Consider the following 72,089-nt stretch of genomic DNA (forward strand, 5'->3'; position numbering starts at 1 on the left):
CCCTTCATTAAAAGTATTAATGATAAATACTAAGTAACTAAACCTTTTATAAATTCCCAATCTTAGTTACATAGGAAAATGTGAATAAGGTGCTAACCCATGAAATTACACTTTTCACTTTGCTTAAGTCGGTTAGTGGAGCGTGTGTGGTTAACCGGCACACTAGCTTGATTTAACAAGGTAGGCAAAGGGTTTCTTAAAGTTTATCATAGGCCGGTGGAGCGTGTGTGGTTAACCGGCACATCGGTTGGGTGATAAACATTTAAGAGTGCCAAGTAATTTGCATGGTTACTTCACACCTTGTTTTGTGATCCTCGGCATCCCAGTCACAAAACCTGAAGGGCACACTCGAGATTGAAACATGTCATTGAAAAGTTCAATGAATCTCAAAAGATCTAGGAGTTTCAAATCCAATTAAAAACCTAATAAATTATTTCGTTTTTCATGGTGGAAATTGGTGAATCGTCATTCACCTACCTTCAAATATTTTATAGCCTGGATTACGGCATCCATTTTCCAAGTTATAAAATATTGTGTTGGGTCCTAGCCTTAATATTTCATATTGGATGTTATATTAAGGACTTTAGATCAACTATCTTGAATATCTCCCAAAAGATGTCTAGTTCAGACATCTATGATCTTCTCAAATCTCTTGGAACTTCACTTCCTCCACCCCCTTCAATTATTCTCCCTAACCCACAATTCTTGAAAAGTTTAAGGTCACTCAAGCCCTATTGGCAAGCAAAGTCTATGTGTGCTCACATCTTGGAGATAAAGTCACATATTGACAAGCCGAAAGAGTTGGGTGTCAAAGTCTTGAGAAAGTTGGATGTTCAATCACTTTCTAAGTCACATAATGAGTTCCTTTGGGACTACTATGAAACAGACTATGACATGACCCTTAATGATCTTATCTATTTGCTTGGTGCTGCTGAATCAGCAATGGTTTGAGGACTAGTAAAGCAAATTTGATTAGGAGATCAACTTTCCAATGGACATTGATAATGGTAACATTGGATATCTAGATAAGGCTTTCTCTTCCCAATGGAAAGGGATCGTCCATAGTCAACTCGGTGGACCAAATGGTAAAGAGAAAGTCTAAGTCTGTGATAGTCCCATGTACCATTTCCATAGAGTCCATATGTTTATATTGCCAAAAGAAGGGGCATTTGTTACAAAACTGTCTATTTACCTGAAGGATCATAGGGTTGATCAAGTCAAGATGTTTGATTCTACTTCAGGTGAAGTCCACTATCTAACACTGTTAAGTTTCTATTCTGAGATTCTCATTACATGATGTGACTGGGTCACATATTGTTGTTTTAAGAATCAAAGAAAAGTGAAGAAACTTAAAAAAGTATATTCTGATTCTGATCGCGAAGATGGATTTCAATCGCATGGTTCGGTGATCAGAATTCTTGAGATGTTGCTTAGGAGTTATGATATATTGCTTATGAATAGATAACAACAAAGTTTTTCCATATGCTTTTGCACTGTAAGGATAAGTTTTTCCGCAAAGTTTTAAAATTAAAGGAAATTTTTTATTTTATTTATTCTAAGTATCCTTACAATGGCATTTGTGAAAAAATTGTTGCTTATATGATTCCATTGATAGCAATAATGGAAAATGGATTTGTTTCTTTTATTTGTGGTAATGTCTAATTTACCAAATAAGGAACGATTCTCATCACCCAAGGTTTCAGTTGGATAGAAACTTGGAAATCATGCAAGTTGTATAGTATGATGAATGAGAATTTTCATCTATGGAAAATTAAGATTAATTCCTTGTTCACATGTATATGTGAGTCAAGTGAAGGACTAAGGGATCGAGTACACATTCTGGTGCACTGATCAAGTCCACCACAAAAGATCGATAAGACTATTCGTCATGATTTACTAAAGTTTAGTAAATATGGTTATACTTACCAGTTTAATTATAATTCTGAAACATTGGAAAATTTTCAATGTATGGCAGAACGAATGAGAAGAATCAAATTAGGCAGAAGGATAAAAGTTTCTCAAATCTGAAAAGATGGGCGAGTACTTTAGTATCATGTTTCGTGATCATCTTAATGATTTAGAAATCATGTCACAATTAGTCCTCTAAGGACATCTTAGTGCATTCTTATGACTAAGAAGAGGAATCTTGAATTGTTGGAATGGTTAAATCAAGTAGATGAGTCATACTTCGTTCCAAAACAAGTCTTAGAGTCATACTCCAAGACTGTAAGATGAGTGACATATCTTAAAGAAATGTTTATAACACTTGTCAAATGTAAGAGTAAAAGTGTCCTACTCTTGTACATATGAAATTGGTAAGTTGTGATGTTTTGGATAAAACAAAGACCAACTTAGGCCAATTGTGTAAAGTGTTTGTCTTGATAAAGAACCCGCACTATCTCTTGAATATTTGACCTATCGTGTTGACATATTTCTATTTCTGTGCCCATTCCAGTTAAAGTTGGCTTTGCATATGAGTTCTGAGAGTTCTCAATTGGTTGCATAACAACTTGGAAGCAATGACAGGCCCTTGTGCTGCTAGGTAGCAAGATTGAGTTCAGTCCATATGAGTTTGGATTTGTCATTATCCTTGTCTTGTGATTATGGTTTTTACAAATTCACATGGATAAGAACACATACGGGTGATCTTCGTCACCGACTCCAAGCCCTGTCTCAAATCCAAAAACTCATGTGTTAGCCGCTCTCGCTCAACCCGTGGAATGTAGCGAGCACGAAACATCTCCCTGAACTGATCCCAAGTAACCGCCGCTCGCTGCTCATCAGAATATGACCCCGTCATCAATCTCCACCAGTGCTTTGCTCCGGACCTTAGCAGGTTCAGAGCACACCTGACCATCTGTTCAGCAGGACATGAGCATGTGAAGAAATATCCCTCCACGTCAGATAGCCACCTCATGGATATGATCGGGTCCTGAATCCCATCCAAAGTCGGGGACTTCGTGTTATCGAAGTCCCGGTACTGGAAAGCCCGACTGGACCCACTACCTGCAGCTGCTACGGCTGTGGAAGCTGTAGCGGAAGCTGTCTCAGCAAGGGATGTATAGCGCTCATCGAAGTACTCAACCATAGCGGTCTTAATAGACCCAAACATCTCTGACAACTGAGCCCAGAACAGTGTAGCAACCTCATCATGCAGGATCTCCCTAATCCTGGCATCCAAGTCATCTGGTCTTATCTGACCAATTGTCTCGGGCACTACTGATCCGCCCTGACTGCCCTCTCCTGATCCCGATCCGGATCCGGTCACAAATCACCTCGTAACCACCATGCTGAAAATATATCAGGAAGATATCAGACATTCCATATAATAAGGGGAACCAACTCCCAACAAAGCCGTAGGGGTTGTGACTTCCTTGCTACGCGTATGGGTCTTGTGCTTTCAGTAGTACGGGCCCATACTACCTTCCCCACCTACCCATATTTGTCTCAAGTATCATCACAACGCCCTAACAATATACATAAGCATAGGCGAGCGCTCAATCCTCACTCCTAGAGGAAGGCTAAATATCTCATAACTAGCCGACTGACCCCGCACAACTCATCCATGAAACTTCCACCAACCCTGCAGCACTCGTGTATGCTAGCCATACATAACGCTGGACCCTATAGACATTTGAATATTCGATCCTACCCAAAGCCCATCATCAGACAAGAATAGGAAATAAGGCTAAAACAAACATTCTCGGGCTATAAGATCTTAGTTATATACAACTGTGATGCATACACTAAGCAACTATAGTAATGATGTCAATTTCATACAAGGAAAATCCTAGGCTATCACGCATCATATAATCAGGCAATTCTATTATGCAATTCCTGAAGATCCCTAACCTATCACTAGCATGTTGTTCTAACATATCACAATATCAAATAACAGTATGGTATTTTGGGGTCTACTTACTGGCTAGGGCTGATCGTACACTTCGCATCCTCCTTTAATATTTTAAAAACCATTTGAAAATCTTTTCCTTAGTTTGAAACTGGATTCACACGAGTGTTCCTCCAAATCACTCAAACCAAGGCTCTGATACCAACTTGTAACATCCATAAAATTCAAGCCAATTTAAAACTTTTTCAAGCGTTCAAAAACCATTAGTTATTACAAAATGTTTTCAAAATAGTTTCATATCATAGAATCCCATAAATCAAAATCATAAAATGTGAGGAGGTGCACGATCAAGCCTTCGCCTTCCCGCGATCATCTGAAGTACCTGAAACAAAATCCAAAAGTGTAAGCCCGAAGCTTAGTGACTTCCCCCAAAATGCCAACGCCATACAAACCTAATCAATATCATAACAAACAAACAACATGCATGTAGAGTCTTCAGTATGACTAGACCGCCCGCATCAGGCCTTCAGTCTATCTGGCCCACTCTCAGAACCTTCAGCATGTTTGGTCTGCCCTCTCGGGCCTTCAGCCTGTCTAGACCGTTCTTCGGGCCTTCGACCTGACTAGTACGCCCTGATGGGTCTACAGTCTATCTGGGCCGCCCTGGGTATGTTGGCCTAGAGCACAAAGCAGGACAGCTTCAACCCACCCCCAATCATACAATAAACACATAAATATCATACGCTAGCTAGCATGTACATATCAGTCATACAGATCTACCGATAACTAAACATAGCATCATCCTATAACCAGGATACAGATCTAACATATCACTAACATAGCATCATCCTAAAACCAGGATACAATCTAAAAAGGGTTGGCCTTGGTGCCTTAGACCCTGTTGATATAGTGAAAAGAACTCACCTCACAATGTCGAACTGAACTGAAAAGATCAAGCTCTCGAATCACAGCTCCAAACTCAAACACCTACAACCACCATAAGACAAATTCCATCAAGACCCAATTTACCAAAATACCCTTAAAGTCAAACTTGGTCAACCATGGTCAAAGTCAACAGTCAACGGTCAAGGTCAACAGTCCATGTTGACCCAACTCGTCGAGTGCAGCTAGCAACTCGTCGAGTTCCTTTAGAACTCAGGAAACCGGGAAAAACCCTAACTAACTCGTCGAGTTATCTCATCAACTGGCCGAGTTTATTTAGAATCCAGAAAGCGGGAAAATCCAACCCAACTCTTCGAGTTGGCTAAGCAACTCGTCGAGTTCCATCAGCCTTTTCATAATCAGTCCTTTCCAGTCGAATCCAAAACCCCAAATTACAGATCTAGCTTCCTAGGACTGAGATACCATGTAAAGTTGCTAACTTTACGTGAATGCAAGGCATCTAAGGGATTAAAACACTGAAACTAGGCTTAATAAGAGGTTTAGGACATGGAGGATGTCCAAGAATATATAAAGTCGACAACTTTATGTCCATGGGGCCTAGAGGAGTCCAGATCTGAGACCATGTCCTCAAGACAAGCTCAAATCCAAGAGTGACTCCATTTTGCACTAGAAATGACCATATTCTTTCATAAGGGAAGATCTAAGAAATAGAAAGCCAAGGTAAATACTTTTTACCTCCAAATGGTTGCTAACACAGAGTAGATGTCGGATCTACTGCTTCTCCCTTTGCTCCAACTTCTTCAAGCTTCAACACCCTTCCAAAAGAGCACAAAAATGACTTTCTAAGATCACACACACAAGGAAGTAGTAAAGTACGGCTAGGGTTTCCTTCTCTGGGCAATGAGGTGATAAGGGAGACCAAAGAATGTGGGTTAAGTCTTTTAAATATGGCGCAAACCCTAAAAATTAGTGTTTTCCCATTCAGCTCCTACTCGTCGAGTTGGGGTCCTCCAACTCGTCGAGTAGGTCCCATAAACCACGCGGCGTGATCGGTTTCTACACGATGAGTCGGGGTCTCCACTCGTCGAGTAGGTCTTAAATGATGATTAAAAATTCTTGGAATTCATACCTGGGAGTTGGGATGTTACAAATTCACACCAATATGTAACAGATAAACATAACACATATCTAGCAAACACAGGTAATCTTACAGATCTACTAATCAATCATCTAACTAGAATATATCCATCCTATAACCAGGATACATACCCTAGTGGGTCGGCATTGGTGCCTTCGACCCACAAGTACAGTGAGGAAAACTCACCTCTCAGTCCGAACGATAGTTGGATAAATCTATGCTCCGAATACCGCCTCTACTCGTCACCTATTAATGAAATCATGGCCTATCTTAACTTAATATCAAAATACCCAAAATACCCTTTGGTCAAAATTAGTCAAACCCTGGTCAACGTTAAAATTCAACAAACCAGCCGAGTCAACTCAGGTGAGTACGTTGGGCGTACTCAGCTGTACGCGGGGCGTACACTGGCTTGACCATGCCATCGAAGCATTGACCGCGTACGCGCCTGGCCACCTTCCTTCTTATTAAGAGCTTAATCCTTAAGCTTTTTTGCTCATATTTCCGATCTAGGTCTTAGCTCACTTCATTAACCATAAAGTTTCTAACTTTATGGTATAGCATGGCTAGGAAGTGCCCAACAACAAAACCCTAACTTCTTAACTTATTAAGACACTCTAACTTATGCATGGAAGGAAACTAACTATCAAGATTACATTTTTATGCTTCTAGATGCTCCAAAACGTCTGAGAGGATAGCTTGTATGGATTAGAGTAACCCATACTCTTAATACCAAGCTTATGGGACTAAAAGAACACATTGTCATGGTTAAGCAAGATCTAATCAATGCTTTATCAAGTTCATGGTTTTATACCTTCAAATGGTGTCAAATGATGTTGTTATTCTGGATCCATAGAGTTTCACTTCTCCAAGATGACCTTCTCTTCTTTCTCCTTCCTTCAAAATCACCAAAACACGCTCAAAGGCTCATAAATGCTCTTAAAATGATTAGGGTTTGCAATGAGGGTTGAAATGGGACTTGAGGCTGATGAAAAGAAGAAGACTTAGGGGATTAAGGATGTTTAAATAGGGTCTAAACCCTAAAAATTAGAGTTTGCACCCTGGCTATGTATGCCCAGCATACGCACCCCGCATCCAAAATTACGAAAATGCCACTAAGGGCCCAAAATGAAATAAATTCTCATACATAGGGTTAAAATTGGAAATACCTCAATATCAAGATGTTACACCTAATTTTGTCATTTTCCAATCCATAGAATCTAGTTTAGTTGTGATTGCAACCAAATTCTTGTTCCCTCCATCTCATTTTCCTCTAGTAACATCGTCTCGTGGGTTTTGGTACTCACGTGAGTGCTTTTCGAATTCTTCAATCAACTCTTTTATAGTTGTCGGCTCCTTCTTCGTCATTGGCCATTGTGAGTCAAGAAGTTGTCTAGTAGTTACATTGACTCCATCATAGAAAATGGAAACTTCTTGTTGAACATTAAGATCATGTTGAGGGCAACTTCTAAGCAAACCCTTGTATCTCTCCCATGCTTCATAAAATGATTCTCCAACCTCTTGTTGAAAGTTAGCAATCATGTTTTTAAGCTTTGAAATCTTCGAAGGTGGACTAAATTTGTCAATAAAAGAATCACGAAGGTTTGCCCATGTAGTAATGGATCCAGGTGCAAGAGACTTCAACCAAACCTTGGCGTCACCGGTAAAAGTAATCGGAAGCATCCTTAGTAACACGGATTCTCTTGGCACATTAGGCACATGAAAGTAGTTGGGAATGTCTTCAATATGCTTGAAAGCATCTTTATACTCTTTTCCGGTGAAAGGTATGTCCTTGAGCATGGATAGAATGTGCCCTTTGAGCTCGAAACTTCTCTCGGATGGTATCTCGGGTGGAACTAGACGTGGCCCATGTTCTTCACGTATACTCTTCTTGTAATCGCCCAACGTCATTCTCGTAATTTCCTCCATCTCTTCAACCTCAATCTTTATCTCTTCCTCGTCTGAACTTCCTTCGGTAGAGGATTATGGCTCGTATCCAATTCGTTTTTTATCCGGCATCCTCTCGAAGCTTTCAAATCCTTTGTACGATTGAAAAGTTCTTGTTGAATCGTTGACTTTCTTGTATTTCTTCTTTTTGTGAAAAGCAGATTATGGGTCTTGGAGTGGAGGAACAATAGGAGTTTTAGATCATCATGTCATAAGTCACTGAAACAAAACAAAAACGCGTAAAAGGAATAAAAATCACTAAACTAATAAATTAACAGAAGCGACACCACGACGTGGTGAAGATAACCACGACGTGGTTGCGTCTCAAAGAAAAACTAAAATAAAACCAATGCAACCAAAGTAACAATTTGTGGTTTTTACCCAACAAAAAGGATCGAATAACTAAAATCAATTAACTATAAACCAAATAAGCCATTCCCAGTCAACGGCGCCAAAAAATTTGATATGCACAAAAATACCTACTTAGTTTAAAATTCATAACCTAACAAACTCTTACTAACTATGCACCTAGAGGCAGTGTACCTAGTCAGATTATAGTATAGCTCAGGTAAGTCGGATGTCGATAACAGGGAACGAAATTTAATTAAATAAATTAACTACTTCTAATTAGACTAATAAACAACCATGATTTGGGGGTTCTTACTGATTTATCAAGATCGGAATAACTTAATATCACCTAACAAGTAAGCAAGCAACAAAAACAAAGTAACTTCAAGAATTAAAAGAATACTTCAGCCTAGATCCGATTTCACCTTCTCCTATGGTTAATTTCTAAACGATAGATTATATTGATTACCAATTATCTAGCTATTATGATCAAATATCTAGTCCTACCAATTTATGAATGACAAAGCAATGATCATGCACAAGTTAAACACCAAATTGATAGTAACATAATTGGACTATGAATGATATTAGTTACTCTCCTATGATCAAGTTAAGCAACCAAGCACTAATTAAGACTAATTATGCTCTCTAACATAGTTAAAGTTACTAGCTTTAATTACCTAAACTAAGATGTGATTAATCATAACTCTAACTATTTAATGATCATAAACGATTAGGAGATAGATTCATGCAGTTAATATGATTAATTAACACACAAAATCTTATATATAAGCAATATAAACTATAACTAAAACATGCTAGGGTTTATATATATCAAACACAAATACAATCAAATATAATCATCTAATATCGAAATCAACACATATGGATCAAGTTCATCTTCACCAAACATAAGTAAAAGGTGTTTAGCCTCTCATTATAGCATAAAAACACATTAGATCTAAGTAAAATAAGCTAGACATAAGTTTAATAAGCAAACCAACTAGATCAATATTAAATTCTTCTAAATCTTCTTCAATCCTTGAGCTTCACTTCAATTTCGATCTTCTTCTGGGTTTCTAAGAGTTCTTAGTCGTAATTAACCTTAGAAAACCAAATGTCACTCTTTGATTTCGACCTAATGTCCGGGTTTTTTATAATTGTAGAAATCAGACCACCACATCGCGGTTGACCGCCACCACGACGTGGTCTTCGAGTAAATTCCGTGTCTGCCAAGTCAGCATGGTGATCGCGAATATTCCACTCGCCACATCGTGTTCATGTCACCACGATGTGGTCTTCAGTTATCTTCTTTTCTTTTTTTGTTTTTGCTCCCGTTTCCTGCTTCCAACTCCTTGCATGCTCCCTTTTTGCTCCGAGAAAGTCTTCGCCGCTACAAAACATATTTTACACATAATAATTATCTTTTGTTCCATATTAAGCATAATTGTAGCTAAAAGTATTAGAAATATGCATTAAATATGTAGTTAATTATGCACATAACAAATGTAAAACCGACCTTTTAACGACTGGTCTTGAACGTGGAATAACTGCACAAATCGGACTCTTGTCCTTAATGGTTTTTACTTCGCTTATATCGGTAGTAAGTAACAGAGTAAAAACCCAGGATTTAATGAAGATTTACCGAGTTTCCAACAACAATGGAAAAACGATAAACGCAAAGAGAATACTCATAAAGAAGAAGAAATCGCCAAAAGAGGGGGAGGGCTTCAAAATTCGTGTGTGTTATACGGCTCCTAGGGAGATGTATTTATAGGTGTGGAAACCCTAGAAGGCAGAAAAGGGCCCTCATAGGCCGGCCCATAAAACCTTAGGGCGACGAGTTGCTCTCCAAGCAAGCCGTTTTTTGAGCCTTCCACCTTATCCATGAAGTCAACCATTTGACCGGATTAGTCAAACCAACTTGACCCGAACTCGTCAAAAATAAAAGCTCCATAGCCAGGTGCGCCTAAATCGTGCCATTTCGCACACTCGTGACATCGGCTAGTGCAAGGCTAGGCTATGTGTGCGTGTGTGGGCTTCGCCTATTCTTTTGATCCACTAAAACCTTTGAAGGCCTATCATGGGAAAAACCTTATAAACCCACTAAATGGTTCTTCCCCCACCAATGTGGGATAGAGGAAACTTGCCAACTTGCAATATTTCATCTATAATTTCCAATAATCCCCCATGAAGTTGGAAAGTTTCATTTCACTCTAACATATGATGTCATTTGGATGTCACTTGCCAACTTGCAATATTTCCTCTATAATTTCCAACAATCCCCCACCAAGTTGAAAAGTTTCCTTTCACTCTAACACATGATATCACTTGGTTGTCACGAAGTTTAAACCCTAGATTAATGAGAAAAAACAAGAAGAGACCAATTCAATTTTATCCTTATATGTTTAAACCATAAACCTTGTGACCTCTCCGGTTTACCCTCACACATCACATGTCGTCTTTGCGTTCTCCCTGAGTGCTAATATGGCCATGCGCTGTAAATTCTTTTCATGACCCTTTAGAAGATAAACCACTAATCTTCATTTGAGGTGGCACCACCTCTAGATAACATAGGCAAAAGAGCATCTTTGTTGATTAGATGCCTCCAAAACTTTGTTAAGAGTCGTACCTCAACCTCGTTCTCGGCAACGACGTACTATCCTGCCTCACATGGATCTATCTTTAATGATAGTACCTTCTATCGTTAGTGACTTCGTTGTTACCCTTTAAACTTGAGAATTAGGAGCACTAATGCCAAGTTGGGTTTCCATCACTAAGCAATTATATTGTGGTTTTGGACCCCATGAATCTCGTGGTAGTGTAACCAAATCTATCGTCAGAGGTTTGATAAACGGATCTGACAAGTTCCTACTTGTCTTGACATAGACAAATTTAATGGTACTATCAATTAGTTGTCTCACAAAATTGTGTCTCACACTTGCATGTCTCGACTTCCCATTATATACTTCATTATACATTTTAGACAGTGTGGCCTCACTGTCACAGTACAAGGGTATATATGGCATTAGAATATCCCACATACGGATATCCATGAGTAGATCTCGAATCCACTCTGCCACTTTGCCAGCTGTTGTTAAGGCAGTCAACTATGCTTCCATCGTTGAATGAGTTATGCATGTCTGTTTCTTGCTCGCCCAACAAATAGTACCACCAACTATAGTATAAATCCAACCACTTGTGGATTTTGAATCACTAGTGTGATCTATCCAGCTAGCGTTGGAATAACCTTCTAGTATTCTGTTAGATGACGAATACGTCAACTCAAAAGTACTTGTCCTTTTCAGGTATCCCAATACTCTACCCACTGCCTTCCAGTGCTCCATCCCTTAATTGACATTATACTTACTCAGTTTTCTTACAGCAAATGCGATGTCAAGTCGAGTGCAATGTGTAGCGTACATCATGCTCCCAATTGCACTTGCATATTCTAGTTGAGCCACTGCTCGGCCAAAATTCATATTTAATTTCACACTTGAATCAAAAGGAGTGTTGAATTCCTTAATATTCAAATGTTGAAACTTTGTCGAAATTTTCTCTATGTAATGAGATTGACTCAGAGAAATCTGACCGCCTATCCTTTTCACCTTGATACCAAGAGTTGTATCAACTTCTCCAAGATCTTTCATCTTAAAGTTCGAGGATAGGTATTTTTTCGTCTCAAGAATACCTTCTAGGTGAGTGCCAATGATCAACATAGCATCAACATAATGTCATATAACAACTATGTACTCGGATGTGTATTTGGAATAAATACACATGTCAGCACTATTATGCTGAAATCCAAAAGCATTCATAGCGGTGTCAAATCTCTCCTGCCACTGTTTAAGCTTGCTTCAACCCGTACAAGGATTTAAAAAGTTTACAAACTTTGTTTTCCTGTCCAGGTGAAACATCCCAAAAATATAGACAAAAAATTTCTTTTTAAAATCATTTATGAAAACCATATTCCAACCATATCATAATAAAACCATAAATTATGCATCTCAAAACATCATCAAATCAGTCAATGTATCAAAATCATATATCATAAATCAGAGTGAATCCTCCCGGGCTAAAAACAATGGTGTGTGCCATGCAGTCATCCCGAGCTCTTCCCCTTGCTAGCAGAAGTACCTGAAACCAAAACTGAAAACTGTAAGCACGAAACTTAGTGAGTCTCCCCAACTACCATATACCATACACATAACACATAACATATCTTGGGCCCCGCCCCTGCTACATTGAGTCAGGCTCGGCATCGGCTTTCCCGGCATCGGTCCACGCCCGGCATCGAACCCTATTCGGCATCGGGCCCCGCCCGGCATCGAGCAAATCTCAGAATACATAAGATCATAATCAGCAATACACATAAACCTAAGCACATAACGTTAACACTTAAACATTCCTCGGGCCCCGCCCGACATAGGACCGTAATCTGGTATCATACTAACATTCCTCCGAACCGCACCGGTATCGAACCGAAGTCCGGAAACATACAATACAAACACATGCAAGAATCATAAAGACATCAAGCATACAAGCATTCCTCGGGACTGCCCCGGAATCGGATCAAATTCCAGAAAAGCATATAAACCTACATCAGGCCCCGCCCGGCATCAGACCATAGTCTGAAACTACTACTAACTAAACGTGCCGGCCTTGGTGCCTTAGACCCGTTCCTACTGGAGGAAACTCACCTCGAATGCTAGCTGTGAAATCTCATGTGAGGAATCTCTGATGACTGCTCCAACGGCTCCCCGGCTATCAATTTCACAATAACACTTAGTCAAAATCTGATAATCCTTCTTAGGTTAAAATGACCATTTTATCCCTGGTCAAAGTCAACGTCCTGGTCAAAGTCAAAGTCAAGTGAACTCCCAGTCAACCCAACTCGTCGAGTTATCTCCCAACTCGGCGAGTTCCTGTACTACTCAGACTCGTGGTCAACCGAGTCAACTCGTCGAGTCCCTTCCCAGACTCATCGAGTTCTACCTGGCATACAATCGGGACAACCCGACTTCAACTCGTCGAGTCCCTTACTGGACTCGCCGAGTTCCCCTGCCTGTTTGGGCTATCTTAATGGATTCAGCCCCTACACTTCAAATCCAAGCTTCATACTTCACAATAACCCTGAAAATTTCCTTTTAAGGGTAAAGTTTCTGACTTTACCCCTTAATACCACTTCTTTAAGGGTTTAGCTAAAACCCTAACTCTGTGGGACCTAGAACTTGGTCCTTAAGCCCTCCATACACCAAACTAAATCTTATAACCTCAGATCTAATCCCCTAACACTACTTGGACACGTAAAGTTCCCACCTTTTCCCCACATGCATGGCCTTTTGGGCTAAAAAGGGCCAATATGATACTCTATGGCTTGCATGGGGGCTCCAGTGGCATAAAGTTTGCACCTTTATGTCATAACAGCCCCTCTAGGTCCTAGATCTGGAAGATTATCCACTCTGGTCGTCCATTCTCCAAAGGTTATCATTCTTGGACCAAAACCTTCATAAAAGGGGAAGGAAGATATCTAATGAACTAGAGGTCAAGATAGAAACTTGATTACCAGAAAATGTAGCCAAAGAAGTGTAGTTTCTGGATCTACTCTCTTCCTCTTGAGCCTTCTAACTCCTTCTTCTTCTTCAAGCTTCAAGAACACAAAATATTGCTTACAAATGGCTCACACACTCACAAGATGCTCTAGGGCTTCGTGGATTAGGGTTTGGGATAAGGAGGCTGTAAATGAGGCTAAGGGGTGGGGGTTAAGGAGCTTAAATAGGGTGAAAAACCCCAAAATTAGGGTTTCATTCTGGCCGATCTACTCGCCGAGTCGAGGGCTCTTGACTCATCGAGTAGATAGCTTAAACTCGTCGCATAATCTGCCTTCTACTCGACGAGTTAGGGCCACCAATTCGTCGAGTTCCTCTCTTAAAATGAATAAATAAATAAGTTAAATGCATACCAGGGACCTGCGTTACACCAGGTTTCACGAAACCTTCAAGTTGCTCTAAGTAAACTCCTCCTTGAGATAACCATTCAGAAAGGATGTCTTCACATCCATTTGATGAATGTACAATCCTTTCAAAGTTGATATAGCTATGAGAGTTCTAATAGAACTAATCCTAGCAACTGGTGCATATGTACCAAAATAACTGATCCTTTCTCGCTGCCTGTAGCCTTTAGCAACTAACCTAACCTTATAGGCAGATATGGATCCATCCGGATGATATTTTCTATTGAATATCCATTTGGATCCTATGGGTCTCCTCCCCTTGGTTAGATCAGCTAACTCCCAAGTTCCATTACCCATAATTGAGTCCATTTCATCATTGATGGATTCCTCCACAAAGGAGCATCTATAGACGTCATGGATTCAATAAAGGTCTTAGGATCATCATCCAAGTTCATGGCAAATATGACCTCTCTTGTCACTTTCTTTTGTGTTCCTTCGACCAAATAAGAATAGAAATCATTTCCAAAGTGTATTGATGCATTGATGTTAAGTACGTTGGGCGTAATCAAGGTACACAATGTGTACCTTGTGAGAATTTGACACGGGGTTAACCCCCAGGTACGTTGGGCATACGTAAGCCAGGAGCAAACCCTAAATTTTAGGGTTTGGACCCTAATCTTTACAAAATTCAAATAAAGATTAGGGTCTTTACCGACGTTCGTATGTCTACCATAATATACATCACCCACGTCTATTCTCACTACTTTTATTTTCCGGTCAAGTTAATTTTCAACTCCAGCCCAAAGGGTTTTAAGATTTTAAAGCCTTTTAGGATATTTAGACTTTTCATTCATCAAGGAAAGATACATTTACCAAGATTAATCATCAATACAAGTTATTTGTGATTTATGACCACATATGTCCACTAGAAAAATCCACAAATGGCCGCAAAGATCAACATTAATAATCCTGGGCTTCTTGTGGATCTTTCCTTATTCCCAATTATACACTTAACTCATATATTGAATCTTGAGGAGTCAAATTATAGAGGAGCTTCATATTTTATGAGATGTATCCTCTTATTATGTCATGTATGGCCTAAGCGTTAGTGGCACAACATAGAATATATCTCCACTTCTCAATTCCATTTGTTCAAATAATTATTACAGGATAATAAAGATTCCAAAAGTGGTTGTTGAGTTTTAATTGATAGTTGTCTCCCTCCAAACAACCTTAGCCAACAACATGGGATTGAAACTAGTATTTACATCCTTGTATCAAACATAAAAGTATAGCCAAAATTCGCTAACTCAAATACAAATAATAAGTTTCGACTTGTAGTCAATGTGTAAAAGAGTATCATTAAGACTTAAACAATGATCAATTCTAGTATAACGAAGGTGATCCAACCATTTCTATGTTTAAACCTTCACCATTCCTAACCTTTAATTGTTATTTGCCTTTTTTCTAGTTTATAGATTATATGGAATCTATGCAATGAATTATTTGAATCTATTATGGAGCCTGAGTCAATCCACAGGGAATTAAAAAGGGATATTTATGTTCACGAACTCATAAATCATGAAGTATTAAGGACAGTTTCGTTGACTATTTCGTTTATTATGACATAATTTGCAACGGTTTATTGTCAAGCTTACTTGTACTTTCACGTTAGTTTATGACCTTTACTCAAACTTCATTTCTCAATAAAATGATCATTATTATTCATATTAAGGGGATCCAAGTATTTAACTAAATGTATGCGATAATAATGTGATTTAATGGGATAACAATATAAATCATATCAGTGTACCTATCACTAACACCAAAATGATAGGTTTTATAGACACCTTACCCAATTATCAGTTTTGATTTGGCTAGACCAACAACTGAATATTATGGTATCCTAAAAGTTATACTATGCTACACAAATATTGCAATCACCTTTCGACAGAAATACAACATTTATGCATCTTATGCTTAAAGTTCACTATGTGAGTCAATATTCAATTAGCCTTTGGGATTCTTGAATAACAACTCAAACAATTGCTTAATGTGGTTTTTAATAAACTCAAGTATGAAATTTAAGCAATCTTTCTTTGGTCCAACCATTTAAACCCAATATAAAAGTAACCGCTTATTATTATTTAAAAATAAAAATAAAATAAAATAAAAAGGTTTATCAAGCTTATAAATCAGTAGCCGATTTGATAAACAAATATTAAGTTAAAGGTTAATTGTAGTATCATATACAAAAGAAAAACAATTATCTTATAATTGCAAATTAGTGGTCAACTATATGTAATTTCATTACATAACCACATGAGAAACCATAATAATGGTAAATTAGAAATTATCGTATATTGTATTATTTAATTTTCCATATTGATTTCATCCACTGTTGGTTTTCAAAAGCATCAAATAATTCACTTAAATTTCTTAAACCTTGCAAATTATAACAAAATAAGATACTATTTAAATTGCATCATAAATTATAGTAATAAACTAGATGCATCATGCGTGAAATGGAATGCAAAAATCACAAATAATACAATAAGCTCATGTATATGATTACATCACAATGGGATGAGATGTCAAAATTTATGATAAAACAAGTTACATAATTCGTAGGGAATTTATAATTGATTTTTTTATTTACTTTTTTTTAATTGATAACACATATCATAAGTTGAACTAATAGTAAATAAATAAACACTAATACAACTTATATCACAAATTCGTCCCATCATTATACTTGATTATAATAAATATAACTTTATTTCCATAAAAAAAATAAAAAAATAAAAAAAAACATTGATTCATTGATTCTAATGATAATTTATATTTGCTAATTGCATGAAATTGTTAAAGACCCATGGGAAGGTGTTATAAAATTATGTATGCCAAAATAATCTTGGATATTGATTTCCTAGACATTAAAATTAAGACGTGCCCTTTTTTTTAGGTGTAAGATGTTATCTCCACCAAAAGAAACAATTAAAAAAGCAAAATGACTGGTTTCTTTTTGTTCTTCATGATACAATCGACATCTCATCATTTGGGGTTTTATATATCAATAATCTGATAAACCTCAACACCAAAGGAAAATCTAATGAAACCAATCGCTTCTATACACATTATTATTTCTAGATTCCAACAAAAGGATGAACGTTATCAAAGATAGTTTGAATATGGGTTAAAAAGATGTCAATTTCATTTTAACATAGATTATCATGAATCATGCAACAAAAACTTGAAAATAAGTTTGAAACTTATGTTAAACCATGCTCTGATACCACATATTAAAAATTATGGGTATAATAACAAGATCAATTCAATATAAACTTGATAAACCTCAAACGTAACAAAAATATTTACTTGGAGAAGATGATATGCATTTGATCTTGAAGATGATGTCCATTTGATCTTGAAGATGACGATTTTATGATTCTTTTCACTTCCTGTAATGGTGTCTTATTGATCAATCTGATGGATGGATAACACACATAGGATTAAGGTGTTTATATAGAGAGAAATAATTTATGTTAGAGAAGATGAATTAATTGATATGCATCTCATAATTGTCTCTCACAATTGTGTGTTTAATTTATCAATTACATTTTATGGGTAAGTTATAGAACCACATATATTTAGTCCCTTAAGTTATAGAAAAATTATCATATTCATCATACTACATATACTTAAGTCTAAGGACCTGTTATATTATTATGGAAAATGTTACGATACATAATATAATTGTACCCAACTAATAAAACATTACAAAATAGTCTGATGACCACTTTAACTGGTTATTTTCCAACATGTAACACGTGTTCCAGGTAAATAATTCATTTATGTTTATGACAATTAAAGAATTAAAAGTGTGGGTTTTGTGGTAGCCACGACATGGTGAAGGATGCACCAATACGCGGTCATGGACAAAGGAAACGCGTAGCATTTGCACACACCACGACGTGGCAGGTGCCTGACCACGAGGTGGTGGTGGCCAGTATGTAAAACCCTAATTTTTCCAGGTTTTGTGCCTTATTTAAGGGATGTAGGGGATAGGGTTTTCACACCCTCAGCCTCCATCACCTCCCTTCGACCTAGAGAAAACCCTAGCATCCATTGTTGATCTTGTGAGCTTTTTGTGGTGGTTTTTGGTCCTTTGAAGAAGAAGGTGTCTTTGGTGTATTGTTCCAGCAAGCAAATCTCCTCCTCGTCATCTTGTGCTATTTATGGACTCTTGTAAGTCCTTAAGCCTCTACCTTTTTTTTGTTCAAGCATGTTGGATTTAGGTTTATATCTACTTCCTCCATAACTCAACTTATAGGTTGTTTAGCGAAAAACCGAAAAATATGCGGGCAGAACTTCAAAACAGAAAGCTCTATCTCACCGGGCTCTCTGGCACTTCATAACTTCGCTACTAACACCTAAGAACTACTAAAATCGAATCTCGGGAGTTGGGGGATTTTAGAAGAGTTTTGGAAGATTGGGGCAAAAATGAGTGAAAATTGGAAGTATTTATAGCCTTTTCCAAGGGGCATGTTGCACCCTCAACAAGTGAAAATCGGAAGACTATCTCTGTCTGATACAATCGATAAGGGTACACCATGAATCTTGACAATCTCTTTAACATAGGTTTCTATCAACTTTTCTATAGACCAGGTCTCTCGTACGACTAAAAAGTGTGCACTCTTCGTCAACCTGTCTACTATAAACTAGATCATGTCGTGGCCTTTTCTTGTCTTTGGCAACTTGGTTATGAAGTCCATGGTAATGTCATGCACTTACCCAAGGGTGCCGATAAAGATTCCAAGTCCTATTATGGCTTATGATGTTGTGCTTTCACTCTCGAACAAGTCACACATTCAACCATGTAAGTTTCCACATCGATCTTCATTGTTGGCCACCAGTAATATATAACAAACGTACAAATCAAAAGTTTTAATATTGTAACTTGCCTCCGAATGTTACCGAAAAACCTCGAACCAACAAAAGCCTTTTATTCTTTTCAAATACTTCTTTATTTTCGTTTTCCTTATGAATTTTTATATGATTTATCTTTCTATGTGTATCTGTGTGTTTACTTAAACAATTGACATTTTTATAGTAATAAAAAATTAGAAATAATTCAATTGTAAAACTTTTCGCTAAATGCTAAATTGACTATTAAATTAGTTCAATTCCTCATCATAAATTACTTCATATTAATTTGAATATTTAATAATCCTATAACAATTACTAAGGAAAGTTGAAGAGTTATGTAGTTTTCAGATCGATATAAAATTTTAAAAATATTTAAATATAAATAGTCTTTTAATAATTTTCAAAGCTATTTAATAGTTTGATGTAAGTTTTGTATTTAACATTGTATACATATTAACAAATTAAGTATATAATAATTCAGAATAAAAGATAATTATCTACATTTGACCATATGATTTTATTTTTAAAATTATTATTTCGAGAGTACATGAGCTTTTTTTAATTTTTTTTTTCAAATGTCAATTTAACTATAAGTATTAAAATATAATATTAAAATACAATATTTGGGTAAATAACCGTTCATACAATTATTTTAAAATTTGTAAACACTCAAATATATAAATAATAACTTTTTTGCGCAATCATAAAAATTGCACAAAGTTATAACTATCAAAACTTGTATTGTATGGAGTATTATATCGAGATGTTAATATCATAATTTATCATTAATAACATCAAAAAGTTCAAATAAAGATCCAAATCATGAACCAATTAAATAAGTTTGGTCTTGAGTTACAAAATAGACAAAATTTTAAGTTTAGGCTTGAAAATAGACATAAAAAGGTAATTAAATAGAATAATATAGGAACTATTATTTGATACTCATAAGTAATGCATTACGAAAGTAGTTTAATATGATAATCTGTAAAATCCCCTTGTATACGACTTCATTAAAGAGAGTATAAATATATGAGGCTACATGGGCCAAATACATACAATGGGCTAAACAATACAAGCCTAAATACAACAATACTAAAGTATATCGTCTAACATCCCCCCGCAGTTTGATCGGGAGAGAAATTCCGAACGTTCAAACTGGTTTTGAAATCGTTAAAGAGCGCAGTCGGAAGGCCTTGGTGAAGATGTCAGCATACTGAGCGGAAGAAGGTACGTGAAAAACTCGAACTGCACCACGAGCAACTCGATCACGAACAAAATGAATATCAATCTCGATGTGTTTCGTGTGCTGATGTTGCACGGGGTTTGACGTCATATAAACCGAACTAACATTATCACAATAAACAATAGTAGCTTTGGTAGGAGGGCACCGAAGCTCTCGAAGTAAATTACGAACCCAGCATGTCTCTGCAACAGCGTTAGCAACACCGCGATACTCCGCCTCCGCACTAGACCTAGAAATGACCTCTTGTCGTTTAGACGACCATGAGATGCGATTATCGCCAAGAAATACACAATATCCTGAAGTGGATCGCCGCGACACGGGGCACCCGCCCCAGTCGGCGTCTGAGTAAGCACGAAGATCAAACGTCGGAGAAACATGAAGTTGCAGTCTGTGGTCCAAGGTACCTCTGATATAGCGTAAAATGCGCTTGAGAGCATGTAGGTGAGGATCCCGTGGGTCATGCATGAATAGGCAGATCTGCTGAACAGCGAAGGCAATGTCCGGCCGAGTAAAAGTAAGGTACTGAAGAGCACCAGCCAAACTGCGAAATAGAGAGGGGTCGGCAACAGGAGGACCAGTAGCATCCAACTTATGTGTGGTTTCGGCTGGTGTGCGAGCAGGATTACACTGACTCACATGGGCCCTGTCAAGAATCTCAGATGCATACTTCTGTTGGGAGAGAAAGAGACCCTGAGACGATAGGGTGACGGAAATGCCTAGAAAATAGTTGAGAGCACCAAGATCAGTCATGGCAAACTCGCGTCTGAGGTGAGATATGATGGACTCAAGCAGAGATGTAGATGATGCAGTCAACACAATGTCATCAACATATAGTAATAAATAGGCGTATCGGCTCCATGATGGTAAATGAATAGGGAGGTATCCGTGAGACTGTGGTGAAAACCCATTCGAAGAGCCTGTTGAGCGAATCGTTGATACCATGCTCGTGGGGCCTGTTTAAGACCGTATAACGATCGTTGAAGATGGCATACATAATCCGGATGCTGAGGGTCCTGAAATCCTGGTGGCTGATGCATGTAAACAGTCTCGTGAAGATGGTCGTGAAGAAATGCATTCTTCACATCAAGCTGATGAATGGGCCAATGCCTGGAAATAGCCAAACTGAGAACAATACGGATCGTGGTCGGTTTGACAACCGGGCTGAAAGTCTCATCACAGTCGACTCCCTGCTGTTGACTACGACCATTTGCTACTAATCGCGCTTTATAGCGAGATAAAGAACCATCAGCATTAAACTTCTGTTTGAATAGCCACATAGAGCGAACCACATTGACCCCTGGTGGACGTGGTACAAGGACCCAAGTACCGTTTGTAATAAGAGCATTGTATTCCTCGTTCATTGCTTTATGGCAATTTGGATCTTTCAAAGTCTGTATATGTGACCGAGGGACAGATGAGAGAGATGAGGATGGAGATTAAGGCGATCAATAGGTTTCACAATGCCACTTCTAGATCTGGTGTGCATGGGATGAGTCGGAGGAGGAGGAGGGGGGTCGACATGAGTGGATGGTGGAGGACTAAGAGGTGGGGAAGTAGGTCCATCATCAGACAGATGAGGAGAAGAAGGGGTGTTAATGGTAGTAGTGGTGGTGGGTCGAATAATTGGAATAGGAGAGGGGTTTAATATCTGACGAAGGTTGGGAGAGATATCAATTTTCAATGAAAATTTTAGAAAACGCGTTTGGTTGAAATCGGAGGAGTTTTCATTTTCCATCTTAGAAATTTGGAAAAATTTGGAAAACTGTAAAAATCACTTTTCTAATTTATATACAATTTGAAAAACTGAAAATTTTCATTTTCTTGGAAAATTTTGGAAAACCGAACGAACCAAACGCGTTTTCAAAATTTTCGTTTTTCTTGGAAAATTTTCCACAACCAAACGCACAGGTGCGTTTGGTTGTAGAAAACTGTTTTTATTTTCTATGAAAATGTTTTCAGAAAATAGGGTTGAGTTTTCATTTTCAATTTTCAATGAAAATGCGTTTAGTTGAAACGGGTGAAGTTTTCATTTTCCATCTTAGAAATTTGGAAAACTGTAAAAATCACTTTTCTAATTTACATACAATTTGGAGAACTGAAAATTTTCATTTTCTTAGAAAACTTTGGAAAACTGAACGAACCAAACGCGTTTTCAAAATTTCCATTTTTCTTGGAAAATTTTCCTAGAAAACTGGGAAATTTTCCACAACCAAACGCACCCTTAGTTTTTATGTATCTATCCAAGAATACTTAAGGTGTTGATGTGTAAGAGATCGATAAACTAAGAATTGACTTCCTAAGGAAATAGAAGATTAGCTCAAGCAAAATAGGAATCAAGGTTGTACCTACTACGTAGGCTTGAACCATGGTAATGTTTAATATGATGTAAGAGATTAATGGATTAAGAATTCATTTCAGCATCAACATGTTAAAGCTTCTTTAATTAGTCAATACTTTATATTATCCTACTATCTACTACTACATCTCTCATGTTTTTACCCATGTACCAACACAATAGTAAAGATATTTACCTGCTGATATGCATGGAAGCAAGGAGAGACCTTATGTAAACTTGTTTGACATTTAATCCCTAAGATGATGATGATGGAGAATCAATATTCTGTTGACAACTGTGATGATATTAAATATAGCCCAAATAAATAACAAACTGATAGCAATATCTGATTTTTTGAGAAATCCTCATGCAGGGCTAACCTTTACTCCTTCTGTGAAGAATGTAATGGGAGGCCAACAAGAAAAAGGGCATGATTGTTATTATTGAGAAGAGAGTAACTATGATATTGGAAAATCTACTCTACTGTATCAATATCATCCAAATAAACAGAAATTTATCACTGCTATAATGGCATATATTTTTCAAAGTATAATGTCCTTTATAAGTAAAGAATTGGAAACATAGCGATAACTTTTAAATTTTTCAATATACAATAACTTAATAAGATAAAAAAACCGAAAGTATAATATTTTTATAGAAAGAAACTAAAATAGAATCCTATAATACTCATATTAGTAAAAGAGTAAATTACACGAATGGTCCCTATGGTTTGGGGTAATTTTCACGTTTGGTCTCTAACTTATTTTTTTAACTTGGAAGGTCCCTACAATTTGTTTTTGTTGCGCGCTTGGTCCTTGTCTTACCTAAAAAGACTATTTTGCCCTTGATTTTTTAATTTATTTAAATAAAATGGGGTAGGTAAGGTAAGGTGAGGTGGAAGTGGGGTTGGGGGTGTGTTTATTTAAATAAATTAAAAAATCAAGGGCAAATTAGTCTTTTTAGGTAAGACAGGGACCAAGCGCGCAATAAAAACAAACAGTAAGAACCTTCCGAGTTAAAAAAATAAGTTAGGGACCAAACATGCAAATTACCCCAAACCATGGGGACCATTCGTGTAATTTACTCTTAGTAAAAAGATTGTCTAAGGTGTGCACATAAGTAACTGAAGTGGTATGAAGAAATAAGACATGTGAGAGATGATCGATCATAATTTCATAAGCATGAGAAGCCTGTGCACCACTAATTTTAGGCCCTTTACAAAGATTTAATGTCCACATCAGAAGAAGAAGAACAATCACAGTTATTGGATTTGGGAAGACCTTCAGAACATGTGAACATAATCATGATAAAGGATCAAAATTCTAAAGAGTCCAAGTACAATATGTATTGTATCACTCATTTGACATAATTTCTGACAACTGTAGCGCTTGATGGATGACATCATACTAGGAGAAGCTCAATTTATTATTGCAATTTATGATTTATCCCTCCTTAGGCCAATTAAGATCAGATTGCCCAATTTTTCCACATGCTAGAGCGTATACATGAATGGATTACGCAGATTGTGAATCAAAACCAGCATACATTCGATTATTTCACCTAGCTTCAGATGTGAAAACGAGGAATATAAAATCTGAGACATACGATGATAAGCTAACGGAAGAAAATTAGATCACGCAACTTGAAAGATAAACTGAACTGGAGGGTGTGAACTCATTGTCTCTGCATTTTCAACATCTCCGGCGTCCGTGTGTGGCGACGTTGAGGAACAGGGGCGGAGCTTCAACAAATTATTTTAGGGGCCGAAAATATAATATGTATAAAAATCGGAGAACAAGGGGCCACCGTCAAAAATTTATATTTTTTGGTCTAATATGTATTAAATGAAAATACAGGGTCTATTTGTAACAAAAAAATCAGGGGGCCACAGCCCCTGGCCCTAATAAAGCTCCACCCATGTTGACGAAGCGTTGGAGGGTCCGCGTTGGCGTAAATGTGAAAGAGGCGGGTGGGGTTTGTTTTGGAGTACAACCCAACGGTTGCGTTGTCAGTTATGTAAATAAAATCCCCATAGTGTATAGTGTATACGCTATGCCGATTGAAGTACAAGTTGCTTTAGCTAGGGTTACTATTCTGAATTTCAGAATTTGATCCTTTTTTTTTTAATGTTGGTAATATTTGTCACAAGCCTGAACATCTTTTCAGGCAAATATATATATATATATATATATATATATATATATATATATATATATATATATATATTTGGCTATGATCTTTTGGAAAATTTAATGAAAATTTCGCTAATATTAAGAGGGGTAATTGGATAATTATATTTTCTCATTGATTGGGCTATATGTGGTGTCAACCCTCCACTTAGCAAGCTGTTGTGCCTTAAGAATAACGCTAACAAATTACAAAAGTTGAAAACATCACAAACAAGTCCAAATGCTAAACTTCCATGATTTTAAATCAGCCAAGATTCCATTCCATTTTTACGCATAACTTGCATAATCACACAAAACATTGGAACAAAACACAGCATTTCTTTTTCAGGACATGAAAACATGTACACTTTCAGTTCTCATCACCTGACAAACAGGACAATTTTGAGTAAACACCTCACACTCTTTACACAGACACAAATGCCTACAAGGCAATAACAAAACACAAACCTCTCTCCCATTGCAAGCCCTGCAATTGAACGCCTTCATATCACACGTTTGGGGATTTAAATTTACATTTGTATAAGATGCTGCATCATCAACCTCACTATCACCATATCCTTCTTTCCCTTGAACAGCCTTCTGTGATTGTGCCATCATCACTTGTTGCAGATTGTTCTTGAGAGCATTCACTACTGATTCGTTGTACTTTGCTCTGTAATGCCATGATTGAGCTTCCATGCTTGCTTGCTTTATCTTTAACCCTAATTCCATGTTTTTTCTATTCATATTCTCGATTTCAATCTCTTTTTCACTTAATTTCTTTGATACTTCTTTCTCCAATGTGTTTAGCAATGAAACTGTATGCTTCTCGTTCAGTTCTCTTATACCCTTCGCCATATTTTCTTCCTGAAAATATCAACACAATTACAACTCGCTGACAATATGGACAATGTACTTTTTGAGTAAATTACATTTTTGGTCCCTGTGTAGATGGTTTTTTGTAATTTTAGTCCCAAAAAATTCTCTTGCAATTTTGGTCAACAATAGCAACATGTTTTATATTTGTACCCATAATAATAGCAACATACTTACATTGGCAATGTACTTTATTTGTTACAAATTGCAATTAATAAAAAATGTAAGTAGGTTGCTATTATGTCTAATAAATGTAAATACATTGCTATTATTGGTTTAAAAAATGTAGCTGGGTTGCTGTTATGGGTAAAGGAATATAAGTACATTGCTGTATGTTGCTATTTTAGGGAATTTGCCAAAAGGGTTATGACTTATGATGAAGATATGAATTGAGGGAGAGGGGGTTTACCTGGAGTTTAAGATAATGATTAAGAAGTTGTTTTTGGCGATCCATTTCGAGCTTAATATTGCCTGTGAGAGAATGAGAAAGGGGTTGAAGAGCTTTAAAGTTTTCACTAATGGAAGTGACAGAAGAGTTGCGTTCGTCTTCTTCATAAGATAACTTCAGGCCAGTTGATACAGGGTGGTTGTGGTTGTGGTTGTGGTTGGGATTCATGAGGCCTGCATCATCTTGACAGAAGAAGTTGTTGTTTAAAGATATGTGAAGCTTTTGCTCACGTGCCCTTTTGATCCCCCGACCTGAAGCAGCTGCAGTTGCATGATCGTTTCCAACAAAGTTTATGTTATCCAGCGTACACCCAACTGGAACTGCATTTATATTATATGAAGATTAATGATTGAAGATTATCAAACACAGTAGATGAAGGTGAATTTTGAAATCGGAAAACTTACATTTTCCGAAAAGTTGAAGTTGAGGCAATGCAGTCATGTCGTACTGTGTGTGTGATCGGTGTTCTTCGGGGAAGGTAGGGTATCTGGAATGACCCCCAAACATGTTACTGTTGCTTCTAACACTGATCAATAATGGAATCGGATTCAATAAATCACACACAAACATCTAACAGATTGCATTTGCGTCATAAGAGAAATTCCAGTAAAAATTAACCTAAATCAGGTGACAATTTTCAATACCAAATCACGCATCTATTTGATGAAATCATGAAAACACAAAGTTCTCCTGATTTCATCAAAACATCGAACATAAAAATCAAATTTTCGAAATAACGCAACACCCAAACAACAGATTTCGATCGGAAGACATTGATAAATAAAGGAAGAAATAGAGGTGGATCTGGAGGGAATACCTTGGAATTTGCAATGAGATTCGAAGGCGATGAGTCAAAATGATGAAGGTGAGATGGGGTTGATGATGAAGAAGGTACAAGTAGTAGTGGGTGAAGAATGGGTTGATGATGATGATGGGTAATGGTATGGTGATAAAAAGGATTCCATTTGTTGTTGTTGTTGTGGTTGTGGTGTTGTTGTTGATGTAAAAAGAGAGAACTTGTTGAAGAATTCTTCCATTGTTCTCTCTTGTGGCAGCTTTGTTTTCGTTTTCCCACCAGTAAATTTTTGTTTTTTCTTCGATACGGTTACCGACGTGCGGACTGTAGTGTTGATTTATTGACTATTCTATTTCAATTTTCGATTTTCAATCTTCATCTCCTCCCTCCCTCATCACTCTTTTCGTTGTTTTGTGGGTTTTCGGCTATTTTATTATCACACATCCCCAACAAACTTTTCTTTGACTCTTTTTTTATTCCAAACATCATCATCATTCATCATCTTCTTCTTGCATTTCTCTCCTCTTTTTTTAGAATGTAGTTGTTATTTAATGCTTTGGCCTTTTCTTTCCTATTCCATCTTTGAAATTTGATCCGGTCTCATCCATTAACTCATATCTAACCTATTCAACCTAGGGCTTCTAAAATTATTGTATGCACGACTTTAATAACATCTTAATACAAATTTAAATTAAAATACATATTTGTAACAAAAAAAAAATACAAATCTAACCCAATACGCTGTGTGATATGAATTTTTTTACTGATCTGATTCGGTGAAATTAAGATTATTTGATACCATAAACATCTTAATCGGTCATGACTCATTTGCTATGACCCTTATTTGGTCAAATTCAATGTTATTTATAAATTAGACTTTCACACAATCATATCCAACTCAATCGACAACTATTAAAAAAAATCTTAATATTTTTAACTAAAACTTAAAAGATAACCTAAGTTAGCGTAAGAGGTGCGAAATAGGCATTAAGGCCTCATATTTAAAGCTAAAATTTGTTTTTCTCGTTTTTTCATTTTCAATTGCTTAATTGTTTGGAGAAACTCTCTACACAATATGAATAAAAAGAAGTACAAATGGCGATTGAAGTAAGCTTTTTTTCAGTCGTATATATTGTTTAAACTTAACATTTAAACAACAAAAATTAGGGAAAAAACATTTTCACATGCCCTGCTGCGAAAATTGTATAGTTCGTAGTAACTTTTTAGTTTTTTCACAGGTGAAATATGATATTTTCGTAGGTGTCGCCTTTGAAAAAAATACCATAAAGTTAGTATTTTTGCACTTTTATTCTTCGATGTTTTGTTAAGGCATGTTAAAAGGCATTTTGGTGGAAAAATGAATACTAAGCGAGTCGTGGGTCATGTCCGTAGAGTTTTAGACCGTCTACCAAAGAACGTCAAGCAATATTTTTGAGACCAAGCGTTTTAGATATTTTCTCGATATACCACCTGTCCACCTATACTATGGGTGTCTTACTTATGCATGGGTTGAGGCTACACGAGGTCCGATCGGATGAACGCTTAAATTATCGATGAGCAATTAAGATTTGTGATAGGAGGGTACGAGTTGTCTTTCGAACAACTCGAGTTTTGTGTAACGACCCGAATTTTTTCATCTAAATATTCTGGGGAATTATCATAGTTTTCTATAAAATGCGGAATTCTAACTTCAAAAACACTTTACATCCCATGGTATAATCGGGTTTACAATAAATCATAACCATAACTTTAAAGCAATAGGGGAATACTAAAATAAAATCTACTTCTAGTCCAAATCCTTGGTGCTCCTATCTCCTCTTGTATAACCACTACTATCTGAACACATCAAAAATCTTGCAACACATCAAAAATCTACAACATCAGACCACAAGTCTGGTGAGTTATATCATACTATGTTTTCATGTAATCATACTTTGTTTCTCTTATTTCTTTCTTTTCATACTCTACCATTCTTCTTTTTACTTTTCATACTCTTTACTCTATTCTTACCATTTCTCATACTCTTACTCTATCCCATCTCATGTCTTACCATCTCTTCTCAGACTTGTCTCATGCTTGCTCTTCGTCTCTTCTCAATCTCATTTCATGTTGTATTCATATTCTATCTTAGCCTCTACCCGAGCTCATCTCATACCTTCTCGCACTTTGTCTTCACCTCTTCACATGCTCTTACTTTGTCTTTGTCTCATCTCACGCTCTTCTCTTACTCTACCTACACCTTTTCTCATCTCACCTCATGCTCTTCTCATACTTTGTCTTCACCTCTTCTCATACTCGTCTCTATCTCTATCTCTCTCTCTCTCTATCTATCTATCTATCTCTCTCATACTCTTACTATGTCATCGTTGTTGGATTACGTGTCTAAGCCCTTAACTATTATTGGTATGTACTTGACCCGAGAGTAGCATGGTCCATTTGGGTTGCATGGCATCGGAACAATTTCGATAGACTTTTGTGAGAAGAGGATATTTATGATTTATTAATATATTATAAGTTCTAATATATTAATATTATTTAATTAGTATTGATCAAGAATTAGTTTGGAATTAATTTTGTGATCAAAAGAGACTAATTAAATAAATGGGGATTGATTTGGTAAATCATTCATTCTTATAAAGTGGGCTTATGATCCATAGTTCTTCATGTTGGGCTAAACCCATGTGGTGACCCATGGATACTTCATGGAGGTTAAAACTCATGGCTCATGAGGAATATGGAAAGTCATGAGTTACATGGTGTAACCCTAATGTGCACACTATATAAGAAGCCTCATAGTTCATGAAATTGGCACTAAGGAGTGACTAGTGATAGACACATGAGGGCTAGCCGATTTTGAGTGTAAATGATCTTCTCTCAAGTTATTCCAATTGTTGGTGGTGTTGTGTGAACCATTTGAGGTGCAACACTTGGGGCACTAAGCTCTTAAAGGTACAAGGAATCAAGCTACAAAAAAAGGTATGTCATTCAACTATATTTCATATTGTATATACTCCATAATATGCTAGTTAGGATGATACCTTGGAAAATTGATATTTGCATGTATAATAGAGAAAACATAGATCCAAGGTATATAGGGTTGCATGTACACCATAGGAGTGTTAGAATGCTCAAAACTCAACAGTGGTATCAGAGCCTATGGTTGTTTTCAATTATACTTGATGCTACTTGCTTGAAAAGGCTGAAAATACTCGTTTTTGTGCATTCTGGACAGTGAACTCGCCGAGTCCACTGATGGACTCGTCGAGTCCACTCACAAACTCATCCAACTCGTCAAGTTTGTTCATGCACTCGACGAGTTGGAGCCCCTGACAGCATATTTTCGAGTTTTAAGGTTGGAATTGGTCTAGGAACATTACCCTAAGTCGTTTTTTAACTTATAAACATGTTTTTGATGTGGTAATGATCATGCTAATCCAATTCAAAAGAGAATTGACAAAGTTTCATGTTTTGTATTAGTTTAATGGTTAGGCTAATTACATGAAAATTGTTTGATTTGAATTGTCTTGTTCATATGAGTTTAATCTAGATCATGAATATTGCTAGATATGTTTGTTAGTTTATTTGGTGATTTAAATGGCCTTTAGTGGATTCCATAACTTGTCCTCAAGTTATGGAAAACCAAAATTTTTTCCTTTAAAAAGTTATTAAAGCCATATGTTATAAACTTGAAGAGTCTTTTTCCATAAATAGTTTTATGAACTCCATAACTTGTCCTCAAGTTATGGATTCTCAAGAGTCTCTCCATTAAAGCTATATTAAACTCATATGTTATGGATTCCAAAAGTTTTTTGAATTGTTCAAAACTTGCCCTCAAGTTTTGGAATTTGTAAAGTTACCCCTCATGTATACTTTAGTTCCAAACCCTAGAATTTTAAAGTTTAAAATTATACCCTTATACTATTATAATATTATAGGCTTAATATATATATATATATATATATATATATATATATATATATATATATATATAAGAACAAAGTCAGTCTTATCGTTAGTAGGTCTCATTCACGAAGCCGGTCTATAAGGGGGTATAAGGTTACTGCCTATAAAATGGCAGTTTAATGGGTGTCCACTCTCACCCACCGCTTCCTTGACAGGTGGAGGGTCGTTAGCCGAACGGGTAGGATAGGACTCTAATTCTCCCTTCATTAAAAGTATAATGATAAATACTAAGTAACTAAACACTTATAAATTCCCAAATCTTAGTTACTTAGGAAAATGTGAATATGGTGCTAACCCATGAAATAGCACTTTGCACCTTGTTAAGCCGTTAGTGGAGCGTGTGTGGTTAACCGGCACACTAATCTGGGACTGACAATGCGTGGCAAAGGGTAGCTTGATGTTAATCATAGATCAATGGAGTGTGTGTGGTTAACCGGCACATTGATTAGGTGGTTGTAACATTGGGTGTACCAAGCTAATTTGCACGGTTATTCACACCTTGTTTGTATTCCTCGGCATCCCAGTCACAAACTTGAAGGGCACACTCGAGATTTAAACATGTCATTGAGTTGTTCAATGAATCTCAAAGGATCTAGGATTTTCAATTCACTTAAAACCTAAAATTCTTTTTCGTTTTTCGTGGTGGAAATTGGTAAATCGTCATTTACCTACCTTCAAATATTTTGCAGTTTGGATTACGGCATCCCTCATTGTAAAATATTGTGTTGGGTCCTAGCCTGAATATTTCATTTGGGTGTTATATTAAGGACTTAAATCAACTAACTTGAATTTCTCCCATTGTAGATGTCTAGTTCAGACAACTGTGGTCTTCCCAAATCCTTTAGAACAAGCTTTCCTCTTGAAGATGATGTCTCGCGGTTGGATCGTGGAAGTCATACTTCAATTCCTCCACCTCCTCCAACAATTCACCCTAACCCACAAGTTCTAGGTCACTCAAAGCCCTATTAGCAGGAAGGAAAGTCTGCGTGTACTCATGTCTTGGAGGTGAAGTCACATATTGACAAGCTGAGAGTATTGGGTGTCGTTGTCTCGAGGAAGTTGGTGGTTGACTGGGTTCTTCAATCACTTCTTTATTCATATAGTGAGTTCATTAAGGACTACTATGTGACAGACCATGACATGACCCTTATTGATCTTACCTATTTGCTTGTTGCTGTTGAATCAGCAATGATTTGGCGCACTGGAAAAGCATATTTGAATGGAAGATCTACTCCCCAAACTTCCATGGACATTGACAATGGAAACATTGGAAGTCCAGAAAAGATTTCTCTTTCCAAGGGAAAGAGAAATGCTAAGTCTAAGATTGTCCCGTGTACCATTCCCAAAGAGTCTATATGTTTCTATTGCTAAGAGAATGGGCATTGGTTGCGAAGCTGCCCTGACTACCTGAAAGATCTGAGAAAAGGTAGATTCAAAAAGTTTGACTCTACTTCAGGTAAAGTCCACTGTCTAACTCTATTAAATTCCTATTTGGAGATTCTTAATACATGATGTAATGTAATTACATTTTGATGTTTTGAAGAATCGAAAAAGAGAAAGGAAACTTAAAGGAAGAGTAAGCTGATTCTGATCGTGAAGAGATGGATTTCAGTCGCATGGTTCGATGATCAGAATTTTGAGTTGCTGCTTAAGAGTTATGATAGATTTCTTAGGAATAGATAACAACATAGTTTTCATATGTATTTGCATTGTAAGGACAAGTTTTCCGCACTTTTATAAATAAAGAAAAGTTTTTTTATTTTTTCTTATTTTAAGTTTCCTTACAATGGCATTTGTGAAAATTGTTGCTTATATGTTTCCATTGATAGAAATATTGGAAAATGGATTTAATTTTTTCGTTTGTAGTAGTGTCAAGATTTACCAAATAAGGAAAGATTCTCATCACCCAAGTTTCAATTGGACATAAACTTGGAATCATGCAACTGGTATTGTATGATGAATGAGAATTTTTGTCTTTGGGAAATTAAGACTAATTTCTTGTTCACATGAATATATGAGTCAAGTGAAGGACTAGGGGATCGGGTACACTGGGTGTGCGCTGGTCAGGTCCACCATAAAGAACGATAAGACTATTCATCATGATTTACTAAAGTTTAGTAAATATGGTTATGCTTACAAGTTTAAGTATAATTCTGAACATTGGAAAAGTTTCAATGTATGGCAGGACGAATAAGAAGAATCAAATTAGGCGGAAAGATAAAAGTTTCTACAATCTGAAAGGATGGGAGAGTACTTGAGTATCATGTTTTATGATCATCTTAGTTATTATGAAACCATGTCACAATTGATCCTCTAAGGATATCTTAGTGCATTTGTATGGCTAAGAAGAGGAATCGTGAATTGTTGAAAGGGTTAAATCAATGAGATAAATCATACTTCGTTCCAAAATCGAGTCTTAGAGTAACACTCCAAGATCGAGCCTCGAGTAACATAATCTTAAGAAAGGTTTATAACACTTACCAAATGTAGAGTAAAAGTTTTCTACTCTTGTACATTTGAAATTGGTATGTTGTGATGTTTTGGATAAAACAAAGACCAACTAAAGCCAATTGTGTGAAGTGTGTGTCTTGATTAGAATCCGCACTAACTCTTGAATATTGGTTTGTCAAGTAATGTTCCTTGACAAAGTGAATCTTATATGTCAAGAGGTCAGTGGGAGTCTTAAAGGTCTTGGCAAGTTTCAAGAACTAATCAAGAATAAAACCTATTGATAAACACTAGCACACGACTTGAGGTTTGTGACCTATCGTGTTGACATATTCTTGTTTATGTGCTCATTCCAGTTAAAGTTGACTATGCATATGAGTTATGAGAGTTCTCATTTGGTTGCATAACAACCTGGAAGCAATGGTAGACCCTTGTGCTGCCAGGTGGCAAGAAATTAAGAATGAACAAGTTCAGTCCATATGAGTTTGGATTTGTCACTAACCTTGTCTTGTGATTATGGTTTTGGCAAATTCACATGGATAAGAACACATACACCATAAAATCTAAGTGTCATAAGGTTTCTCTCCGATTCATGAAAATAATGGTGAGGAAACGCTTTCACTAAGTAGATTTTAAGGAGATAGAATTGTGATATTTGCATTCTCAAATTCGATTATGATTACGGCATCCCTTTTCATAATTTGAATTGTGAGAAATGGCAAAGGTCTAAACATTTCAGACTTATGGTTGTAAGTTCTAAAATTGTTTAGACACACATGTGAGCTGTCTAAGGAAAGGTGTATGATTTTGAGAAGCCTAGATAAAGTCTTATCGAAGCATCTCGTATCAGAAATCTGAACTTTGGTAAGAAAGTCAATAAGTATTGATTTCTAGAAGTCCAACTGATTTCTGGGTACATGTCAAAGCTAGTGGGAGCATAAGTGTTATGCTGGTAAGATAATAACTATAATGCTAGTGGGAGCATAATTATGGAAAGTGTTGCAAGTTAGCAATGTTAATTATAGAAAACAAAGTTTCAAATCACAAGTTGCAGGGTTTGAAAAGTTGTTTTGCTATAATTAAGGGAGAGGAGTTCATACTTCATTTTAATTCTAAAAGCTTAGATTGAGTTTTTAATCAATTTTAGTCAAATATATATGAATGTTATGTTGGAATGGTTCAGCATCAGTAAATTCTATATATGGAAATGTTAATTGCGTTCTCAAAATTTGATTATGATTACGGCATCCCTTTTCATCATTCGAATTGTGAGAACATGGCAAATATAAAAATTTATAGCAAAAGACTAATTAAGTATCGTGTCCTTATGTTAGACATTATGAATCGTGTCTCATATGCTTCGGGTATAGGATTGATTGCATATGTTATAATATTCTCGTGTTCTAATTTTCCAAATGCCTAGGGCATTAAGAGGGAAAAAGGAATAGTACTGGATTTGACTAAAGTGCTTAAACAACTGTTAAGGACAATATAAGGTTCGCCAAAGATTGGTCGCTTAAGGATAGTTGGAAGTATAGTAATGGAAGGACCATATTGACATTATTATGAATAGACATGAGTTTATTAATAATGAATTGTCGTATGGAAAATATGGAATGTTTCCATATTGGGAGTTGAAGAATAGATAAGAAAGTTAGAAACTTTTATGCAAAAAGGATGTTCAAAGGAATGTACTTTGAATTTGAGACTTCATTTCCATGGAATTGTCCTGTAACAATCTCCAAAGGAATATTTTGTAATATCATTGGTCAAGTCTCTGTGACTTTTGGTACCTAGACATTACAAAAGAATCATTGCATGATAGTTTAGAATGTAACACTTTCTAGCAGTGACAATAATTTGGAATTCTTACACGTGCAATAAGGATTTGAAATTATGAAATGAGCATCATTTAAATGTTTTTCAATTGATCTATTTCACAAAGTAAGGAACATAGACAAACATAGTGTGCATGCTTGGAGCATGGCATAACTATAGTTTAGACAAACATAGTGTGCATGCTTGGAGCGTGGCATAACTATTGTTTTAATTTAAGTATTAAGTTGATTATTCGAAACATTATACAATGAATAATGAGTAATCAATATGGGACTCAAAAGTTTTGGGACCATATAGGATTAGTATTATTCTTGTGTTTCACTTTGCATGTTTTGATATCCCGAATAACTAGGTTATTCAAACCATCCACAGTCGATCATACTTTGGAAGTAGGTATTGAGGCAAGACTGTCATGAATGGGTCTGTAGAGGTGTGTTTTGGTCATAGAACAAGTTTGCTACAGTGTTCATGAGTGCTCTTGGAATAAGATTCGAGTATTGGATTCAACCCACGCTCATTTGAATCAGTTCATGGATATTATCACGAGTGATCATGAGACGAAAATATCTTATATTCTTCAAACGGAGACATGTGAGTTGTAGTTGCAAGTCGGTTGCACATTGACATATGTAAACGCACGAGTAACTTGGTTGTTATAAAACATATCGTTGTGTGTAATTTGATGAGTAAGTACAAGCGAGCATTTGGGTCAAAGTTTATCCATTCCTTTTACCCCATGTGGATAAAAGTGATATATGTGGGCCCCTCGATGATTTAGTGATGACACTCCTAAGTGCTTGGCCAAGCCTGACTGATTTGATTTGTTCAATTAGTCGGTCGTCATAAATCGAAAATCGGGTACAACATATGGTCCATTTGGGTTGCATGGCATCGGAACAATTTGGATAAACTTTTATGAGAAGAGGATATTTATGATTTATTAATATATTATAAGTTCTAATATATTAATATTATTTAATTAGTATTGATCAAGAATTAGTTTGGAATTAATTTTGTGATCAAAAGAGACTAATTAAATAAATGGGGATTGATTTAGTAAATCATTCATTCTTATAAAGTGGGCTTATGATCCATAGTTCTTCATGTTGGGCTAAACCCATGTGGTGACCTATGGACGCTCCATGGAGGTTAAAACCCATTGATCATGAGGAATATAGAAAGTCATGAGTTACATGGTGTAACCCTAATGTGCACACTATATAAGAAGCCTCATAGTTCATGAAATTGGCACTAAGGAGTGACTAGTGATAGACACATGAGGGCTAGCCAATTTTGAGTGTAAATGATCTTCTCTCAAGTTATTCCAATTGTTGGTGTTGTTGTGTGAACCATTTGAGATGCAACACTTGGGGCACTAAGCTCTTAAAGGTACAAGGAATCAAGCTACAACAAAAGGTATGTCGTTCAACTATATTTCATATTGTATATACTCCATAATATGCTAGTTAGGATGATACCTTGGAAAATTGATATTTGCATGTATAATAGAGAAAACATAGATCCAAGGTATATAGGGTTGCATGTACACCATAGGAGTGTTAGAATGTTCAAAACCCAACACTCATCTCATATCTTCACCTCTTCTCATACGTTACTTTCATCTCTTCTTGCATTCTACATCTTTGCTCTCATCTCATCTTGCTTTACCATTTTACTCTCATTTAGAACCAAACGGTCTAATCAAATATGATACTTCATGATAAGGGGAAACATAATTCTAACTTACGGGTGTACAATCGTCCGAACTTAGTCCCCTCACTTTGATCCCTCATAGATCCTTTGGCAACTCTTGTTTTCTTGAATCCCTCGTTGATTACAATGATCCCTTACAGATCATCTACACTTAATCCCTCACGGATTACTTCTCAAGGTTCTCTAAAGAAACCTCTTACATTGATCCACTCATTGAAACCTTTCTCAATCTTCTCTAGCAACACATACTTTTATTCTCGTAAGAATCATCTATCTATATTCCCGAAGGAATCATCATCTCATTCCCGAAGGAAACACAATCTCATTCCCATAGAAATCATAATCTCATTTCTGAAGGAATCATCTTTTCTACTCTTCTCATAATCTTTCATGTCAATGTTATAGTCTCCCTATAGTCTTACATATCACATGTCTCATAACATTCTATCACATCATCTCATTAAGAGAATCTTCTTCTATCAATCTAGTACTTAATCTAGATCTTCATCTACTAACATATAGGTATTCAACACAATATCATTAATATCTAAACATGCATACATACTCATTCTTCATTTATTATCTTATGGGTATTTAACACAATATCATTAGCATCTACTCATACATTCATACTCATTTACAAGATTATATTTCATATAATCATATTCTATCTATATCTAATATCTTATGGGTATTTAATATAACCCCATTTACATCTACTCGTATATACATACTTTATCCTCATCTAGTATACTATGGGTATTTATCAAAATACTACTAACATTTAAACATGCATACATAATATCATTGATATCTAAACATGCATACATAATCTAGTGTATGTATAACTCACCTTGTTAGTTAGCGAAAACTAACATATCAAAATACTACTAACATTTAAACATGCATACATAATATCATTGATATCTAAACATGCATACATAATCTAGTGTATGTATAACTCACCTTATTAGTTAGCGAAAACTAATTACGCTTGGCTCTGATCTTCAATTGATGCATGTTGATCCATCTTCCTTGCTCAAGATCTATTCATACAACATATCAAACTCCTTAGAACTTGTCTTAGCCTATTAACAGTTTAATTATTATCTATATCAAAATGATCACTTAATTGATCATAATTATATCATCTCATATTCTACCTCTAAATTTATTTTACCCAATGAATTAAGCATCCTATACTACCTAATTTATTAAACTCTAAACTATATTGCATCAATTCATCTTCCTCACTAGTTAGGGTTTGATACCCTAACTTTCTATATATGGATTTCACCATGGAAATCATTTACAAAGCTTTTTCAAAGCTTATAAACACTCTCAATAACATACTAACTAAGTCATAATCCTATTAACTCAAACAATCTAGTCAAACAAACAATTTTACCATTAAAGTTAAAAGCTTCATCAAAAGGAGAAATCATTACCTTAAGAGGGAAATGATGTTAATTGTAACGCCTCATTTCTGGTATGATTTCTCCTTTTTATGAAGCTTTTAACTTTATTTCTGGTATGATTTTAATTCAAAGTATTCCATTTTCCTGGAGAACTCGTCGAGTTGGAAGCCCAACTCGACGTGTTGAAGTTATTTTTGGCCACAAATTTTCATGAGGCAACTTGACGAGTTGAGGAGTCTCAACTCGGCGAGTTGACCGCTTTGGAGGAAACCCTAATTTTAGGGTTTTGCACCCTATTTAAACACCTTAAGTCCCAGGTTTTGGCCTCATTTCCAGCCTCCAAAGTCCCTAACCCTAATCTTGAAATCCTAAAGCCTTTTTGAGTGTTGTGAGCCCTTTGAGAGTGTATTTTGGTGTGTTTGAAGCCCTTGGAAGAAAGAGAAGCTTGGTGCAAGGTGGTGATTCAAGTTGGAGCCTTCAAGATCTTGATTCTTTGCTTCATTTCCAGCATATTTCTGGTATAAAGTTCTAACCTTGTTGAATATTTGAATAGATATCTTCTTGGGTTAGTTTTGAGGCTTTTAGCCATGTTTTGGTGATTGGTGGGGTTGACGGTCGTCCCAAGTGTTGTGCTTCCAGATCCATGGTCCTCTTGAACTCTTTTGGAATAAAGGTGCCAACTTTATGGCCTTAAGAGCTCCATGCATGTATTAAGTCCATCTTATGGATTCTTTTGGACATTTGAGCCTCTTCTAAGCATATTTGAGAGTAAAGTTGGAAACTTTACGTGTGATTGCAACCCTTAAGGACCAAACCTGTTTTATGGAGCTTTGTCTTGATGAATAAGTGCTTATTGTTTAAGTCTTTCCCCTTTTAAGCTTAGGGTTTGGGTTCTATACCCATTAGGATGGTTCTTAAGGGTAAAGTTAGAAACTTTACCCTTCTAGTTGATATTTTAGTCCAGATCTGGGTGGTGGACCTTTTAGTTTCGAGTATGGTGACTTAATGGATTAAGAGGTGTGTTTCCTGAAGAACTCGGCGAGTTCATAGGTGAACTCAGCGATTTGGATTGAATTTTCCCGATTCTGCTGGCTAAAGGGGAAACTCGGCGAGTTCATGGGTGAACTCGGCGAGTTGGACCGACTTTTCGCAATTTTGTTGATTAATGAGGAAACTCGGCGATTTGAAGAACAACTCGGCAAGTTGAGTCAACTCGGAACGTTGAATTTGACTTTGACCAAGTTTGACCTGTATGGGGTTTTGAAATATTGTTCGGTACCTAAGGGATTGTTTCTGTTTAGGGGTTGAGTAGAGCTGATTTCCAAGGTCGGGATTTATCCAGTTATCATTCAACATTCGAGGTCAGTTTCCTTACCGGGTTTAGCGGGTCGAAGGCACCAAGGTTGGCCCATGTTTATATTATGTTGTTAGTATGTTAGCTGTCTCTGTGACTCTTGCATGTGTTGTGTTTATATGTTTTTCGGGTCAAGGCCCGATGTCGGGCAGGGCCCGATGGATATCTATATGTTATATATCTCTGTGATTATTGCATGTGTTTACGTTTATTTTGATATGTGTTATTGTATGTTGGGCGGGGACCGTTTTACCAAGCTCAGCTCAATGTCGGACGGGGTCCGAAGCCGGGCGAGGCCCGATGACGGGCGGGGCCCACTATTTGTTTATTGTATGTTTGGTATGTGGTATTTTGGGGGAACTCACTAAGCTTTGTGCTTACGATTTCAGTTTATGTTTCATGTACTTCTGGTTCCAGAGGGAAGAGCTCGGGATGACTGCATCGCACACACCATTGGATTCCGCACTTGATGTTTTACTCTGATTTTATGACAATTAATACATTGGTTTTTATTTAAGATGATTGGATGTTATTGGAATCACTATTTTATCTATTAATTTTATTAATTGAAAAATTTTGGGACCATATTTTTGGGTGTTACATTAATCCTTTCAATCCTCCATCTCTAACTCTTATTGGCATGCTCTTGGGTTCAAAATCTCCATCCATCAGCTCTTCATCAAATTAGGGAGGTTTTTGATCGAGAATGAACCCTTAACATATTTAAATATGTTCTCTAAACTACGCAACCGCATCACGGCAATGTGTCTATCGCGTCGTGGTGCGCCTTATTAGACTGCGGTCTCCTTCTTACCGAGTCACGGTGACATTTCCTTATAGCATCCTACTTTAATCACCATGTCACAATACACATATACCACGCCGTGATGCAAAATACATTGCTCTATACTTATGACAAGACTTTCATCCCTTTTACCGATTTGCCCACCGTGTTGTGGCAAGGCCCTTTCCGCACCATGGTGCCTTCACTTCAGCAACTCCTTAGCCGATTCCATTCCACTTTGGGACAATTTTCTTCCAATCTTCTAACAATCATAACTCCTTCATTTTAAAAAAATCTATGAATTTTATATCCACGCGAAGGTGGTATGAGTTCTACAACTCCATTAAGTCACTTCTGATAGACTACATACGGGTCGCAATCTATTATGTCACAAACTTGGCCAAAAATCATAAAATTTTCATTTTACCCTTTATGCCTAAATGCATCATCTCTTGCATTTTCTTTTCTCGAGCTCACTCGTCTCATCTTATAAAAGTGACTTAGACTTATCTTGACTCATTTCATGAAGTTACACCTTCTCAATTCATAAATTCATCTAAATGACCAAATTATCCTTTTGGTCAGTTATTCACCCAAAGTCAATTCTTTCAAAATGTTGGGTTCTTACATTTTGTCTTGTGATCAAATTCTAAAGACCATGTTTAAAACCTCGAAACAGAAATATCGATCATTTTGTCTATGTTTTGGGCCCATGTGTTTGACAATGATTAGGCACCTTGTTGCAATTTGGTAATTTGGATACGCTTATATTTAATGAGGCTTGCTTTCACATATTCAATGAGGATACAATGAGGGCTTGTTTGATTCATATGTTGTATAATGAAATTCTTGGACATGAGAAAAATACATCGATAACACGTCAGTGGCTTTCACTTGTCAAGGACTTAGATAAGTAGAACCGGTATGAAAGTTCAAATATATTTTCTATGGAACAGGTTTGTGTAGGGCAGACGTTTATAAACATACACTTACAAGCAAATGCATAATATTTTTAAGGGTTATTGACATAACAACACATGAAAGTTTTACATTTGATTTTAAATGACCATTTAACTTTATTTGTGTACCTGTTAAACCATTAAACTCGAAAATTACCTGTCTAAAACACAATTTTGCTTAAAATTACCAGGTTTCTAGGTTACATTTGCTGATGTGTTCATTGACTTCTGATAGTCAAAGATTTATGTTTCCCCATGACCATCATGTCCACCCATTCAATCCCTTATCTTTTTCTCGTTCTCTCTTTTTTGCAGTAAAAGAGCCCTAATTTCTTGTCACAGTCTTCCATGGTCTCCACCAGTCGAAAATCACCACCGCCCACCTTCTCCACTTCCACTGCCATTAATAAAGCATTCACGTTTCCGATCTCAAATCAATTCAGTAGGTTAAAACAATTGTGTTGTAAGGCGATGAAAACCAACACACAATGTATACGTGTGTTTCCATTTTATATCCTCTCATTTAATCAATTCAAGAAATTAAGTTACAGGAATTTAAGAATCCGCTTCTCTATTCCTATACAAACTCAAAACCGATGAAACCACATAGTATCAAGAACGGTTATGGTGTGTGGAGAAGGAGTTTGTCGTTTCCTTCTGTGTGTCTCTACATTTCCATCCATCAGTCGATTGTCAAGGCTTCAATGAAAGAAATTAGAACAATAAAAAACAGGGGGTTAGGGTGTAAAGACGATGAACATGCTTCATATTTTCGTGTCCAGTAAAAATTGAAGAACATGGCAACTTCAATTCCTCTTCTCTCTAAAAATAATGTGTGAATCAAAGAAAAGAAGATGATGAGTAGGTTAGAATCGATTTGCATATGTAGGTTAAAGATCGAAGGATCAAACTAATACTAGATTTCCAAACATAAAACAAAATTGAAACATCATACTAGATAGATCAAATTAAAATAAGAATGAAAAATGAGTTCGGATGAATCTCCCTGAATCCATAAACTTCATTTTATTCTAGATTCATAAAAGGCAATACCATATGACTCCTATTGAAGCCATGAATCTCGTCTTCTTCTGCTCCGATTGTAATTGTTTTGGTAATCGGTTATTGATGCAAATTGCTTCGCTACAAAAACCCATGAAGGTGTTTCTTTAACTAGGGCATAAATGAATTGAAAGTTGAACGAAGGTGGTAGTTCCCCCCCCCCCCCCCTCTTTCTCTCTAAAACTAATGTGTGAATCAAAGAAAAGAAGATGATGAGTAGGTTAGAATCTTTTACAGATGTAGGTCAAAGATCGAAGAATAAGGACTAGAATGAAAAATCGATGAACATGTTAGAATGATTGGGTTGTATGTGTTGTGTGCATTCAATCTCCCTTAAAACAAAATGTTTGCTTCACAATACTCCCCCTTCTTTTTCGCTTCTGATTTGTAGGTGTATACGGGGTATGTTGTCCAAAACCTTGGAAATGTCATCACTTAGGTCCATGGCCAAACCTTGAAAAGTACATGCCCTTTCATCTTGATTTTGCACTGGATGGATGGTGGCGGTGGTAATGAGAGGACGCGGAAGGTGGTGGTGGGGAGATAGATGATGGTTCTTCAATGTGAAAGTCCACATGGATATCTACCTGGCTATGGAAACCTTTGACCATAAGAAGTCAATGTACACATCAACAAATGTAACCTGGAAACCTGATAATTTTAAGCAACATGATGTTTTAAACAAGTAATTTTCAAGTTTAATGGTTTAACAGGTACAAAAAAAGTTAAATGGTCATTTAAAACCAAACATAAAATTTTCATGTGTTTATGTCAATAACCCTATTTTTAAGATTATAGAATATTATGCGGAGATTAATAATTTTTAAAAATCATTAGAGTATATTAGTCTTGAGATTTATGTTTCCCTTCAAAGTATGTTTAAATTTATATTGTATTATTATTTTAAGTGTATATCATACTAAATGTCTAAATATTTTTTAAAACAACAAAAAAGTTATTAAGCTAGCAAGAAAGCTAGACAAAAACAAAAATTACATCAAGAAAGTTACAAGAACATGATTTTAAAGCCAACCTACTAATTATGTTTAAGCTTCCTACTCGTCGACATAAACATTCGGGTGATTGTTTTGTCAAATAAAGTTGCCTTTTATGTTTTAAATTGGAAAAAAACATTCCGTAAAACCCAAACGATCCACCAAGCAATTAAAAATGTAGCTTCCAAAACCGCATCTTCCACATACTTGAATCGAAGAGCTTTGAACTAAGTCAACCAAACAACATACAACTATAAAACATGTAAGCTCAAATCTCATCATATTCCCACTTGGGAAGCAAGTTTATTGTACAATTGGAAAGGAAAAAAACAAGTGATTCACTGAATTATTACTCGTATTGCACATCGTACATGTAACCGAAGGAATGTCTACGCTTATATTAATCATAGTATTGAACCTTTTGTAAAAAAAAAGTAAGTGAGGATATAAATTCTAATCATAGTATCTATTGTGGGAAGCTTATCCAAAGACAATCTCCAACCAAATACGTTAACCTTTATGGGAATTAACTTGTTCCATCTAGTTAGGGTGGAAGTCATGATAAAAGTATTACTGTAAATATAAATTCTAGCAGAAGCCATAAAAACTAACTTGTTCCCATCAATGACCACGACCATCGGCCCCTTTCGGGAGAAAGCCAAATCAAGACCAAGAGCTCAAGCATGTCAACCCATTAAAAAGTCTCCCCCACTACCAATGCATAGAATCCAACCAACCTATTTTTTGTATTTTTATCCCTAACTAAGATAAATTTATCTACTTACAAAGTATAAACACTAGGGAAGTGGATTTTAAGAGACAAAAATCTCAACCAAATATCATCCTAAAATATGTAAAAGAGTTCTCTTCTATTATTTTCTTGTCTAAAGAAAAATATTGATCCTTTAAAGTTTGATCTCCTAATTTGTTAGATGCCTTAAAAATATTAAGCCATGTGGTATTCAAATTATTACTCGAAAATGAGAAATCAGTAAAATCTTAACCATGAATAACTTTAATGACTTCACCCAAATCGAATTAAGAGCATTACAAAACTACCAAATCCACTTAAAAAGAAGCTCTCGGTTAAACACAAACTTACTTCTAACTCCCATACCACCATCCTCTTTTGAGCCATCACTTTCTGCCAACTAATCTATGTCATTTTTGAATCCTAAAAGTCACCACCAAGAAAGAATTTATTACATATAGATTCAAGAGTGTTAATAACATAATCAAAAACTTTAAACAACAACATGAAATACGTCGAAAGAGATCCCTAAACATATTTGTTGAACGTGACCATTCCACTCCGAGGAATTCGTATGTCGCGATTGATATAGGATATCTAGGAAGCAAGTACGGAAACCATTAAAAATTATGAATCGGGAAAACATATGTGAGGTTATTGAAAGGTTCAATTTGGAAATGTTGGCTTTATATTTTGTAAATAATAAATATATTTAATTGTAACACTAATTTTATGATAAGCATCGACAATGTACCAGTCTTACGCTAATTGATATGAAACTTGAGGCTCCCTATTATATAGATCATACTCACTTTTTTGTGGGTGATGAGGTGTCTTCCCCACAAAAGAAAAAATATAAGAGCATGGAGTAATCATCATCAGGACCCTCATCTTCGAGCATTTCATGACCACGCCACTCGCATATAGCAGAAGGTCCTCTTATGGTGTATCACCACGACAACCACCACCACCCTCATAGTTAGAGGGTTTTAAGGGAAATGTGTATTTGACTCGGGGACGGAGGTCCTACGGTAGGTAACAGCAGGTACAAGCAACTTGACTAAACATAAGGGATATGGGTCCTGGGGCCGGGCCTACCATATAAAAAGGGTCGTAGAAAAAGAACCGGGGAGAATGAAATCTCATGTGGGTTTATCCCCATTTCACAACGATGCAAGACATACTACTTAGATCCCGTTTCCTACTTTAAATGAAATATGAGATTTTGATTTTTGTGTAACACCTGAAACTTTGAACTAGACGTTTGGGGTATAATCGTAGTAATTATACATTTTGTCAAACAATTAAAGTTGTTTATTAAAATACTTGTTCTTCATATGTTTTATGAGATAATAAATAATTATCATGTACTCATTAAATGGACAAATATTATGGTAATATAATATTAGGAGAAAACTTTAATATAAAATTTATCGTTAAGCGATAAAATAAAGATTAAAAATAAAAGATTATTTTGGATAAATAGTCTTGACAAAAGTTATAGTAGTCATGACGGTGATTCCATAGATATAAAGAACGTCTTATGATTTATCTATATTTCGCGTTCAAACCGATACGACAATATGCGTTCTAATAAGTGAACCGGAGATAGGTTGCTTTTTATCCCAAGTGATCTAAACAAAAGGTGTGGTGTTATTCAATAGGAACTCGTCGATATAAAGAAAGTCAAAATCTGACTTCGTATGAGGAAGTTATGATTTTTCAAAAATTTCGAGTGCCACAAAGTATAATTGTGTTTGTGTGCGACACATAAATCAAAATCAAAATCAATTGATTATTAGCCGAAAAAATCTAAATAAAAATTTTTGTACTCTTCAATATGAAGTCAGCGATATAGAGAACGTTGAAAACAAAGCTCGTATGAAGAAGTTATGATTTTCACAGCGTTATTTACAGTCTAAGCCTTCTCGGATCGTAAAACGAAAAATAAAGTGAAAATTAGCCGATAGAGTTTGAATGAAACTTGTAGTACTCATCGATAGCTACGCGTGGATATAAAGAACGTTGAAAATGGAGTCAGTATGCATAAAATACGAAGTTTATAAAATAATTAAAATTCGGACCACCGGCGTGTTACACGTGGCACCACCCAATAGCCGACACATGACAAGATCTGGAGCACCCTTCCTCCCCACCGATTGCAACCAGATGCTGACATGTGGTACGTCCTATGCTTAGCGTAGAACTATCCCTACACTCAGTGTAGCACCCCTAGCAACCTATAAATAAATGGTGATTTTCACTCATTTTCTTCACAATTCCTTATCCAAACTCTCTCAAACTTCTTCTGCCCGCGTAATGTCCAGTTTTTCGTCAAACAACCTGTAAGTTGAGTTATGCTTCCCGTGCTTTAAGTATAACTTATATTTATGTTTATAATTGTTATTATGAACTTATAAACAAGATCTATCAATAATATCAGTCGTTATACTGACCAATATACTTAAGAGAATGATGAAAATGTAAGATTAGTGAGGTGTTTAAAGTGGATCTTCCAAAAATTATATTTTTATATGCCAAACGGATGCTACCTCCGATACGATCTTACCTGGTTGTTTTTATCAGCTATACGACAATGTTTCATTTGGGGTTATTGATTAATCTGATAAAAACTTAGAACAATTAAACTTTATAAATACAAACAAATACTAAGGGCTTAATAATATTCGTATTTATGTCGTTTTAAAGGGAAATCTAAAGCATCGGTCAAGGATCTGACTTTCCTATGAGTCTTTCACCTACATCAGGTGAGTCCATAGTTACTTTTATGAACATAATCTAATACCAATAATTATTAAAAAAATATTAAATAATTATTGAAAGTTTATATGTGAAATTAAATGTTATTATCTGAAATATTTGTTAAATGTATATTTGATAACATGCATTGTGTGAACCGGTTATGGTTAATTATTTGTTAAAATATTTATATGATATTACTATGTGATAATTTTAAAAATAAGTATTTCTATTTAAAAATAGTATTGCATGTTAAAATATTTAATACTATGTTACGACGAGTGTCGTTTAAACAATAGTTAATATTAAAAGGCGATTACAAGGATTGTAATCTCGTCTAGGTTCTAAACTAAGACATATAAAGAATATTTAGACCCCGTTAAGCTGGATAAAAGAATAGTTGTATGTTGTATTGAGATAGTACGACATAAACGTGAAAATGGTTTGGAAATCCATTATAAGCAATATAGTATTACTTGGTAATAAAATAAGATTTATAAATAATGCTTAGTTCGAGTTAAATTAAAAGAGTGTTTAGTTACACCATGTATTGTAAAAATATTACATAGACATGAAATTGTGTTTATTACAAGTTTTGTAATCTTGTCTAGTTATACACTAGGACTTAAAGGAGATGCTTAGTTCAATTAAATTTGGATTTTTGGGTAGCATCATATTAAGGGTGTGTGATAGGAACGAATAGTAGAACTATTTTCTATGACACTATCTGGTGTTGATGGTACGAAATACGAACCAGAGTACGATAAAAGTATTCCTTTGGATGACCAAATATGGTAGGTTCGGATCAGACAACTGTAACGATATGTCTGGTTATCTCCCATTGTAAGATAACAACACTTGATCATTCTAGACGGTCTTGTGAATTACATTTCTAGTGTAGATTTATAACCTACAAACATAGATGTAGTGGCAATGTCATAGTCAATAAATACTCTGATAGCTTAAGTGCCTTTATGATATATACCAGCCAAGGGAGCCCCTAGCTGTATAGTCAAACCATTGCTCTAAACGATTCATCAGGCAATGTGATTCTTCCTGATAATCGTGGACTAGGATTTGTGAGAATCGATTGGGATGGGTATGTATGAGTGTAATGTTTTATAGATACATAAGTTAAGGATATATCTATATTGTTTGGTAATAGTTTGTTTTGCAAGTTTGATGATAATAAGTTATTATCATAATAATATTGTAGGATTGAAAATCATATATGTCTTACCAGGTTTTCCAACCTGACCTACTCAATTTATATGCATCACAAGTTACAGGGATAAAGCTTATGAAACTTGATTAGGATGTCGAGTAATTTAAAAGACAATATGCAATAGTGTTCATCAACATTAGGTCTTTACGCTATAACAATGTTATTATGTATTGATTATGACATCCTAGAGTTTTTGTATTTTGAAACAATATCTTTACTCAAAGATATTTTTAATAAAACAAAACAAATTCCGCAAAATGTTTTATTATACTGAGATTTTCCGCAAACAAAAAATAATATAATTTTAAAACGTAAATAAAAGTTTTCTTTTGTTATTATGAAAAATAGAGGATATCACATTTTGGTTCCACATGCCGGTACGGAGAATTCATTATAGGAATGTATCAACTCAAGGTATCCTAATATTATTTACTCAAATCATTTCATTGTATTATTTTAATAAAATTTACATAACTCATATAAGTAATCTTTTTATTTCAGAGTTTATATTCCCCGAACAATGTTATAGATGAAGATTTTATTACGTATGTCCTACTAGTCTATCGTTCTAAGCGAAATGTTACGTCCTATTATTACAAAACCACATGGATATTATATATATATATATATATATATATATATATATATATATATATATATATATATATATATATATATATATATATAATATCCGTTACAAGTAGATGGACAAATGTGGTGGTTTTGTAATAATAGGATGGTCCAACATTTCGCTAGGATGATATATATATATATATATATATATATATATATATATATATATATATATATATATATATATATATATATATATATATATATATATATATATCACAATGAAGTTTTGGGTTTGATCCGATTTGACAATTTATGTTATTTTTTTTACACAATAAGTCATCAAATTTTTACTGTACATGTCAATTAAATCATTATCGTTAGTTTTAAACTATTCCTCCGTTAACTAGTTGTACTAAATTACAAGAATGATCCCTATGGTTAAAATTTTATTCTTAGTTGGTCCCATAAGTAGTAAAATTCGTCATTTTTGAAACTCGGGGGACTAAACTGTAACATTGTCATCATGTACAAAATGTTTGTATCATCACTCTGGGGACCAAGTGTACAAAATGTTCATATTATCATGTTTCAACACCGGATCTGGATGAACATCGAGTATCAAAAACAAGTTACAGTTGTCAGGTTCGCTTTTTCTTCTGGCGTTACCTTCTGAACTAACTCTCAACCAGTTACCAGAATCGTTACCAAAAGGGACTTTGAGGCTGATTCCTTTTGACTTTTGGACTCACCCGTCGCAAGAGCATGTGGTGTAGGGAGTTGAGATTTCTCCAGTTCCTTTACAAGAGGAGCACGTGGTGACTTGTTGGAAGATGCCGATGGGAGTTATGTTGGAGGATATGACTTGGCCTTAACCGCCGCATAGGGAGCAGCGGGAAGCGGTGGTTCTAGGTTTGGCGTCGGTTCCTTTGCAAGTTTGACAGGTGTCGAGTTTTTATATTTTGATTTCTTTTTCGATTCCGAATATAGCTTCTTTGAAGTTTAGAACGAGGTTGTAGCCTTAATCTTCACCTTCCGTGGCCATGTTGTGGGAGCTCCGACCGCCCATTCCGCCACCCATGCCTCCCACGTCGAATAGTGATTCAAAGATATCAAATGGGTTACTGAAATATTGGTTGGATTTGATTAGTTTGGGAAATTTTTAGAAGCGAACGATTGTGATTTGAAAAGTTTGTTAACTTTAATGATTTTTTTGGTGGATTGAACTTACTCCGTTACCCATGTCGCCGACACCTTTGAGTACGGCCTCGCTGTACCGGCATCGGTTATCACCGTCTCATAAAACATGCACTGAGAAGAAGGAGAATTTTGTCATTAACTGTAGATGTGAGATTTAAAAAAATGATGAATGTTACTACTTTTGGGACCAACTACGAATAAATTTTTAACCATAGGGGTCATTCGTGTAATTTGGAACAACTGGTTAATAGATAATGGTTAAAAACTAACGATAATGGCTTAATTAACATGTACAGTAAAGTTAGATGGCATATTGTGCAAAAAAAATAACATAAATGGTCAAATCGGACCAAACTCAAAACTTCATTGTGCTACAGTGTCATTATCCGTGTATATATATATGTATATATATATATATATATATATATATATATATATATATATATATATATATATATATATATAGAGAGAGAGAGAGAGAGATAGGGAGAGAGAGAGAGGTAAGTTCAATTGAGAAAATAAAAAATGTTGAGAATGAGAGAATCATTCTCAATCAATCATTTATTTTTGCCGCAAAATGCTCCGGCATACCGGGGTGACGGGGGATGAGTAATATTCATATATGAATATAAACATATATGAATACACCACCTCCCCTCTGCCTCTAACCACCACCACCAACCACCACCGTAACCTCCGCCACCACCACCATCTCCATAACCAACCACCACCACCAACCGCCACCTCCGCCACTACCCACCACTGCCATATTCATATATGAATAATTAGTTCTGCTATACTTATTCATATATGAATATAGATATTTATATATGAATATACGTATTCATATATGAATATGCATATTCCTATATGTATTCATATATGAATATGTTCTGTTCCGTCTGTCCGGTACTCTGGAGCGCTTAAGCGGCATATTCGAAATGAGTGGTCCAGATTCATTCCTTCATTCTCAACCTTTTTTTTCAATTGAACCCTCCCATATATATATATATATATATATATATATATATATATATATATATATATATATATATATATATATATATATATATATATATATATATAAGATTTGGATCTTCTGACAAACAAAAATTACGTGAGAAATTATGAGAAATGAATCAAATGCATGTTTTTTGACGAACCAAATAAATGAATAATTAGATGATACAAAAATAAGATGATTCATAAAATATCTTTTGAAAAATGGTTCGAATATCATTTTTTTTAAGATTATTCACTAAATTATCCGTAAAGTGACTTATCGCTTGTGTCACTAAAAAACGAATCATTGAGGTATTTTTCGGCCAAATTTTTCTACTCGTGTTATTTTTGAATGATCTAATGATCCATTTTCTTTATCTGTCAAAAACAAATACAAATTGTTCATTTCTCACGTATTTTTTGTTTTTCATATACACACATCTTTTATTAATCTTGATAGATTGGTTTAAATAAATTTGAAAATAAATGTAGGTACATACATCACCAAAGCCCAAGTGTCCTCGGAAAACCCATATCATACATGTTCCATATGTTTCGTCTAGACCCATCCCCGATGCCACAGACATGTTGCTACTGTTGCTCTGGAACCATATGTAACTTTGGGTGAGTGTATTTTCGGCCTTTATTTTATATGGAGTCCATAAATAGAGGTTACTCACATGGTTTTTCATGACCTAATGACCAATATTTTTTTGGATCTAATGTATGGTGTAGATGTGACAGATCGGGGTTGGTTAAGCAAGATGATAGTGTAACGTCCCAAAAATAATACCATAAAAATTTTCGTTTTTTTTAATTAATAAACCGTTAATACATATCATTTCCACGTAACCAAAGTAATCAAGATTTATCAAAACATCATCAAATCAGAGTAAATCATAGAATGCGGAAACATGTGGTGTGTGTTATGCAATCATCCCGAGCTCTTCCATTTGAAAACCGAAGTACCTGAAACATAAACCGAAAACCGTAAGCACGAAACTTAGTGAGTTTCTCAAAATACCACATACCATACATATCAACATATATTGGGCCCCGCCCACCATTGGACCCTGTCCGGCATCGGGCCCTGCCCGACATTGTGCCCCACTCGGTATACAGATCTGTCAATCATCAGGCCCCGCCCGGCATCGGGCCCCGCCCAGTACAAACATATAAGCATATAAACATATAAACACACAGCACATGCCATAATCACAGTGATAAATAGGGTACAGACTAGCCTTCGGACCCCGCCCGTCATCGGGTTGTACCCGGTAATCATAAAAACACATACAAATAACTAGCATACAATATACTCATCAGGCCCCGCCCGACATCAAGTCCCGCTCGGTAAACATAAAACACATAAAACATGCAAGAGTCACGCAGACAAAAAACGTACTAAGCATAACAAACCATGGTCCAACATTGGTGCCTTCGACCCGCTAAATACAGTGAGGAATGTAACATCCCAAGATTTGTCATTTATAGTCCCTGGAGATAGATGGGTGAAGCCATGAGAAGCCTAAGAGCTAGATTGCACTTTTGGGATCAGGAGGAGTACGTTGCGCGTATGTGGTGGATACGCGGGTCAGGGATCAGACCACGGTTGTAATTTAGAAATTCAGAGGTCATTCAGAAATTCAGAGAATCGCCACTCTAGGATGAGCGGTTGTAATTCAGAAATTCAGAGGTCATCAGTGGGAATTCAGATTCTCATGAAGTTCGGTTACTTCGTATCGGGAGGATTGTCTTGCATGGGTTAACCACTTAAGGTTAAGTATGGTAATACCCGGTTGGGACGGTTAAGTCGCATATCAACTTCACCAACAGTGGGTAGTGATTTGTGTCCCGAGTGGGGGAGAATTCGGAATTCTCATATGGAGCATCAGCCATTGAGGGTTTTGTTTAGCTGTCAGGGCTCGGAAGTACATTCAGCACAGGTGTGCGGGCTATTTAGCGTATGTGGTGGATACGCGGGTCAGGGATCAGACCACGGAGGGTGGACGATCAACATGAGGTCCAGAGTTAGGCCGGGAGTATAGTCTACAGATTTAACCAGGAGTTCGAAACCCCAAGTGGGGGAGAACTAACTATATGGGAGAGGGCACAAGGATGGGTCCAGGGTTATGCTCAACCGACATAGGGCTGTCCGGATAGACTGCAGGCCTATCGAGGAAAACTAGTTAGGCCGAAGGCCCGGAGAACGGTCCAGACAGGCTGAAGGCCCGGAGAGGCGGTCCGGACATGCTGAAGGTTCTGAGAGTGGTCCAGATAGGCTGAAGGCCCGATGAGGCGGTCCAGCCATACTGAAGACTCTGTATGTACTTTGTTAGATTTATGTCGGGTATTGAGCATGTTGCTTGGTGAAAGGTCATTAGTTATTAGGGTTATTAGGGTTTACATGGATGTAACCCTAATCCTCCATACTATATAAAGAAGTCCAAGGCTCTAGAAATCGACACTAGTGTGTGAGACTTGAAGCATAGCCGATTTTGTGAACTTAGTATACTCTCTCAAGAACTTCCAAGTTGTTGTGGTGATTTTTGATTGCACTTGAGGCATTCACATTATTGGTGCTAGGCGCTTAAAGCTCCAAGCAATTAACTACAAGAAAAGGTATGTATTTCTATCTGGATTTTTGTTGTACAAGAACCTACAATTGCATGCTAGATAGGACAATGCTTTGGAAATCAATTTTTCATGTATAATAGAGAAAACATAGTTCCAAAGCATTTAGGGTTGTATGTGCACCTTAAGGTTGTTAGGATGCCCAAAACCCTTCAGTGGTATCAGAGCCTAGGCTTGTTTTCTATTATATTGTTGCTTATTTGTGATTTTGCAAAGCTATTTTTGCTGTCTGACTGCTCAACTCGGCGAGTCCATGAAGAGACTCGACGAGTTGATGCTTTTAGGCATGGACTCGACGAGTCTGTTCCTGCACTCGGCGAGTCTGATGCCCAGACAACATGTTGTTCGAGTTTTTTTTGCCAGAATTGGGTTAGGATCATTAGCTATAACTGTTTTGAATCATTTAAACTATTTTTTATGATATGGTAATGATTATCCTAATCTAATTACAAGGTGATTGTCATAATTTCAAGAATTGAATTAATATGTTTATGCTAATGTCTTGAATATTGATGATATGAATTATCTTGTTTCTATGAGTTTGAATATGATCATGCATGCTTATTTGATTAATTAAATTCATGATGAATATGTTTTAATGGACTCCATAACTTGTCCTCAAGTTATGGATTACCAAAAGTTTTTCTTTAAAAGAGCCATTAAAAAACTCATAGGTTATAGAAATGAAGAGTCTTCATTTTAATCGGCCATTTAACTCATAAGTTATGGAGTTGAAAGGTTTTGAAGAGTTTCAAAACTTGCCCTCAAGTTTTAGAATTTGTAAAGTTTCACACACTAATACTTTAATTCCAATCCCTAGAGTTTTAAAAGTTTAAAATTCAACCCTTATACTTTATAATATTATAAGTTAATAATATATATATATATATATATATATATATATATATATATATATATATATATATATAAGATCAAGTCAGTCTTACCGTTAGTAGGCCTCATTCACGAAGCCGTCTATAAGGGGGGTATAACATTGTTGCCTATAAAATGGCAGCTTAACTGGTGTCCACTCTCACCCACCGCTTCCTTGACTGGTGGAGGGTCGTTAGCCGAACGGGTAGGACAAGGACTATAATTGTCATTAAAAGTATAATGATAAATATAAAGTAACTAAACCTTTTATAAATTCTCAATCTTAGTTACTTTAGGAAAATGTGAATTTGGTGCTAACCCATGAAATTACACTTTGTACCTTACCAAGTCGTTAGTGGAGCGTGTGTGGTTAACCGGTACACTAACATGGACTAGTAAGAGTGGCAAAGGGTAACTTAATGTTTATCATAGATTGGTGGAGCGTGTGTGGTTAACCGGCACATCGATTAGGTGATAAAATTAAGGGTACCAAGTTAATTTGCATGGTTATTCACACCTTGTTTTGTGATCCTCGGCATCCCGGTCACAAACTTGAAGGGCACAATCGAGATTTAAACATGCCATTGAAAAGTTCAATGAATCTCAAAAGAATCTAGGAATTTCAATTCATTAAAACTTAATAATTTTTTTCGTTTTTCATGGTGGAAATTGGTGAATCGTCATTCACCTACCTTCAAATATTTTGTAGCTTGGATTACGGCATCCCTCTTCCAAGTTATAAAAATATTGTGTTGGGTCCTAACCTTAATATTACATTTGGGTGTCTTATTAAGGATTCTTTATCTAATCTAAACTTGTCCTTCTTCTTTTCAGATCTCTTCCAACAATGCTTCTGGCTCAAACCCTACCGACTCCTTCTCTCTCATGAAACTTTGTGGGAGAGTCATATTTTATGGTTCCAGTTTCAATGATTGGATTAGGAACATAAGGATGGTCACTCGTTATGAGGACAAGGAATATGTACTAGACAAGGAGTTGAAGGAAATCGATGAGTCTTCTACTACTCCACAGGAGATCGCTGACTTTAGGACTCATGAGAGAGATGCCACGAAGGTGGCATGTATCATGTTGGCCACAATGACAGCTGAAATCCAAAAGTCCTATGAGGACTTTTACCCTTTTGAGATGCACATGGACCTGATGGATAGATACCATCAGAGTGCTCGTCAAGAGAGGTATGATATCATCTCTTCCATGATAACAACTCGAATGAAGGATGGTGAACCCATCACGGGCCACATGCAGAAAATGCAGAGGTTTGTGGACCGTTTGCTGAAGTTAAATATGAACTTTCCCGAGGAGCTGGCTATTGACATCATATTGCACTCATTACCTTCATGTTATGATCAGTTCCAAATGACCTATCATATGAACAAGGAGGAGGTCACACTCAGCAAGCTTCAAGGACTTTTGAAGACCGCCGAAAGTGGTCTCAAAGGTAAGTCGGTTGTTACCACTCCTACTCCTACCACTGCCCCTGTCCTGGCAATCGGGAAAGGTAAAGGGAAAAAGAGGTAGACCCCTTCAAAGGGTACCAAGGGAAAGTCTCTTGATGGCTCCTCTTCGAGTGGAACCAAAGGTGGTTCTGCTACTCCCTCTTCCAACCCGAAGGATTCACAATGTTTCTACTGTCAGGAAAAAGGGCACTGGAAGCGAAGTTGCCCCAATTACTTGCACGATGTTAAGGATGGGAAAGTGAAACCCACCCATGCAGGTATTTACACTATATTGTCTAATAACTCACCACATACTAATTATTGGGTCCTTGATACTGGGTGTGGAATTCACATTTGTTCTGATTTGCAGGGCCTAAAAAGAAGTGAGGAAGTGGAGCACGGGAAGATAAACTTGATCATGGGGAATAGGAAAGTTTCACCTGTCACCAAGATTGGAGTTTATTCTTTATTGCTTAGTAGCGGATTAGTATTAGATTTGAATAAATGTTGTTACTCGTTTGAAATGGCGAGAAATATTATTTCTTTTCATGGTTTGTACAAACAAGGATTTACTTTTTCATTTGATAATGAATGTGGTGGTATTAATGCTTTTTATAATGGTGTTCTTTATTTTAAAGCATTACCTTGTAATGGTGTATATGAAACTGTGTCGATTGTAGACAACTTAGGAAATAATGTATTGCATATTGATTCTTCCACTAGTTTGGATAAGGCATCCTTGTGGCATTGTCGTCTTGGACATGTCAACAAGAGGCGCATAGGCCAACTCTAGAAGGCTGGAATCTTGGAGTCATTTGACTTAAAGTCAGATGATAGTTGCGAGTCTTGTTTACTTGGAAAAATGACAAAGTCACCCTTCACTGGTACTTGTGCTAGGGGTGAAGGTTTGTTGGATCTCATACACACAGATATGTGTGGACCCTTTAGAACCGCCACAAGGGATGCTAACCGCTTCTATGTGACTTTTACTGATGATTATAGTAGATATGGCTATGTCTACTTAATCAAGCATAAGTCAGAAACCTTTGAGAAATTCAAAGAGTTTAAACAAGAAGTGGAGAATCAGTTGGGCAGGAAGATAAAGATGCTCCGATCCGATCGACGTGGTGAGTATCTTAGTATCGAGTTCCTTGACTATCTTAAGGAATGTGGAATTGTTTCACAATTGACACCTCCCAGGACAGCACAACTGAATGGTGTGGCTGAGAAACGCAATCGAACCTTGTTGGACATGGTTCGTTCCATGATGAGTCGAGCTTCGTTACCAATCTCATTTGGGGGTATGCCTTAGAGACTGCCGCCCATATCCTTAATCTAGTCCGTACCAAGAAGGTTGCCAAAACACCTCACGGAAACAGTGGGAGGCAAATTGACCTTGAAGAGCTTCAAGAGTCAAGAGGTGAAGGAACCTCAAACCCTAGCAATCAACCTGAGGAGGAAACTACTGTTGAATCAACTGACGAGCCCATACCTATGAGGCGTTCCACTAGAGTTAGGAATCCACCTGAGCATTATTATTGTTTCCATATTACTGCGGAAGGTGATACATTTATTAGTGATAGTACACTGGTAAATCTGGATGAACCTAACAACTATAGGGAAGCCATGTCAGGCCCCGAGTCTGCTAAATAGAAAGAGGCTATGACACAGAGATCCAATCCACGTATGCCAATCAAGTTTGGAACTCGGTTGACAATGTACCGGGACGTAAGACAGTCGGGTGCAAATCGATCTTCAAGAAGAAGACCGACATGGATGGGAAGGTACACACTTACAAGGCGTGACTGGTGGCGAAGGGCTTCACTCAAACTCCGGGAGTTGATTATGATGAAACCTTCTCGCCAGTAGCGAAGATTAAGTCTATTAGAGTTATGCTAGTCATTTCTGCATTTCATGATTATAAAATATGGCAAATGGATGTCAAAACTACTTTCCTTAATGGAAAGTTGGCTGAAGATGTTTACATGAGTCAGCCAGAGGTTTTTGTCAGTGCAAGGTACCCTGATAGAGTGTGTAAGCTTGAGAAATCCATTTATGGATTGAAACAAGCATCTCGTAGCTGTAATCTTTGTTTTGATGAGAAAGTCAAAGAGTTTGGTTTTTCGAGAAGCGAGGATTAGTCCTGTGTGTATGTCAGAGCTAGTGGGAGTATAGTTAGCTTTTTGGTATTGTATGTGGATGCAATCCCAACCTTGCAGGAGGTTAAGTCCTGGATTGGGAAGTGTTTCGCTATGAAGGACCTTGGAGAAGCTTCCTATATCCTAGGGATAAGGATATTGAGAGATAGGAGTAAAAGACTAATTGGACTTACTCAGAACACTTACTTGGACAAGGTGCTGAAGAGGTTCAACATGCAGAATTCCAAGAAAGGAGACTTACCGATCCAGAGCAATGCCAAACTGAGTAAGACTCAGAGTCCGAGTACAGACGCTGAGATAGCTGAGATGAGTCGATTACCATATGCTTCCGCTGTTGGCTTGATCATGTATGCTATGAATTGTACCCGCCCTGATGTGGCCTTTGCTTTGAGCATGGTCAGCAGATATTAGGGGAACCCTGGCAAGGTTCACTGGACAGCGGTAAAGAACATTCTTAAGTACCTGCGAAGGACTAAGGATTGGATCCTTACCCTTGGTGGGAGTGATGACATGAGAGTAGTGGGGTATAGTGACGCTAGCTTTCAAACTGATAGGGATAATTTCCGCTCTCAATTGGGTTGGGTCTTTACCCTAAATGGAGGAGCAATTACTTGGAAAAGTTCCAAGCAGGAGACAGTAGCTGATTCAACTTGCGAATCAGAGTACATAGCAGCAAGCAAGGCGGCCAAGGAGGTGATATGGCTCAAGAACTTCCTTGGAGACCTTGGAGTTGTACCAGCTATAAAGGAGCCTATGGAGATTTTCTGTGATAGCAATATTGCGGTTGCCTTAGCCAAGGAACCAAGAGATCATGGCAGATCCAGACACCTTGACGGAAAATATGACTTCATAAGACACAAGAAGAAGAAGGACTCCTCGTGGCAAAGAGGGTATCATCAAAAGATAAGCCAGCAGATCCCCTCACGAAGGGACTGACTATGGTTAAGCATTTACAGCATGCGAGGCGCATCGGGCTGAAGGACGATATTAGTTTTAATAATTATATAGCTATTTCTGAAACTTGTAAAATGTAATTGACATTAGATGATTAAATAAAAGTTGTTATTTGTTTATGAGTAAAGTGTTACTGTCGTGTGTCAATCGTTTACTATTGTTTCAACTTTGCATGTTTTGACTTCCAGAATAATTACTTTATTCAAACTCTCCACAGTCAATCATACTTTGAAAGTAGGTATGAATCAAGACTGTCATGAATTGGGCTTGTAGATGTCTAAGGTGTTTAGACATAGCAAATGTTGTTGCAACATTCATGAGTGCTCATAAGTTCTGAGTATTGGATTAAACCCACACTCACTTGTATCACTTCATGGAATTTATCTCGAGTGATCGTGAGACGGTAATATCATATAAGTCTTCAAACCTAGAGATATGAGTTGTTCACTATGAGTTGGGTGTACATTGATTGTACGAAAACGCATGGGTAACTTGATGTTCTAAAACGTGCTCTTGTGTATGATTCAACAAGTAGTTAGTACAAGCATATGAGTTGAAGTTTATATGTTCCTTGTAGTCCTTGGAGGATTAAAAGCGATATCTTGGGCCCCTCAATGATTTTGTTTTGACCTATGTGTCGGGCCCGGTCAGAACCAAATTGATGTTTTCAGTTTAGTTCTATGTCAAACAAATCGGAAATAGGGAAACAAACTGCTGGACAATAAGTACGACGTTGTTCCATGTATTTGTCCGACTGATATCTTGAACAGAGGATTATGTGATCACTTATCTAAAATGGTACTTCATAGTTCAACAAGTTTTAAGAGCTACGATTGCTGGTCGATTCCTGAAGTCATACTTGCAACTATAGTTATCAGACTTATCCAAGTGGGAGACTGTTGGATAAAGTGTCTAAGTCCATAACTATATTTGGTATGTACTTGACCCGACCCGGCATGGTCCATTTGGGTTGCACTTCACCGGAACAATTTGTATGGATAGTTTTTTGAGAATAGTATATTTATGATTTACTAATATATTATAAGTTATAATATATTAATATGAAATCATATTATTTAATTAGTATTGATCAAGAATTAATTTGGAATTAATTTAGTGATCAAAAGATGTTAATTAAATATGGACTCTTATATATATATATATATATATATATATATATATAGAATGGGCAAATGTTCATTTAGGATGGGCTAAGCTTGCATGGAAGTCCATGGATAGTCCATGGAGCTTTTAACCCATGGATCCTATGGAAATGAAAGGTCATGGTTATTAGGGTTTACATGGATGTAACCCTAATCCTCCATACTATATAAAGAAGTACAAGGCTCTAGAAATCGGCACTAGTGTGTGACACTTGAAGCATAGCCGATTTTGTGAACTTAGTATACTCTCTCAAGAACTTCCAAGTTGTTGTGGTGATTTGTGATTCCACTTGAGGCATTCACATTATTGGTGCTAGGCTCTTAAAGCTCCAAGCAATTAACTACAAGAAAAGGTATGTATTTCTATCTAGATTTTTGTTGTACAAGAACCTACAATTGCATGCTAGATAGGACAATGCTTTGGAAATCAATTTTGCATGTATAATAGAGAAAACATAGTTCCAAAGCATTTAGGGTTGTATGTGCACCTTAAGGTTGTTAGGATGCTCAAAACCCTTCAGTTATGTAGGAGAGTCTGAAAACTCTTGGGATAGCAACTTGTTCTATAAGTGGATAGTGTATGGTGAGGTTTCAGTACTGTGAAACTTGTTGATGTTGTGAAGGACATTGTTTAGGCCTTCTTGGGCAATGGAGGAGGTGAGTATCTCCAGGATGGAGTGTTGGGCAACTAAAGTAACGACAGCAGTGCCGATAGGTTATCAGGAGCATTCCAGTCATGAGTTGAGGGCATGAGGGGGCATACCAGACTCATGTTGTGGGCTCAGAAGCAATCCACACCTATGTTGAGGACCAGGTAAGGGTATTCCAATCATAGGCTGTGAGCATAGAGATTGTTATGATTATGTCTCTTGTTGAAGCGCGTTCGGAATGGATGTATTGTTGAGATTTGGGTGAGTGTACTCGGTTGTGACAAATCAAAGGATTGTGGATGAGACGCAAGGATAGATCCTTGGATCTCAAGTTATGTGTAGACCCGAGTTATGTTCATAGAGGTATTCCAATCTAGGGTATTCCATCATGAGGATGACCGGACCCTATGATTGATTGGACCTCACATGTTTGGTATTCCAACCCGAGGGTTGATTGGGCCAAACATGTGCGTGATAAGAGGGTATTCCACCCTAAGGATGACTGGACCTGTCAGAGACATGCCTGGTATTCCAGCCCGAGGCTGATTAGGCCAGGCATGAGTACTCGTGCTTATTAGTGGGTTGATTACATTTGTTATTTCGGGAGCTGAAGGACGCATTATCTTGTCAGCACAAAAAGGGTTCACTTCAGGAAGAAGGAAAGTTGGGTTTCCAATACTTTGGATCATCAGGATTATTGTAAGGTTTGACAAGGTGGCATATAGGTTAGACCTTCTGAAGAGGTTCGGTTAGATTCACATCGCTTTTCACGTCTCGCAGCCACGAAAATGCACATATTGGGTGAGGAGGCGGTTGTATCACTGGGTGATGTTCAGGTCGGAGAGCACTTGAACTATGTAGGGAGACCAACGACAAGATCAGAAGGGATCCGAGTAGACTTGGGAGCCACAGTCCAAGATGCGGGAGCATTATCCTGAATTGTTCGCCACAGCAGGCTTCGAGGATGAAGCCTAGTTCAAGTGGGGGAGAGATGTAACATCCCAAGATTTGTCATTTATTGTCCCTAGAGATAGATGGGTGAAGCCTAGTTAAACTTTATGCTTGTATGATATAGATCTTGCCATGGTAGCTTTATGGAACCTTTTCTTGTCCCAAAAACCCCAAAATGGTGCATGATGCATTTTGGTCATATTAAGTTGTCCTTCCAGACCCTAGAAAGGGTCCTAAGTGATAAAAATGATGTCCCAATAGCTGAATGTGTCCCATGCATGGATTAGGAAGGTCTTAATGGATTAAGACCATGTGTTAAGAACTTTTTGGATGTCCAAGGTCTTAAAGTTCAAGACTTTATGAGTCTTAGGAACATTTGGTCGACGGATCTGAAGTTTGGGATTAAGTGCTTAAGACATTAAGCACTTATGAGAGTTTTGGTACCGAGTCAACGGTCTCGTTTTTCAGTCAACGCAAGACGGAGTACGCTCCCGCGTACCAGAGGAGTACGCCCAGCGTACGACCCCCTGTTGGGCTTTTGTGATTTGGGCTTCGGGATTGGGCCACCTTTGGACTAGTTGGACTTGGGCCATGATGAGCTCTCTGGATAAGAGTATTTTGGGCCTGTTTTGGTAGTGAGTCTTTGAATGAGGCCCAATTAGGGAGTTGGGCCCAATTTGGAAAGTTGGGCCAATGATGGGCTTTGTATATGTGGACTTGTGGATCATGGATTTGGTATTGGGCCGTGGCCCAAATTAGGGAAAAGGAAAAATGGACTATGATTATATGTGGGACTCTTGGTCAAGATTAGTATTCCCATTTATTGACTTAATATTCGTTATTTTGGATAGTTCGGGATTTTTGGTGAGACAGTGATTCGGGTGTACGATTCATTAGTTGAGATCGACATTGCAAGGTGAGTTATCCTCACTATACTCAAGGGTCTAAGGCACCAAGTCCAATCCTTTGTTTATTATTATTCGGATTTGTTGCAGTTATGATAGGTTAGATCGATATCCTGGTAGATAGGATGGTTATGCTTAGTGACCTGTAGTTTGATCTGACTGTCTGTATGCTGGTAGGAGATTACATGTTATATGTGCACATGATTGATTGGTAGTTGAGGGTATTCCATCTCAAGGATGATAGGACCCTAGTATGCTGTCTCTATAGACTGTTATATGGTTATCTGATATAGGTGCACATGTTTGAGTGGTTATGGGTTATTCCAACCTGATGGTTGACTGGACCCATAGTATGTTGACATTCCAATCCGATGGTTGACTGGACTCATAGTATGTTGGCATTCCAACCCGATGGTTGAGGGCCTGAGGTATTCCAACCCGATGGTTGACTGGATCCATAGTATGTTGGCATTCCAACCCGATGGTTGAGGGCCTGGGGTATTCCAACCCGATGGTTGATTGGACCCATAGTATGTCGTTTGTGATTATATGTGTATTGTTGTGTGTATGGGTATTTTGGGGGTAACTCACTAAGCCTTCGAGCTTACATTTATCGATTATTGTTTCAGGTACAGCGGATGACCGCGGGAAGGCGAAGGCGTGACCGTACACTTCCTCGATTTATGATTATGATTTCTGGGAACTCTGATGTTTAAATTATTTTGAAAACAAATTGTAATAACTGAATGGTTTTAAATGATTAAAAAAGTTTTAAATTGGCTCGAATTTTATGGATGTTACAAGTTGGTATCAGAGCCTTGGTTTGAGTGAATTGGAGGAACACTCATGTGAATCCAGTCTCAAACTAAGGAAAATATTTTCAAAATTATTTTAAATGGTTTTCAAAATAAGAAAAGGAGGATGCAAGTGTACAATCAGCCAGAGCCAGTAAGTAGACCCCAAAATACCATGCAGTTATTTGATTATGTGATACGTTAGAACAACATGCTAATACTAAGATAGGGATCCTCAAGAATCGTATGATAGAATTGCCTAAGCTTTGATGCCTTATCTTATGTAGAGTACCTTATTGATTGTTTATGACTCTTTCGCGTGTGAACTAACTATTGGGTGAATACTCTAAGTCGCATGCTACATGGGTTAAATGGTCTTAGGGTAAGGGATTTGGTCCTGCTGCGCAACTCTTGTATGAGTCCAACCGTTGTAGGATTAAATATTTTAGCCTAATATTGTTTAATCTGTGCAGCATGTGATTGTATTCATGCAATAGTTAACTGGCACCAATGGAGGGTCGTGTGGCAGTTCATGGATGGGTGGGTTGTGAGAGGCCGGGAGGCCAGTTATGAGATATTTAGCATTCCTCTAGGACTAGGAGTGAGGATTGAGCGCTCGCTATGTTTATGTATATTGTTAGGGTGTTGTGGTGATACTTGAGATAAATATGGGTTGATGCGGAATGTAGTATGGGCCCGTACTACTGAAAGCACAGGACCCATACGCATAGCAAGGAAGTCACAACCCCTAGGGTTTAGTTGGGAGTTGGTTCCCTGTTATTATATGGTTTATCTGAGATCTTCCTGGTATATATTTCAGTATGGTGGTTACGAGGCGTTTTGTGACTGGATCCGGATCGAGATCAGGGTAGGGCGATCAGGATGCCCCGACGGAGCCCAAGATTATCGACCAGGGTGGGCCAGCGTTGACAGAGGATCGTGTCAGGAAGATCATCCGCGAGGAGGTGGTCGGGATTTTCCGAGGTCGGATTCCGGAGATGTTTGGGTCTAATAAGACCACTATGATCGAGTATTTTGATGACAGATATGCAGCCCTAGCTGAGACGGCTGCCGCAACAGCTACAACGGCTATAACAACGGCAGGGGGAGGAGTTGGCTGAGCTTTTCAGTACCGGGACTTCGATAACACGAAGACCCCTACTTTAGACGAGACTTAGGATCCGATCGTAGCCATGAGGTGGCTATCCGACGTGGAGGGATGTTTCTTCACATGTCCATGCCCTGCTAACCAAAAGGTCAGGTGTGCTCTGAACCTGCTGAGGTCCGGAGCAAAGGATTAGTGGAGGTTGATTACTGGATCATATTCGGATGAGCAGCGCGCTGCGGTTACTTGGGATCGATTTCGGGATATGTTCAGTACCCGTTACATCCCGCGGGTTGAGCGGGAGAGACTAGCGCAGGAGTTCTTAGATATGCGACAAGATTCAAAGTCGGTGACGGAGATCACCCGCATGTTTACTGAGAGGGCGATGTTTTGCCCTGAGTTTGCTTCGGATCAGGGTCATATGACCTGATATCTGAGCATGCTCAAGACGGAAATCAGACAGTTCGTGTCCATGCAGAGATTTGATACCTTGCTAGAGTTACAGGAGGCCGCCATGCGGTGTGAGTTGGAGATTGAGCTTCAGCTGAGAGAGCAGAGACAGTCCCCGACGCAGTCACAGCCTGCGCTGAAACGATTTAGGGCCGTTGATTACAGACAGGAGAGTCAGAGGGGTCGTACTTGTGGAAAGTGTGACAAGGTACATGATGGGATTTTTCGATCTTCTTCAGGATGCCACAAGTGTGGAAAGGAGGGTCACATCGCGAAGGATTGTAGGCAGCAGACTCCAAGGGCTGGTGTCAGGCTTTGTTACCATTGTGAGCAGGTGGGCCATATGAAGGCCCAGTGTCCCCTACTAGCTGCCAGGCTGGCGCAGGCTCCAGCGCCGACTACCCTGAGGATTACTGGCGGGGGTCAGGGTAGAGCAGAGCCTCCAAAGGCTCAAGGACGCGCGTTCCAGCTTACAGCCGAGGAGGCCTGGACAGTACCTGATGTGGCGACCGACATGTCTTTTCTCCTATCTATTTGTTTATGATTGTATTATGAGTCTTCGTTTTCTTTATGCATAAGTTATTAGGACTCAGGAGATGTTAGGTAGAATTTATTGTCAAGGGATTGTAGATGGTTAGGATCTAGAGATGCATTCGAGGATAAGGAGTTAGGATAGAGAATCGCCAGTCTAGGATGAGCGGTTGTAATTCAGAAATTCAGAGGTCATCAGCGGGAATTCAGATTCTCATGAAGTTCGATTACCTCGTATCGGGAGAATTATCTTGCGTGGGTTAAACCCTCTAAGGTTAAGTATGGTAATACCCGGTTGGGACAGTTAAGTCGCATATCATCTTCGCCACCAGTGGGTAGTGGTTAGTGTCCCAAGTGGGGGAGAACTGGAAATTCTCAGATGGAGCATTAGCCATTGAGGGTTTTGTTTAGTTGTTAGGGCTCGGCAGTACATTCAGCACGGGTGTGCGGGCTATTTAGCGTATGTGGTGGATACGCGGGTCAAGTATCAGACCACGGAGGGTGGACGATCAACATGAGGTCTAGAGTTAGGGTAATGATTCTAGTCCATTTCCAGCAACAAAACTCAAAAATCAGGAATTTGGACCTCCTACTCGCCGAGTACAAGAACCTACTCGACGAGTAGGATGATTTTTCACTTGGACTCGTCGAGTCCCCCCATGGACATGCAAATTTGATTTTTCACTGAACAGTGAGCAGATTTTCGACTTTTTTCAGCAATTTGCATCAAGTATAATGAAAACAAGCCTAGGCTTTGATACCACTGATGGATTTTGAGCATTCTAACACTCCTATGGTGTACATGCAACCCTAGAAACCTTGGATCTATGTTTTCTCTAATATACATGCAAATTTGATTTTCCAAGGTTCTCAACCTAACTAGCATGTTATGGGGTACTTTTAATATAAAACCTTAGTAGAATAACATACCTTTTTTCTTGTGGTTGATTGCTTGGAGCTTCAAGAGCCTAGCACCAATAATGTTGATGCCTCAAGTGGAATCACAAATCACCAAACCAACTTTGAAAACTTGAGAAAATAGTATGCACTTGTAGAAATCGGCCCACCTTTGTTCTCTCACACACTAGTGTCATTTCATGTGCCAAAGACCTCTTTATATAGTACGGTGGATTAGGGTTACATCCATGTAAACCCTAATACCCAAGAGCTTTCATTTCCATAGGATCCATGGGTTAAAAACTCCATGGACTATCCATCCAAGCTTAGCCCATCCTAAATGAACATTAGCCCATTCTATATATATAAGAATCCATATTTAATTAGTCTCTTTTGATCACCAAATTAATTCCAAATTAATTCTTGATTAATACTAATTAAATAATATGATTTCATATTAATATATTATAACTTATAATATATTAATAAATCATAAATATACTATTCTCAAAAGATTATCCATACAAATTGTTTCGGTGAAGTGCAACCCAAATGGACCATGCCGGGTCGGGTCAAGTACATACCAAATATAGTTACAGACTTAGACACCTTATCCAACATTAAGACCATGTGTTAAGAACTTTCTGGACGTCCAAGGTCTTAAAGTTCAAGACTTTATGAGTCTTAGGAACATTTGGTCGATGGATCTAAAGTTTGGGCTTAAGTGCTTAAGCCATTAAGCACTTATGAGAGTTTTGGTACAAACTCGCGTACGCCCCGCGTAGAGAGCAGTACGCCCCACGTACCGAGTCAATGGTCCCGTTTTTCAGTCAACGCGAGACGGAGTACGCCCCGCGTTCCAGAGGAGTACGCCCAGCGTACGACCCCCTGTTGGGCTTTTACGATTTGGGCTTCAGGATTGGGCCACCTTTGGACTAGTTAGACTTGGGCCTTGATGGGCTTTCTGGATAAGATCATTTTGGGCCAATTTTGGTAGTGAGTCTTTGAATGAGGCCCAATTAGGGAGATGGGATCAATTTGGAAAATTGGGCCAATGATGGGCCTTGTATATATGGACTTGTGGATCATGGATTTGGTACTGGGCCTTGGCCCAAATTAAGGAAAAGGCAAAATGGACTATGATTATATGTGGGACTCTTGGTCAAGATTAGTATTCCCATTTATTGACTTAATATTCGTTATTTTGGATAGTTTGGGATTTTTGGTGAGACAACGATTCGGGAGTTCGATTCATCAGTTGAGATCGACATTGCAAGGTGAGTTATCCTCACTATACCCAAGGGTCTAAGGCACCAAGGCCGGACCTTTGTTTATTATTATTCGGATTTGTTGCGGTTATGATAGGTTAGATCGATATCCTGGTAGATAGGATGGTTATGCTTAGTGACTCGTAGTTTGGTCTGACTGTCTGTATGTTGGTAGGAGATTACCTGTTATATGTGCACATGATTGATTAGTAGTTGAGGCTATTCCATCCCGAGGATGATAGGACCCTAGTATGTTGTCTCTATAGACTGTTATATGGTTATCTGATATAGGTGCACATGTTTGAGTGGTTATGGGTTATTCCAACCCGATGGTTGACTGGACCCATAGTTTGTTGGCATTCCAACCCGATGGTTGAGGGCTTGGGGTATTCCAACCCGATGGTTGACTGGACCCATAATATGTTGGCATTCCAACCCGATGGTTGAGGGCCTAGGGTATTCTAACCCGATGGTTGACTGGACCCATAGTATGTTGGCATTCCAACCCGATGGTTGAGGGCCTTGGGTATTCCAACCCGATGGTTGATTGGACCCATAGTATGTTGTTTGTGATTATACGTGTATTGTTGTGTGTATGGGTATTTTGGGGGTAACTCACTAAGCCTTCGAGCTTAAATTTATCGATTATTGTTTCATGTACATCGGATGACCGCGGGAAGGCGAAGGCGTGACCGTACACTTCCTCGATTTATGATTATGATTTCTGGGAACTCTGATGTTTAAATTATTTTGAAAACAAATTGTAATAACTGAATGGTTTTAAATGTTTTACAAAGTTTTAAATTGGCTCGAATTTTATGGATGTTACAAGGAAACTTACCTCGCACTGCCGAATCTCACAGAAAGAATCTCTGGCTGCTGGCCCGCAAGAATCCTCGCGTTATCAGTCACAAGTTAATCACCCATCAATAATCGGACCCGACTTACACTAAGTGTCTAAACTAGGGTAAAAGACCTTTTTACCCTCTTCATAACTTGGTCCAAAGCCAAGGCCCAATTCAACAATCCAAAATCCCAAATTCAAAATAAACACCCAAGGCCCAAAATATCCCATGGTCAACCCTGGTCTAACTTCTGGTCAAAGTCAAAGTTAACAGTCCATGTTGACCAAATACGCTGTGTTGCCCCTTGGCCACACCGTGTTCCACCATTATCCAATCAGTCGGGAAAACCCCAGCCAACACGCTTTGTTGACTTAGAACACGTCGTGTTGACTTAGACCACGCTGTGTTGACTTAGAACAGGTCGTGTTTGCCGAATTTCCAACAGCTTAATACATTAAGTTGATTTCTCCGATTCCAAGAGATCCAAAGCTCAGATCTAGTCCATAATGTGGTCTAGAAGGATAAAGTTTCCAACTTTATCCATTGGGACTTCCCAAAAAGGTTTAAAACTCAATCCATAAAGCTTATTAATGCAAGAGCTTAACCAACAAGCACTTAATCCTTAAAGTCCGAAGTCCATCCTTTCCAGAAGCGATTCAAACACCAAAACCATCCCAAAGGTTGGTGCTTTATAGACATACATGTCCAATTCATGTCTTGAACCCATATTAGGTCAAAATGGGGATTTATGACCTAATCTATATGCATGACATCAAAACTTGATTATAATCCAGATCCAAAACACTACCAAGTCACCTTGACCTGTAGATTCATAAAGTTTCAAACTTTATGAGATCTAACCATTCCATCATTCAAGAACAAGAAGTTAAAGGGACGAAACTCAAGATCTAACAACTTGGAATGATAAAAATCGAGTCTTGGACACTTACAAAGGTCCAGAAGAGTGCCAAGATGGAGAATGGGGACTTGCTTGCTTGATCTTTGCTTCCTTCCTCCTCCTTCTTCCTTCTTTAGCTTCAAAAGGCACCAAACTAGCTCTAACAATGGAGGAAGATGATTAGGGTTTCTTTCAGGGCTTGAGGGGGCTGAGGAGGTACAAACCCTAGCCTCCTTATTCCTTAAATAGGGAGCAAACCCCGGAAGATTAGGGTTTTCATTCCCGTCGTCAACACGCCGTGTTCCAAGAGGCAACATGCCGTGTTGACCTTAATGAAAGTCGCACTTCTTCCCATCTAAACACGTCGTGTTGGTTCCTCCAACACGACGTGTCCAATCCTAAAAAAAGGATTTATTCCAAACAATTGCTCCTCAAGATTCTGGGTGTTACAAGTAGAAGTTGAACGTTTCGTAAAAAATCAATATAATGAATATATGATGATATGGATTTGATTGCTAGTGAGTGGGTGGATCGAAGGTAAACTGTAGGGGATAATGACGTCAGTGGTTTTTTTATTTTAAGACTGATTGTCGATTAGTCAACCTTTGTTGTTTGGTGTGGTGCTCCTAGTTATGCTTCCCGATTGACCGTTGATTACGTAAGTATATTTAGTTATTATTTCATTCATTATACTTATCATTTAACTCATCTTGGTATTTAATAAAGTTGGGCATGTATATTCTCCTATAAATATCTCATACACTCATTGGTTGTTAAGTGAGCTACACCTTGATACGGTGATTTTCAACATATATGATAGTGCTACGTGGATGTGATCATTTGAAAAAAGGACGAAGGAATAAAAATTCCACATCTTTGGAGAGAATGTTTACTTAATGATTACATCAATATTAGTCGACCATTGAATATGTGGTTTAATGAGGTTGCATGTGTGCCTCACACATGAAGTTAGTTTAGTAAATTTTAGGTATGCATACTTTTAGAACAATTATGGTGGCAAAAGTGGAAACCCTCTAACTTATTCAATTTACTGTCACATCAGTTTCACATTATATTTTCTTTCCTTTTTTTCTTCCATATAAAAATAACATATTTCCCAACCTATTTAACCCACTTTTCACATCACTATTTTTAATTTAATTTATTTAGAAAATTCAAAATAAAATAAAACATAACATTATTTATTTTTTTAATTTTTAAAATAAACTCATACTAATTTTAAATCAAACAAATACTGAACAATATTAAAAATAATATTTAATTAAAAAACCACACTAAAATAACATAAATTAAAACCACACTACAATATCATAAATTAAATCCTAAAACAACAAACGAAATAACTAAAAAAACCATACTACAAATGACAAACGAAAACAGAAATAAATACTTAAATCCTAAAAAAAATAAGGGTGAAATTGAAAGAAAAAAATGTGGATGAACATTCTACATATACAATTGACCTGAAAATGACATTTATTTTCAAATTTTGAATTGAAATGTAGAAAACATAGAGTAAAATTGAATGAAATTGAAAGAAAAAAACGGTTGAGGAAGTATTTGAATTGAAAGAAAAAAATGTGTGGTTTTAAAATGTTAAATGAAAATATTTATAATAGAAAATTTAATTTAATATATATATATATATATATATATATATATATATATATATATGAAGGCGTTGGAGGAATCACTGGTTCCTCAACTCGTTTTAAAAGCCAAAATCCCAACCTGCCTGAAGACGATGTACTCCTTTTGACGGCACCTAAAGCTCAAACCACCTCATCCTGAGCCATTCCAACCACTCTTAGTGTTGGACTATCCTACAATAATACATAACATATGACAATAATCAGTTGTGATTTTTCGTCTTAGATTAACTTATAGTTTTTGGAGAATAAGTATGATGTAGCTATAGTTTGTTTTAAAACTAGTATGTTCCTAATTTTTTTGATGTATTTTGTTATTCACATATTTTTTGAGACATAAAATAAAAAACTATTTGAATAAAGACCAAGGCGGTAATCCGAACGTAAGCGCGGTAGAGCAGAAATGTCTTGACGTGGTTATTATTATCTTTTTTTTGGATGATTTGAAAATCTTGCAACAAGAACATTTTTGGAACAGTAAGCTAGAAAAATAATGATTTTTTATTCAATTGTTATTTAAAAAAAAAATTATTATTATTATTATTATTATTATTGATTTGCAATAAGAACAAAAAAAAAGTAAGGTAAGTGGGTTAGTTGGCTTTACAATCTTAGACTAACTATGGTTCTTTTGTAAATTGTTTATTTTTCTAACTAATTTGCATAATTAGTTAATATAATTTGCCGTTAGAAAAATTCATATCCAAACTAAAATTTTGTAATAAAAGTGCATACCTTGTTAAAAACTCTACATTGCCCAAATGAATACTATAACTTGTTCCAAAAAATATCATTTTACCATGTTGAAACTAAAAAACTAGAGACATAAAGAATTCTTTTCGTTATTTACAAGAAAGATTTGAGTATCAAAAGGTGAAAAGAAGGTGGATTGAATGATAAATGGT

At 37.0% G+C, this 72,089-nt stretch overlaps 1 protein-coding gene and 1 non-coding gene across 4 annotated transcripts; one reads left to right on the plus strand and one right to left on the minus strand.

Annotated features, from left to right (window-relative positions):
• Window positions 1-7,338: 7,338 nt before the first annotated feature.
• On the plus strand, window positions 7,339-7,445 carry LOC145110073 (small nucleolar RNA R71). Its single transcript, XR_013709456.1, has one exon. It is a non-coding gene; the product is annotated as a small nucleolar RNA R71 (small nucleolar RNA).
• A 17,688-nt stretch (window positions 7,446-25,133) lies between these two features.
• LOC145107605 (putative BOI-related E3 ubiquitin-protein ligase 3) lies at window positions 25,134-27,440 on the minus strand. 3 transcript variants are annotated; one of them, XM_079044512.1, is made up of 4 exons: window positions 26,956-27,440; window positions 26,543-26,756; window positions 26,100-26,458; window positions 25,134-25,681 (listed from the first exon to the last, which is right to left on the minus strand). In XM_079044512.1, exons 2-4 carry the CDS (start codon window positions 26,706-26,708, stop codon window positions 25,160-25,162), a joined length of 1,047 nt encoding a protein of 348 aa, XP_078900638.1. In that variant the 5' UTR covers window positions 26,709-26,756; window positions 26,956-27,440; the 3' UTR covers window positions 25,134-25,159. The 3 variants fall into 3 exon arrangements, with proteins under 3 accessions (XP_078900638.1, XP_078900640.1, XP_078900639.1); XM_079044514.1 differs by having other exon boundaries at window positions 26,543-26,625; window positions 26,956-27,437; XM_079044513.1 differs by having other exon boundaries at window positions 26,543-26,664; window positions 26,956-27,436.
• Between the last annotated feature and the right edge of the window lie 44,649 nt (window positions 27,441-72,089).

This window comes from Lactuca virosa, chromosome 4 (assembly GCF_052849685.1).
Source record: "Lactuca virosa cultivar CGN04683 chromosome 4, Lactuca_virosa_CGN04683_v6, whole genome shotgun sequence".
Taxonomy (NCBI): domain Eukaryota; kingdom Viridiplantae; phylum Streptophyta; class Magnoliopsida; order Asterales; family Asteraceae; genus Lactuca; species Lactuca virosa.

Bases quoted from the DNA above. Each gene is read 5' to 3' on its own strand.
- LOC145107605 (XM_079044512.1), bottom strand. From the start codon at position 26,708: ATGTTTGTGTGTGATTTATTGAATCCGATTCCATTATTGATCAGTGTT. The intron at 26,459-26,542 runs GTAAGTTTTCCG...ATATAAATGCAG, and splicing joins ACTTCAACTTTTCGGAAAAT to TTCCAGTTGGGTGTACGCTG. The intron at 25,682-26,099 runs GTAAACCCCCTC...TGATATTTTCAG, and splicing joins ATCATTATCTTAAACTCCAG to GAAGAAAATATGGCGAAGGG.